The sequence below is a fragment of the Oxyura jamaicensis genome, chromosome 5 (assembly GCF_011077185.1).
Source record: "Oxyura jamaicensis isolate SHBP4307 breed ruddy duck chromosome 5, BPBGC_Ojam_1.0, whole genome shotgun sequence".
Classification (NCBI taxonomy): Eukaryota; Metazoa; Chordata; class Aves; order Anseriformes; family Anatidae; genus Oxyura; species Oxyura jamaicensis.
Window position 1 is genome coordinate 13,486,943 of NC_048897.1, and position 72,089 is coordinate 13,559,031.

The following is a 72,089-nucleotide window of genomic DNA, read 5'->3' on the forward strand; positions in this document are numbered from 1 at the left end:
AACACAAGATTTTCTTTATCTCTGTCAACAGAACAATCTGTGAACTGGCCATAGGGATTCACTCAGGGAATGAAAAGCTAATTCTAACACCATAAATGTCTATGAGAAGTAGAAAGGTTTCACACATACCCAATTCAGTTAAGATATTCAAGCAATGCTCTAGCTCACATCCTATCCATTATCTTCAGTGTTACGTTGCTAGTCATATTATTTTTATTTATAATAGGCAAATATGATTCTTTAAAATGATACTTCTTAAGAAATTAAAATCTCATCTATTTTAAATTATCTATGTTGTTCTGCTGGTGAACCAAAAAGTGCTAAAATATTGACAAGAATGTTAATAACCCATTGCTTATTTAAATATATCTAAAGCTTTTATGACTTATCAATAAATGAAAAATGTCAAAAGGTATTATTGGAAGGATTCCTAAACCGTGCTCTTTGCTCTTTCTAGAAACAGTCTAAGACTATATATATATATATAGTTTTATATATATATATATATTGACAGAAAAATGTATACTGACAAAATATATGGCATATATGGCATATAAATATATGCCCCAAAAGAGTGGGATATTAAAATTTTCCTACATCAAGACAAAGGTTTTTTTTCACAAATCAAAACCTGAGGAAACTAAGATCAAACTATTGTGTCGGCTTTTCTCTGTTACCATTTTTGTCCAAATTATGGAGATACATTTTCAAATAAATGACTTGCATGTCATACAATAAATCAAGAAATTCTGTGGCAATACAGCTTCTGCTGGTAGTCAAGAAAAGACTGAAATCAATAATGAATCTTGAACATGATAAGTTGGAAATGATGCTATTAAATGTAGTTGAACATGAATATGAGAAGGCATGTAAATAAAGTCTGGCTTTATGTGGTGAATGTGCACTCTTAATAAGGTGTGGAGATCTCATAGGTCTTGGAAAAAAAAGTGTATTACTTTAATTTTGACCCACTGATGCAGCAAATTAAAAAAGTTTAAGACATCTGGAACAAATATGCAATCCTGTAGGCAGAGAAAATTACTCCTATTAGAAGGAATGTTCTGCCTAGATTGCCATTATTACTGTTTCAATCTCTCCCAGTAGTACTCCTTAGTATAACTGCCATAGAGAAGCAAAGCATGATCTTCAATTTTATAAGAAAGAAATAGAAAGACTTTATAATTCAACTGTAGAATATAGGCCAGCTTCATAGTACAGCAGTGCCAGATACAGATTCTGGCTTCTGATGCAAAGTTACAAACATTAAGTCAAATCAAGGCTGAATTTACAAAGACTCTTAAGATCCCTGACTTTCTCCTTTCTCTTTTTTTTTTTTTTTTTACTTTATATATTTTATTATATATTCATATATATATATATATATATATATATATAACACAAATAATAATAGTGTAACATCCCAAACTGCAGGAATGGGCTTCACACAGAGTTATTATTATAATTATCAAAGTAATTATTATTAGTAGTAATTATTATTAGTAGTAATAATGTAGCCTTAATGAGATGGAGCTCCATATAGACCCTACCAAAATGTCTTTATAGTTCAACCTTCCTGTACAGTCCAGAAAATGATTGAAGAGTGACTTGACTCACTCTGTTTTTCTAAGTCCTAGGATCTACATATTAATTTCTAGCCATCATATCTCTGTTTTGGTGTGTTCAGAAAAGTATGCTCACCTATTTTTATTTTTAGTGTTAAAACTTTCATTTGTTCACACATAAGACAAAATATCAATTAAGATAAACAAATAGAATAAATGCTGGGAGTGTCATGTAGCTGTCTACAGGACATGAAGGAGACAGGAGGTAAAGTCAGTATGCAGGTAGAGCACTGATGAAGCATTAGCAGCAGAAAGAAGATCAACCTTACAGTTATTAATTTTATCAAATTATCACTCTAAAAGCTGAACAATTGACTTTTGGGGTTTCATTTTCCACAGACATAAAAAAAAAAAAAAAAAAAAAAAAAAAGGCAGCAAAACATAATTGTAACAGTGGGGCTGTCCCTGTTCTATTGTATGCCCGATTAAGAGTCTGTACTGAATAAAATGAATATTGTACTGTGGGGTAAGAAAGAAAGAGATAAAGAGATATGGGGAATAATGAGTGCTTGGAAAAGATGAGATGCCTGCCACCCTACTTATTCACAAAAACCCACAGAAGTGACACTATGTATTTTGTCTTTCTATGTAAACAAACATTAATGAATATCCTTGGTATCTGATGGTTCTGTATTCCAAACTTAGAATATTAGAGTACAATGTTTCTGCATATATTACTGATTCTTCTGGAATAGTTTTTAGATGTTTATAATTAATATGTGAAGTAAGTTAGCAGCACAACAGAAATATCAGTGCAAGTTGCAAGTCATGTTAGAAAATCAGGAGCATCTTAATTAGTTCAGATAATCTTAGATCTTTTGTGGTTTTGTGTGTCGTTTTTTTTTTTTTTTTTGTCATATAGTAAATCTTACATAAATATTGTATGTTGCTTTAGAAAGCATTTCCATTTACATGCATAATTAAATCAATATTCAATCATATAGAAGCAAATCACAATTAGCAATGAAATGACTCATACAGACAAAAGGACAACTGCTAAGGGAAGGGTTAACTTTTTAAGTCTTCCTTTCTATTCCCAATGGCACTAAAGAATCTACAAAGAAATTAAAATAGCATTCATTAGGAGATTCATTATAGCTTTTGCAAGGTAATTAAGTATTAAATATTAAGTTTTGTTTCATCTCTGGTCAGTCACTCTTTGTTAATCAATTTTGCTTTCATTTACTTATGCAGAAGAATAATGCTACTGTGATTTGAATTTTTAAAAAATGTAAGACTAACAAAATGTCTTGGGTTTTATTTCTTTAAGATTTTTATTATCACAGAAACATGCCTATGCACTATGCTTATAATCATAGACCAGAAGTGTTTCTGCTGCTAGCTAAAGTGCTGTCTTTCCTGTATTAGAATATCACCATGTGGATACACTAAACTAAGCAAAAAGGCAAACACAGATAATTTCAAAATGCTGTCTACTGCTGTCTGTTCATACTTACAAAGAGCAAAAGTTAAAGCCTATTGTACATTTTACTTTCAAAAGAAATCACAGAGTGACAAATTAACCAGAATTCCCTGCATACACTGGTGTGTATATCTGAAGTTAAAAGATTCCACCATCTTACTGAAGTTGATGTTTTTTTGTTTTGGTTTGGTTTGGTTAGTTTTTTTTCCTAGAAATACGTAGAATTATGATTATTGTTATTGTACTCGCAGTTTGACTGGCGCTGTCCCTGCTTTAATTTAAAATTTAGTTGCCTGATCATTTAACATATTTGAATGCACATTCCCCTGTAGCAGCAGAGAAGAAAATGAAAGATTGTTCAGCCTTTAACAGACAAATGACAAGTCAACTACTGGCAATAAAAAGGGTGCACCAGAATTATCTTAGTCACAAGACCCTCCTTAACTCATGTTAAGATCTAAAGGGTTACCCTCCCTCCAGGTGTATAGAAATCACAACAGTGGGTTTGTAGTATTCTGTTGTCCATCATACAGAAGGACACAGTATTTTTTAAAAACTGTTTAGTACATGTTGCCACAAATCACTACTAACAAATATACTACAATTAAAAAGGCAAGAATGTATATAGATAAAAAGCTATTACAGATATTACCAGGAAGCAAACATATACATATGTAGTAGATATTAACAGGATAGCACTAATTAATAGTAAGAGCAATTAGCAGAACTAGAAAGGCAATTGGATGTAGTAAAAATCAGTAATATCGTAGCAAATATAGATTAGTATTATATGTTCATCAAATATCAAAACCATGGCAGTGAGTACACTTATAGATTATGAATTTATCAATGTTATAGCAATGTCTACACTTAAGACATTATTTATGTATATATGTTACATGAAATTACTAGTGCAAAATGTATCAAACAGATACCAGAAGTGCAGGAGGGCATGGGTGTTGGAAGGGTGAATTATGGAGAGCTGGAGATGGTGTCAAACTTCAAAATGGATCAGTTAAGGAAAATCTCAAAAGATACTGATCACTAGAAGTGGGGTCAAGAGTGGGACCAAATAAATAACAAAAAAAAAAAAAAAAAAAAAAAAAAAAGAATCTTACTTCAAAGACAATCCAAATTACAGGGTCCAGAGTCAGCAAAGTGTCCCCATCAAAGGTTTGGGCTTGATTAGGAAATCATGTAGGAAAGAAAAGTTCATGCAGCACCAGAAGTTCTCAGAGAGAGGATCCATTTTGGGTAGAAAACAGGCCATTTTTATAACATAGAGACATAAGAGGGCATAGACACCACTTCAGGTAACCAATAGATGCTTTTAATTTCTATCTTCCTCCTGAGACAGTCGATACATGATGGTGTTTCTTATTTTCTTTTATACAAACTTTTCTCACAGTAATTCTCACTTTCTCAAATGGTAAGTTGTTCCTCAGTTTCATCTTTTACCCTTATTGATGGCATCTTCAGGATGTCTGTGGTTCTCAGGATGCCACCTGTGGCCATCAAGGATGTCTCTGGTTCCCAGGCCAAACTCCTAGGCTGGAGGCCAAGTTCCCTGGCCTGGTTCCCAGTCTGAGTTCCCAGGCTGGCAGACATTTTATCCGTGGTGTTTAGCAGCCACTTTATGTGAGTATTTTCTCATTATAGTTAGGCTGCCTCCCTAACTGCTACTGTTGCCTCACCAGAACCACAGCAGGAACCTCTGGAGTTGATGATCATAGGAATCTGCAATCTTCTACTTGCAGAGTAGGCAATAGGAGAGGAGGGAACAGGGGAAGTCATTGCTAATACTTTTAGTCATACCAGATGCTCATCTGCCCTTGTGAAGGCTTAGGAAGGGGAGCTGAAAACACGAGCTTTTTATCTTTCTGTGTCAGAGCAGCTCATAACATCATATTTAAGCATAGTTGCCCTAGACCTCTATGAGGCTGTAGAACCTATTGTTACTAGATGATACAGATAACCACAACATAAGAATACCTATCTGTATTGCCAGTGACACAATCTTTGCTTTTTACAGGTAGTGACTGTGGCAACCAGATGAGTCTGCTTCCTGACATGTGAACATAGAATTTAAGTTGTTTGCTCTGCCAGAAAGATCTGTTTCATTGTTGCATGAAGAATCTGCCAGAAGTGAGCACAGAAAATGTCCTAACAGCCTGATGCTTGTATTTCTTTTGCACCTTTGGCAGACTTGCCTGAAAAGCAGAACATTGTGCCAAAATATAACTGATGTGTTTTTCAGTGGAAACTGTGGCCTATAGGCCCTCATACCTCCTCTTACACACTTCTGTTTCCATCGGTTTGATTTTCTACACGAGGCAGAGAGCAGATTCTTTTTGCTGTTGCCATAACAACGGTTAGACACCTCACCACCGTGAGTGTTAAGAGCTTCGTGTTAAGAAGACCCCTGTGCAAGCAAGTGCTTTCTCTCAGTATGATTACTTATATTTTGTCTACAGCAGTAGTAGACAGGAGAGATCGGTGTGCTGCTGCTTGGAAAGCTGACCCAGCTCAGGGATTCAGAAGCATCCTTGCTCATTTTTAGAGGAGACAGACTTATCTGGGAGCTAGTCATGGTGCACCCTGGACTGGTGCACCAGGGGTGACTGATGTGAAATTGATTTCAGGTATTAGAGCAACTTAGTATTTCTTGTATGCCCAAAATATGGTTTGTCTGTATTTTACATGTCATTTTTCTGATTTAGTGATATTAATAGTCACTTTTCTCTTCCTGACTATATGTCATTGGATCCTCCATTTCCTATTCATTTCCTGCCTGAAATGTACTATATAGTGAGAACAAACTGAAACCAGCAGCAGGTATCAACAGGCAAATTTTCTTATATAGGTCTTGTGTAGGTCATGAAATTATATATGGAACAGACATGAGGCATGACGGAAAACATGGAGAGAATCTTTTATAAGAGTACAACTGGGCTAGCACAATATAAGCTTAGTAAATGTATTCTGTATGGTGTGCAACGTGGATCTTCTATGCTAGATCATAGTTATGTTTACAGACCTTCAAGATCCAGTAAAGCAGACAGACAGACAGACAGACATAGCTGAATACACCCTTAATTCCATTCATCATCTGTTGAAATACATATAGCAAGCTTAAGTCTAATATTATTTTTTTTTCCTCAAATCTGAACTGGATATACCTTACTAACCTGAACTGACATCTAAGATGACAGCTGAATTTGATTTGCTTTTATGTTATAGAACTATTTTCTTATATTAGAAAAGTTAATAACTTAACACTAGAAAGAAGTAAGTTTATTCCTTTTAAAGAAGAAATATTTTATCAGATACTTATTATGAAAATAAAACAGTTAAAAATGAGTGTAATTACAATGTGATATAATATTTAACCCAGAAACCTCAGAAGAGTTCAGCGGGAGCTCGGCGTTTCCTTATCTTGTGACTTGCCTTGAAATTTACACTTAATAACAGCATAGTGGTTAACAGACATCCAAACAGCCAGTGTATTGGTCATTGAGTGCCAGTCTATTTAAATCAGGATCTGATAAACTGCACGCCTCCTGAGAAGAAATAAAAATACAATTATTATCAATGCAAATGTATATATAAATATATATATACATAAACCAGAAACTTGTTGTTGTTGTTGTTACTGCATTTTCTAACTACAGAAGGAAACTTGCTCTGGGGCAAAGAAAGCAGCTTTTAAACAAGGCTTTGTATTTTATATTCTGCAGTAATTCCACAGATGCAAGAAGTATTTGCCAGATAAAAGAAGACAGACTGAGTTATTTCTTATATGCTGTCTATATGAATAAAACAGTGAACTGGGGGAATATAGGGTAATCAACTGGCAAATTCTTACTACTTGAGTTAAAATGACTTACCAATATGTAGTTTTATATAGTGATTACACTCCAGCAATTACTAGGAAGGATTAAACTAATTTAAATTGCATCATTTTTCTTTGCTTTTCTTCATTATTTTTTTAAAATTTCTTATTTAGGAAATTTAAAAATTTACTTCACTGAACTAACTGATGATGAATAAAGAATATGTATACACTAGTAAGTAGGAACAAATATACTGTATAAAGTCTGAAGACCACTTAACATGCATGTAACATTCAGTCTGGTAGCATGCATGTTTGAACAGCCTGGGATAAAGATGTAAGATATGTGCAAATATAGTTCACTATTTAATATATATATATATATTTCAGATGTAGCTCTGAACATAATCTGAAGTCTTTATGTTGTTTTCTTAGTTTACATTAAATGTTGAAGATGTATTTTAACAAAATTCCCTCCTGCACTGTGGCAGAATCAAAATATAGAGAGAGGTAATTTAGAGAGTACTATTAATCCCTCCCCACAGGTAGTCACATAAAAACATTATATCTAATTTAGCTATTATAAAAGTTTGAGTTACTCTGTAACAAGAGATGTTCTATAACTAGAGATTGTCTTCACCTCAGGAGTAGGATAAGGGAATTGAAGAATGTTATAAGAAAATGGCAAGATAGACAAACATAAAAACTACATCCATTACTTCTGTGTCAGTCACTGGCTGTACTACCAGAACTCATCTATCAAAGATCTTTCTTATTTTTGATTTGTGCATGAACTTGAAAATCATAATGGATTTATTACTTATGCGTGTATTTAAAGAGCAGAAATATATTTTTTCCCTTCCCCCTGCAGTGACCAAACTCCCTTACCTTCTGTTAACTGAGAAGCTCAAGTATTCTTCCTATGTTGTTTAGTTATTAAATAAGATGAAAATTAATACAGAAATTGTAAGTGAAATGATCTAGACACACACACCTGAAAAGCCACTTAACACCCACCCAAAAAGGACATAAAATCTCTTTCTTAAGCAGGCTCTTGAAAAATAGCATTTAACTGGTGTTACTTAAGCAAAAGCCCATCTTGGTGTTTGTCTTGCCTTTATTTTTTTTCTGTTTCCTTTTCCTTTTCCTTTTTCCTTTTTCTTTTTATTTATTTTTCTTATTATTATTCTTTTTTCCCTTTCTTTTTCTTTTTCATTTTCATTTTCTTTTTCTCTTTCTTTTTCTTTTTTCCTTTTTCCTTTTCTTTTCTGCCTCCTCCCCTCCAACTCTTTTGGCAAAAATGTAGATCCTTCTTGAAGGAAGTAAGAAATGTGAATAAATAAAATGAAAGCCCTTCTACTCCCAATGTAAATGTGAGTGAAACCTGATCTATTGGTCATGTAATTTTTTGTGATTTTATGCTCTGAATCCGTTGATTCAAATGTTCTGATGTGAAAGATGTTGAAATTTTGAAAGTTTTTCTTAATCTTTCCTTTTACAGTTTCATAAAGACATGATGAAGAGAGGTCAAACAAGTAAATAAATAAATAAATAAATATGTATTATTTCATTTTCAAAGGAGAAGGAAGATATATAATTATTCTTTTATGAATACAATTCTATTTTGAGCACAAGAAGAAAAACACTGAAGGACCAGTATTATTTTTATAATTTTATATTTTTTCTTATCATTGAAAACAATATATATATATATTTTCCAGAAAAGTACTAAATGAGCTTCTCTTGAGTCTCCTGAAATGTGTCTATTCTTCACCTTTAAAGTGCCTGGATTAATTAGAGCATGACCTGCACAATGGGGAATAGACAAAACTTTACCAATATATGATGACACTTCAAAGAAATAAAAGTGGTTGTTTGAGAATTCTGCAAGCTCCACCATTCGCAGGGGGCCCCAAGGAATTTAAATTCAGTTCAAGTCATTATAGATATGTAGAGTACTGGAATGTGTCTCAGTTTTGATGAGCACTTGAATACAATTAGATGAAACCAAAGTGCTACCCATCTACAACAGAGCTGCATCTGCATTAGTGATGGGTGAACTTCAAAAGGTCTCCACAGTTCAGCATGTCATTGGACATTATAGTATGCACTGAAGCCTGTGCCTTGCAATACAAAATCCAGTCTTTTCTTGTTTCTTTCAAGAGTCACTAACCACCCAGCAAGGGAATACCACATTGGATTTTAGCCATCTTTATGAACAGAGTATTGCAATGAGGACTACAAAACAGGAGAACTATGGCAATGATTACCTGCCAGAATTGCAGATCTCTGGATATAAGCAATACCTAGAACAAAAGCAGCAGATTGGCTCTTTATGCCTGGGATTTCCATCATTAGTTGCCAGTCTTATTTGCAGATCAGTGTCTGAATGGAACCTCACTTACCACAGGACTCACACTTTCAGTGAAGGTATAGTTGTTATAGAGAAAAAATGCTCTGGAGAGTTTTGAAGAAGTCAGCAACAATGAGGCACTGACATAATTTCATTTTCTGCTTTTTACTCCCATTTAGGAATGAGAGAAACTGCTTACTAGACTAGGGCTAGAAACTAAACTAAAATAAACTTAAAATATACATAACAAAGTGGAAGTTACAGTTAGTTAAGATAATGAAGCCAAGACAGATAGTATGTTCTATGCTCAGTTATAACAAATCAGGACAAGAAAACAAATTTCAAATATTTGTCAGGTTACACAGCATCAACAAGTCAGGCAAGCTTCTAATTGCTAGATAGTCTGTCTTTGTTGTTGTTGTAGTTGGAACTGCTTTTATACTCTTTCCTATCACACACACACACACACACACACACACACACACAATAAATAATAATAATAATAATAAACAAAAACAAACAAACAAACAAACAAAAACTTTAAATAGAGGATTATACAACTTGTTTGCTGTCTTAGTAGTCCTTTTTTAGCAAATGTGCTTCTGTTGCCATCCACAGGGATTCAATAAATCTGCTCTGGCCACTTGCATGTGTTTAAGACCTCATTGTTGTATGATTCGTGTTTTACTACTAGAAAAATAATGAAGGGGATTATTTACAGGGGATTCACCTGTGGGAATGGTTGGGGGTTATTGACGGGGAGGCTATTGAAGACCAGTCATTGAGCTTTAAGGAAAAAATAGACTGTTGAAAGAACACATCATCAGTAGGGAAACACTAACCAGTTTCACTATGGTCTAATCCCAGCTCCCATTCCTTGTTGGTGAACAATCTAACTGTCAAATTATACTTTACAATAATAAGAGAAGTGCTGAAGGATCAAAAATCAGCATCACTTTGCTTGTCCACCACAAGACAATTACTTCCATGGTCACTTTTATGACACTTTCTGCTTAAAACCCCCAAAATCAGAAAGATGGTTATGGCAGAGGAATCTCTTGATAAGAAAGATGTTGAACAAAGCACAGCACAATTTGGAATTTAAATTAAATTAAGGGGAGCTTTCAGCCTACCTTTCCAGTAGGCCAAATGCATGAGAAACTAGATATATGTCACAGCAACTGATGTACATCTCAGCCTTCATTCTGAGAACTGGTTACCAAATATGAGATGATTAGAATAAATGTGAAACTTGAAATAACTGCTCAGTACATACAAAAAGATCTGAACGCTTATTTTCAGGTGAGACAGGCAACAAGAGAAAGGATGTTGATTTTGTAGGTCTTAGCTAGCACAATTGTATGTTAACCACAAGGACAGGACAACCCCAAAGATAAGGGAGTAAAAGACTGTATGCATAGATAATGGAACCAGCAAGAACTGGCTTGACTGCTGAAGTCTGTAAAAGAAAGGAAAGGTCAGAGGTTTAGTAGTGAGGAAGACTTCTGGCCTTCATCAAAAGACCACCAGAGTACGCCATTTTAGTAATCCTGTATGCATGCGAATAGGGGTGGGAACCTATGTTAATGATTCTTCAGAGACCTGATGAATATACAAGAGACTTTCAGAAAATGAAATGAACATGTATATATATTCCACTAATACAAGCACACTGCCAGGAACCCTTGGTGTGTGTGTTAGGCGAAGCAATCCCCCCCCCCCCCACACACACACACACACCAGGTGCTGTAATAAAGAATAACTTTGGTTATTGAGTTTTCACTGTGTCACTGTGAACAACTAGAAAATATCAATGTTACACCGTGACATTCTGCAAAGGCAAAACTACCGTCTTAATCTGTACATCAACTAACAAATGAAAAGAATCTTTAGCCCAAATAATTTAATAAACAGAACTCTGGCAAGTATTGTTCAGATCTCATTTCTGTCCATGTGCAGAATCCTGACAAGTTAAATCATCTGTGAAGCACTGGCCACCACCAAGAAAATAATTTCTACTGCTGCAGAACACTGGGTATTGTAAATTATCAGAGGTTGAATGCAGAAACAAAAACAAAAGCTGTGGTGACTGATACAGCAAATCACTACAAGGCAGATTACATTTTGTGGAGAAGAAAATACTGAAGACTCAACATGGTTTATAACACAAAATAAGCAAAAATATTTGGTAGTTTCCATTGTTTCTTTCAGTTATATGCACAATAGATATCTGTAGAATGTATATATTCTACAAACATGCACACGTGTACATACACTCCAGTTCAATGCTCTTCAGGGCAGAAAATGCATTCTGCTACAGTGATGTTGAAAAAAATTACTCCCTCACAAAAACGGTCATAAATCATGTGAAATTAAAATGAGATAAAACCTGCTAATTCTTTCTGCTTTTGGCAGGTTCCATTTTGGACAGTCCTGAAAAATATATGCAATTCTTTTATCAGAAGTCCAGAGGCACTGGAAATATTCTTACTAGAATTAAAGAAGTCCCAAAAATTGGTAAGCATGGCTCATGGTATTCTTATGCAGAATTCTCTTGGTTCAGAAAACCAGTTATTGCCAATGGATTGAAAAGATTTTGCCTTGGGATAAAAGTTTTGAAAAACATACTATCCTCAAAACATCTCTTTTGCATACCCTTTTACACTTGGGTATTTCTCCCTAATATACTTGGGTATTTCTCCATTGATTAAATTGTACCTACATCTTTTGGGTATCTGCATTTTCACAAGGGTTACAAATACCTTACAATAACAGATTCCTTAGTGTCAAAACATCCCAGAATCACAGACATTTTATCAAGATATACCTGGTTCCCAGTCTAAGCACATTTCAATCCCCCAAATTATCAGACCCTAAAGTTTAATTGCCTTGGTATCTAATTAACAAAAATGAAATGCCTTCTTAATTGTGCAAGACAAATTATTCCTACTCTCATTTTCATTTTGTCTACCAGCAAGGCCTCTCAGGACCCCAATACCTTTTGACTTCAACACAAAAAATGTCATGTGGTCAGCAATATGAGTGGATGTGTGAAAAGCTGGATTTAACAGATGTCACTATAGAAATTAATAAAGACCCCACAATATTTTTTTAGAAAATCAACAATAAAATGATAAAGGAATGCATACAGAACATATAAGTAGAATGTCACTCTTTTGGATAACTCCTGTTTTTCATACTAAAGCAGCATGTACTTAACTAAGCGGGATGAGTCTTTGAGATAAAAGGGGTAGTATCCACTACATTTTGCTATTTTTCTTTAAAGTAATGGAAGCTTAGATAAAAAAAAAAAAAAAAAAAAAAAAAAAAAAAAAACTTGTAACCATTCTTACTGTAGTTTTAAATGACATTCAATTCATCTTAATCTGGTACTTTCTTCCTTAATTTGAATTTTATATAATCTGTGCTGCAGAGAAATGCAGCTATTTTGTGTATAAGGGACTATTCTCAATGACTGAATGTTAAGGCTAGATTGTTTATATCTGTTTTAGTGCTATCACCACATTATTAACAGCCATGAATCAGCAAATCTGAAAGCACTGTGTCTTTATTTCATTTCCCTCCATTGCTCTTTCCTTGCTAACCTGTGTACTCTGTTCACAAATTGGATTGTTTGCAAAAACCTTCTGCAAACAGACAACGAATCTCATTTATGTTCAGACTGTGAGAGGTATCAGAGAAAGATGAGAAGTTGCCCATCCCATGCTCTGTTTTCTGCTCACATACTAAAACTGCAAATCCTGAAATGATGAATCTGCCTTTTACAAGCCAGTACTTTCTACTGAGTGCTGTGGATTTATCTGTGAACCCTAATGGGAAAGATGCTCTGAATCATAGACATTTGGTGGTGCACTGATTGCAGTATTTGGCTGCATATGTTTCTGACTGGGGTGGGTTTGTAAAATCTGTAGGAAATAAGTCACAAAAGTAAAAAAGGTAAACTACTGTCCATAATAGAAGAAAAGGTAATTCCAGAAAAAAAAAAAAAAGGGGGGGGGCGGGGGGGGGGGTGAGGAAGCAATAGCAATCTACTCAGTAAAAAAATCTACGTGCATATGATAAACTAAGCATGTCAGAGCTTTTGTGTGTATTATGTACACAAACCTGTGTAAAAGAGAAGTAATTAATTCCCATATGTGTGTGTGTGTGTGTGCACGTGCATGTGTGTTTATTTTCACATCATGTTTGCAGGGGTACAGTGTGGAACTAAGGCATATAGTAATTAATAGCAAATATACCTACTGATGTTGGTATTTGGAACACTTTATTTTTTCAGTGTAATTAATACTATAAATCACATAACTGAGAATGCTAAGCATTTCTTCAAATCAGGTTCCACCTTCTCAAACCAAGGATGGGAAGAAAATAAATAATAATAATAATAATAATAATAATAATAATAAAAGTAGCGTTAACGTATATAGTAAAAATCATTATGGTTTGCAATAGTCTGAGTACATCATATAAGAAGGCATTGTTAAAGGGAGGTACTAATTCTGTTCTTTGGGGAAGAAAATGATCTTAACAATGAAATCAATCTCTCTTTTCTGTAAGTTTTTGAATTATAAAACAACTTTAACTTTTCTACAAATGAGGATAGAATCTTAAAGATAAGATTCACCTTCATAAGACAACCGCGCTTGGTGGATTTGCTGATGCAGCTATACAGGTTAGCATCTTCTAATCTAGACAAAGCATTTGGCTTTACTCTGCTCTGCCTGTTGATGCACTGCGTCTGCAAGAGCAGGGTGAGAATACTTAGTTTCTGTGACCTCATATAGGAAGCAACAGTCAAGCAGAGAAAAAATCTGCAGTGAAAATTTCAGGTTGATATTTGAGTGTTTTCATGTTTACAGGTTGATACTTGAATGTTTTTATGTCTACAGGTTTAAACAAATTATCTTAGTCTAATTGTGTTGCACCTATTTTATGTCTTTATGTCTTACAGATACAGATGCATAGAAGAGTGGGAAAAAAAGAAAAAAAAAAGAAAAAAAAAAAAAAAAAAAAAACAACAGTCTAAGGGATTCTCCGCAATGCAGTTTTACATAAGGGCCTCTAGGAGCAGACAATGTTATTAGACCATAAAAGCGCATCAGGCTGATTTATGGTTTCTGATCAAGGTTTCTGTGAAAATTACTCTGCATCACCAGCTCAAGGTGACTGCTACCGTTAATGTGCAGAAAATAAATGAGATGGAGAGACTGATATCAGAGGAAGTAAAAGGAAGCGCCGAGCCAGTTTATATAGCACAGGCTTCCCATTTTGTTTTACAGTGCATAGAAGACTGTCATCAAAATGATTGCTTTGGGGCAGAAAAGGCAATTCTGGATAATTAGATCTTATGGCAGGCTTTCTTACATCCGGTATATAGGAACCATCAGGTATAATACCTTCACACTATACGTCATCTTCTCTGCTGTCCTGTAAACATTCTTAGAACATCGAAAATTAATAACATATGTCTTTTTTCTCTGAAGTTATTTTCCAGAAGAGATATAAAACCCCAAACATGATTTCACAGGATTCTCGGTGACTAGTACTATTTTACATATGATCTGATAGCAATTTGCATTTTGACCAGCAAGACAGTAAAAATACATCTTTTTCACAGTTCGGTGTCCTTTTATTGTATGTTGTTTTATTTTTTAATGATGGATTTTTTATTCTATTTTTATTTTCTGCTGAAGACAAAAAGCTATGCTGTCTATTTAAATACAAATGCATAATGCATTTTTTCAATTTAATTTGTTATATCTGTTCTAAAATACACTAGAGTTATTCTTTACATATAATTTATTTTTATTAAAGATATACTCAACTACATAATGCTACTTTAAGTTTTCTTTATTTTCTCTTTATTGTTTCAAATTGTCTGCACTCTTATTTTTTCTGCAGTGTTTCAAGAGAAGTCAAGGAAATGAAATCCTTTCATAAGAAAAGCACTAAACAGTGAGGCATGGATAATATTTCAGTGCTTCTTAGGCTTCTATATGATTTTTAAAACTATTCTCTAACATTTAATTTCTAGATTCTAAACTGTGGTATACAGATGCAAAGTATTTTACACATCTGGAGAATATCAGGGCTGTTCATACAGCTGGCTATAGCATCTGATCTTATGGTCATTAAAACACATGCTTGCAAAGCAGCATACGGAACAAAGACATCCATGTTTTTGAGGGCAGGGTTTGGATTTTAGCATCCAGCTGGCATACCAGCTGTGTATTACTTTCAAAATTGACCCAGTGACTAAAATGAATTTGTTTCAACATATCCTCACAAAAAGATGTGACACTTTTGTTAGCTTATAACACTCATTTACCTATAGACGCTAAAACAGGTTAAAACAAGTGTATTTTTAACACTACCAGCCAGAAGGCTATAAACTCAAAAAGACTATTTTAACTATTTTTATCCTTTAAATGTACCCTGGGAGAAAAAAGACTTCTGTATACATGCAAGGGTGATTAGCTTGTACTGTTAATAGGGTGGATTTCCTGACACTTAATTGAAAGCAGGTGGATAATTAAAACCAATGTGTAGCTAATCAAGAGACAGATATCAGGTGATCATGAGGCCTTACCTGATTCTGATCAGGATAAAAACCTAACTTTCAAGGCTGTTTGCTTTAGAGGTTAATGTGAAAAATGTGAGAAGTGTTGAATCCTGGTGAGAGTATAATTAGAGTTACATTTCCTAGGTTAAAAATAAAAAAAAAATAATAATAATAATAAAATGGCTGATACAACCTTGTGATACTAGTTTCTCTCTCTTTATTTATTTATTTATTTATCTTTTTTTTTTGGGGGGGTGATTATTTAATTTGTTAATGTTAAAGTTCTGTGGCCTTTTTTTCAGATGTTCATTATGAGAAATATGAACTTCACTCTTGCTTGCAGTTGCAATTCTACAATGTGTTTTGTTTATATTTTTGTATTCCAAAATGTTTATGTAAATCTGTGGAGATGTAACAGGTTAATTAAATGTGATGCTGATCTTAAAATAACTTTCCAAAGCATGCATGCCAAATTATTGGTAACCTCTGAAACCTGCTTATGAAAGTTTGATAAGGGAGAGAGGAGAAAGGATGGCTGTTTACAGTAAGTGTTTCAGTAACTATGAATTTTGAAGACTTCCCATGTTGCAGTTCAAACTCTACTTTATCTTATTGTGCTTAAGTATAGTGTTGTGATATCTAAATTCTAATGATAAGTAGGAGTTGTTGTATATCGGTTATTCTTCTGTTTTCAAGCCCTCACACAAAGAAAAAATACATAATTTTGTCACTAATACAAATACAAAATATCAAGACTATGTAGTAGGAATCATGCATTTCTGTCACCTCTTCTTGCTTCTTTGAGGGCTTCTCTGCTATTTCTAGGGTAATTTTCTGGTCCCTTGACTTGTATGTAGTGTTGTTAACATTGCTGTATTATAAATACAGCTGTGTTATGTATTGTTAACTTCTGGTTCTTAGGTACTAAAACGCCAGTTTAACTAAATTGTATTTTCCTTCTCTTATCAGAACAAGATTTTTAAGCAAATGTGTAAGCAAGGAAAATGTAGTCTGTTTAAAGTGCTACCAAATGATCTCACTTCTGCTAATAATGTTCAGTTTTTAATGAACACATTCACTTGATAACTTTCTTGCTCAGTTTCAAATTTAGCATAAAGTTGACTATGATTAGAAGGTAACTTGTTATGAGTCCTGTTTGTGATAGAAAATACTTGTACCTCCTCTGAGTTTTATGTACTGTTTTCAAACACGAGTTACAGTGTGAGATACTTGTTCATTTTATTCCTGTTATTTAATGAAAAATATTTTATTAGATATTATACTCTCATTTTATTGGCTTTATATATGACTAGACAAAAAATTGTGAAATATCATAATTAATTCTAATAAGTAATAACAGAATCACCTTTACCCTTTACAAAGCTTTTTGAAAGACATTATTTCTGAAATAGAATTATTTAGGATGGAAAAGAATTTCAAGATCAACAGTTCATTTAATACTACAAGTCTAACATGAAACTATGTAAATGCCATATCCGCACATCTCTAAAATACCTGCTAGAATGGTTACTCTACCACCTCCCCAGACAGGCTGTTCCAATGCCAGAACACCTTTTATATGAAGAAATTCTTCGAAGTTAGGTAGTAGATAGAAAAATACACAGGTGAAGAGGAAGAAGCATAGAAAACAACTGTAATCTATACCTATAGCTACTTCTCTTCCAAGGTTGAAAAAAAAAAAAATATCAACTGCTGAACTTAAAGGCTATTTATTGCTGCTCAATATTAAACTGATTGTACCACTAAAGAGACTTTTATTTCTTAGGTGTAAACCTAAAGCTAATGTCATCAAATTATTGTGACCCAGAATGAAAAACTGTCAAGATTGCTGGAAGAAACAATGATGCAGAGGCAAAAGTATTACATTTCTTAATTAAAATACTTTATTTTAAAACAGAAATTAATATTTGGTTTCTCCAAGGCCTTGCACCTTAATGTCAGGAAAGAAGACAACTCAAATCTTTGCTCAGTTGAGGTTCAAGATTATAAAATTTCTGTGAAGTTTATTTCTGTTTCTTTCACTAACTTTTCCTGGGACGCATGTATGCATCTACAATATACACGTAGATGTATGTACAATATCAACACTGCAGTCCTCGACAACCAAGGAAACTCCTTAAATATTGGTAGTTTTTATTTTTCTGTAATGCATGTAGGATGGGAGTAAGCAAGGACATAGACATGTACTTAGGAGTAAGCAATAGTCAGATTCTGTCCACTTTTCTTATAGTGGTGAAATTGGCTGCAAGAGCTGGATCATCAGCTTTACCCTGTTTAGTGTTGGGAGGGTAACTTTTGCTATATCGCATTTGTGATAATTAATCTTGACTACATGCTTGGCAATACTTTCCCAATAAAGGTTTAGTTTAACTTGGCACATCTCTCCTATGGAAAATTTTAAGCAAAACAATTCCAAGAAGCGTTCTGCGAACCCTGTATTGTGTTTCAAATCTATGCCTAGCTTAATCAGTGAGTTGAGGAAACTGCTGTATATTTTTCCATACTGACTTAAGGCTTAGAGTGTGTTCTAAGAGGGGAGAGGGAAGGGTAAATAAAAGTAATTTATCATATAGCTGAAGGGGGAGTGACCTTTCAGAAAACATCATAATTCTAACAGATGAGGCAGTGTTTGGTAGCTTTTAGGGAAGATATCAACTGTACAAAAAAAAAAAAAAAAAAAAAAAAAAAAAAGCTGCATAAAAATCATGGATGAATGTACCAATTTTGCTTAGAGGTCTTTTCAGCCATCCTGGGAGGTCATGTTTTAGAAGTACATAGGGGTCTTGGTAGGTCTAATAGGAGCTGGGAAATGGTGTTTTAAGCCCTGCTTGATCTGCAGCTACATCAGTTTCTGCTAAAGATTGCTAATGTTCCTTGACTAAATGCAGCTCTTTTCAATGCTTGTCAGCACAATACTGGAGACTGGGTGTTTATTGCACTGCACAAAAGAAAACAACTCTAAATGATTAAAGTGTTTGTAAACAACAACACATGGGCTGATGACAATTCTGAGCTAAGTGATACAGCTCAGGAGATAGTGTCATGAAGGGAGTCAAGGTCAAAATAATCTCATTGCTTAACCCTGTGGTTCTGTGATTAGCCACTGGAGAACAAAGTGCACCAGTCAAATCCTGACAGACAAGTTTACCTGCCAACCTGTGTTTTCTCTCTGGGACAGAACAGTTTTTAGACTTCTATAGCAGAAGAACCACTCCTGAACTGAGCATGAAAGACGATTTTGGTTTATGCATTTTATAATTCTAATGTAGCTGAGGAAAGAGGTGACACCAATAGATTAAAAAAAAAAAAAAAAAAAAAAAAAACCTTCAGTATCCAGTATTTTTTTTTTCCTCTTTTGCTACTGCCATGCTTAAGAGATGAGGAACTTCTCCCCCCCACACCTTCTTTCCCTAACACAACTTCTGTTCAAGAAGACAAAAATAGTGAAATATAGTAACTTTGACAAAACTGCAGATAGCTGTAGTCAAAAGGAAGTAAAAAGAATCTGATGATTTAAGATGAGTTGCATTGAAATGAAAACTTCCAGGGCTCTGAGTTTCATTGCCATCTGAAGGCGTAAAGGTAAGATGAATAAAATGTATATATAAAAATAATACTGATGTCTTGGTGTAATGTAGCATTTTTCTGGATTTTTTTTTTTTAAGGGAATCTTAGGATGGGACAAAAACATTTGTTTTTCTATGGGAAAAGGAAGAAAATTGAACAGACCACAATAGTACTGTAGAAATCATAATAGGAAAAATAATAACTCCTTAGGTTATTTTCTCATCTTTAGCACAAAAGATCAGGGGAGACATGAATGGATTTTAAAGAAAAATAGGTTCAGAAGAGACATACAGAGGCCTTTTTGCACTCAGTGTAATCAATGTTACTAATGGCCTTCCTGGCAGGTTGTTTTGAAGCTATATTAGTCAAGAAGGTGATACTGTCCAACCTAACAGAAGTATATTAACAAGGCTAAGGCATATTTTCTCATTTTCTGATATTATGGGGTCCAGTTGAATGAAAGAAATATTCTGGAGGCCAGATTTTTATTCATACTTTGTATGTGTTTACTCTAAATGTGCAATGCCAGTAATGAGTACCCTTGCCTCACCTGTCAGAACTTCCTAACTGCCAAAGGCATTCAGCCTTGCATGTAAACTAGCTCAAGAGAGGTTTTACCTTTTAATATGAACAAAAATTGGTTTTAGAGTACATCTTATACATGTAACTTTCTTTCTTTAGTGTGAGTATACCTTAGAATTCTGAAAAATTTTTCTTTTCATGTTATTTTCTTTTATATAAAACATTTTAATACATTGCCATCTAAAATATTTTAATGTATTATGTCTGATGATGCAGTATGGACTAATCTGCTGAACAGCAGATTTTCTTTTATTCTGTGCTCTTTGATTTCCACAGTGGCAAAATCTGTGGTCTTCATTTATGGAGGCTTGAATATTTTCTTTGGCATTAGCAGTTGTGCAAAAACAGTCTGAGTCTTAGTCTGGGTTTGCTGAAAACAGAAGATAGTGACTAAAGTAAATATTAGCTAAATAGCTATGTTTCTGACAATATAGAAAGTGTCATATGAGTGACAGAACTATGAGTATGGGGTGATAATTGTAAAACCTTTGCAATTAATCCTTGCTATATTTTTTTTTCATTTATATGTTGACTTTATACAAATTTTCTAGGAAGCAAAAAAAAAAAAAAAAAAAAAGCATACATGTTAATGGTATTGTTTCTTCTTTAAGATAGCCCTTCCTATCCAAGTATGATCTTCCAGTGGTAAGAGGTAGATAAACAGGAAGAGTGAAAGGCAAGTGTTGTTTCAGGGGGTTTCAGTAGCCATTTTGAACAATAGGAATAAGAAAAGTACAGATTAAGTGCAGTACTACTTTTAGTCTGAAAAAGGTGGCAACCAGATAAGGCACTGTAACATTCATAATCCCTTACAGTGTAGTGCAAAATAATTTGCCGTGCTGTTCCTTGTATGTCTAGTCTGCAGCCTGTTTCTGCAAATCTGTACATGAAACTCAACTGCACCCTGGGTATCTAGATATGAAATTCTGTTAGGTTCTCCGCTAGAAGGTGATGTGTGTATTGTTCTTCATTAACTATGAAGTTGAATGTGACTGTGACTTGCATATCTGCCTTCATGTATAATGCATTTGTCCTATGTCTTAAGTGTATTACTCCATTCTTTAAATGTAGTCTCACTTGGCACTAAATTTTCTACTGAATAAACTATTGAAATAACTACAATAACTTCAGTGATTTAAATCATCATTAAACTCCAAAGTGATACAGGGTGTTCCTTTGCTGATCTACTCAGTCTACCTTAGGGAATGTGTACATCTGCAGAGGAGAAACACCTGATCAGCTTGGCAGGCATATCAAATTGATAGAGCTTGCCTGGGGCTTCACAGCAAGTCTTTGAAAATATATTTCATATGACAATATAGAACTAGGGAAATATTCCTCAGACATTTTACATATTTATTGTTATTATGCATGAATTTCTAGATTGGACTGCCAGGCCTGTTTAGCAACACTGGATTCTGAATAAGTATTTTTTTTTTTTATCAGCCTCAGTTTCCAAATAGTTCATAAAACATTTCTTTTGCTTTAGTCTTTTCACTGTCTTTCCAGTTTTTCCTCAATTTAATTCTCATCCACTTACTATTCTTTGGGTTGTTATTGCCATTGTGTACTATTTACTTATATCTTTCTTTATAATACTACCTGCACTTCCTCTTGTCCCAAGTGTCCACTCTAGCTGCTTTAGATATGTCTCCAAACAGTTAGTTATCTATTCATTCTGTGAGCAAAATAGCTTTTCTATTTTCTTCCCCACATTTATAGATACCCCTGATATTTTTGTAAGCTAGTATTTCTCTTATTTAGTTTATCAGGTTTATCAGTTTATCTTACTTTCAGCAAGTCAGATGGATTTTCAGTTCTTTCAAATAGCAAAAATGCACTTCTACCCTGGTTTCCATTTCTTTAGTTCTCTTCTCATCCACTTGTATTTCTACAGCTAACTTCACACTGATACTTTGGAAAGCGTTTTTTTTTTTTTTTTTTTTTTCATTTAAATAAAGGATTTCTATGATTGTGTCAATCAGCTGTGCAAGGCTCAGATAAGATGCAGTCAAATGTGGAAAAAAGCAGAGGCTATGACCACTGTATTTTGTATGTCTTGTCCTACAGCTTTTATGGGACTGAGCAAGTTCATGACAGAAGTCTGTTTCTCCCAGTGCTTTGTGGAGTTTGTCCTATCCAATATTCTGAGCATATATTATAATTATACTCTAATTGTCTTTAGCCACATGATAATGGCAAACAAACTTTCTTATTATTTGTGTTTTTCTTAACTCAAAAAATCAAATGGATTTTTTTTGTTTGCTCTCATTAGTAAATTTATTTTCACTAGTTAGCCAGGGATTAACAGAAATCCTGCACTGTCCCTTCTGTTTCATACATGGTTTCCACAAAGTCATATTGACGTATAGTAAATTTGCTGCTAAACTTGATATCTCTTTTTAAGTTTACATTTATTTATTTGTTCAAGTTTATCTATCTAGTTTATACAGTTAACAAAAGCACTGTGGAATCTGTCATTTTGGGGGCATTTATATTTGAATAACTTTTGAATGAAAAAGACTGCATAGATATAGCTGATATGTGATGTGACTCTTTCACTTTTGAAAACAGATATATCTACTGAGATCATGTGTAAATGTATCTTCAACTTCCTGTAAATATTGAAGTGTCACTGTGTGTACAGGATTATTCTGCATTATCCTTATGGTACAACATGTAAATATGGTGCATGCATGTTTGTAAGTGTATTTTTTGAATGGGCAAAACAGTCTCCTTTTCAAACTTGGCTCTCCTTATATATTAGGTAAGGCATATATTATCCTCTTATTTTGAACTTTCTCATTTTAATAAGTTCATTCTTTGTATATCTCACTTCATCTAGTTAGACTTTAAAATATACAAGAAGCTGCTTCAGTGTTGTGGTTATTTAATACACAGTTTTTCAAAATATGAGCTCTCTTTTCTTTTCTCTACTGAGGTCATGCACTAGTTTAGACCATGATACAGACCATTATTCTACTTTTCCATTGCCCTTTTTGTGATTTCTTGTCTCACAAATGGGGGAGGGGGGAAACTATGTATATTTAGTATGGCAAGCACACAAAATCTTGCCAGATCAGGCACAGATACCAACCAGACTAAAAGTGTGCAGTACAGCCAAAGAGTACAAAATGTCAGTGCATTAATGTATCAAATATGGTTGAGGGGTTTTTTAGCCATTGAAATAGCAAAAGATTATTTGCTGTGATTCTCAGCTGTCTCTAGGGCACTCATCTGTTACAAAACTTATTTCAGTACAAAAATGAATTGTGAGAAGTGTTCATGCTGCACTGATATTGTACCCAGCCTGTTTGCAAATCATTCTAGCTGTAGACATTTCTATAGGGCTCAGCTATCACAGTGAAACCTCTTATATAAAAGTTATCCAGACCTGTAAGGTTCTGTTTAAGAACAGCTAATTCTAACCAATTAATTAAATCCAAAATCTCATTCCAATCAATTGTTAGAGAACTCATAATGTGTTGCCTACAGCTTTATGACTTAGTGTGTATTTCCAGTTATTGCCTTTGAAAATATTTGCATGTTACTGAGGTAGATACTTGGTTTGTAGTCACGCAGATCATCCTGCCCCGCAATATAGATATTACATCTGTTACTGTTCAACTTACCGTTATTGTTACCTCTAGACCTTTGTATGTATTTGAAATACTTAAAGTACTTGTTCTTAATGCTGCAAACTTACATTCCAGTTTTGTCAATACTTTACGATAGTGGTTATTCATACCTTTGGCGTCTTGCTTCAATCCCAGATGTGATCACTTCTATTCCTAGTTTAGTACCTTTCCCTTACACATCATGTAATTGTCCTCACAGGGCAAAAAAAGCTTTGTGAGATCTGACTCAGCTTAGGGAGATTTAAGTTTGTCTTTCTATTTCTTGTTAATCATGGTCTCCACTGCTTGCTAGAACAATTATTATTTATTCAGTACTTTTCCTAAGGAAAAATAAGCTTTTTAAATGAATAATTCAGAAAGTGTAAAATGATAGCTTACCTGTTGAATTCTAAGTGAATCATCTCCTCATAGAAAACATTATTGTATTTATTCATATGAAGTGTAAACCTCAAAAGTGTTTAGATTTACTTAAATAAATACTACTTGTTAAATTCCCTCTTTTAGTTTAAGCATAGTTTACTATGCTTTAAAAAGCACACAGTCAGCCAATCAGCTCATGGTCTTAAAGCAATAATGTTGCCATATGGGCAAATATTTGATGTGATGAACAATTAAATATTAGCATTCAAGTCCAGTCCCCTAGAGCTAAGCTTTAGTTACAGCAACTAAAAGTTGAAATTTTGGGGAAATTCTTTCTTCAGATTGCAAGGACTTTTTAAATCTGTCTCATGAAAGTCTTTGGTGGGTTTTAGGAATCTCAGGGAGTAAGTGACTTAAATGTTGAAATTTGTCTGAAAATATCTAACAACTGGATTCAATATACTTTAAACTCAGATGAATATTAACATCATCCAAATATAAAATTACCGATCTTCTAAAGAAGACCAGGAAAATCACAGATATCAAAGGAAGGAGGAACTTCAGTGAGAAGAATTTTATAAATAAATTTCAAGATCATCTGATTTATATTTATGTTGCAGAAGTGATGTTCAAAATATGAAATTAACTGACTGTCAATTCATGTTTCAATTGAAAAATTGTTTAAAATAAGGCAAGCAAAAACATTTCTGAAGTATTACGTTTGGTGGGTATTTATTGCAGACTTCATCAGAGGTGAACACTGTTCTGACTTTTCATGATCACTTGGGAGCTCATCAAAAAATGAGTATATGCAGCTCACCTAAGATGATCAGTGGTATAGAGCTGAGGCCAATATTATCTGTAAAGTATAACTTAATGGATTGGGCAGAGTGATTCCTCTCAATGTTCAGTTCTTTTTTTCTAAGGCTACCTCTTTCCCACAGTTTACAGATTTTACTAATATAAGTATCTCTTCAGCTAAAGAGTCTTTTGTCCTCACCTGAAAGCAGGGATTTACAAATGTTCTAAACAGTATCCCTAAAACAGAGCTGTTGGAAGAGAATCTGCCTAATTCCTAAGATGTAAACAAACTGAATTGAAATCTATCTCTGACTCCACTCACCTTAAAATGGGGACAGCAGTTAGGAATCCTTATATCCCATAATATGAAATCCCTTAGAGTCTTTTGATAACCTTTAATCTTCATATGGAATTTGTATAACTTCAAAGAATAAAGGATTCTTGGAAAGGTTTTCAAGGTTCTTGAAAATCTAAGTGATACCAAGGTATTATCAACCAGATCAACAGCCTTATTTGTATGTGCTTTACCATAAAGTATTTCATCTCCATTCATATAGTGACCTGTTCACTCCCACAGTTTCCATCAAACAAAAATCAAATTTTCACCCAGGATTTCCTCAGACAGATAGGTTCTGACAGGAGCAGTTAGACATCTAATTCTAATCCCTAGCCATGCAACAAGCAATATTTATTTTTTTGTATGTGGTTTAGTAGATTGTTTCCAGGTGCAGAAGGACAATGAAATATATTTTAACCATCATAAATATTGGTTAAAAGCAAATATAAACACCTCTAAAAATGTAAAGAAGGTTGATGTTCCAGTCAACCTTAATCAATGGAAAAGCAGCAATAGTGTCTTAAAGAAAGTTTGACTGCCAATAAACCTGTCATTGCTGAGAACTGCAAAACATTACTGTTCTAGAAAAGATGGATCTTTATCAAAGATGTGATCAATTTCTGTCTTGCTCAGTCTATCCAGGTTAGTAGTGCTGTGGATACAGAGGTACTACAGTCTCACCTGATAGGACACTTTAACTAAACTTAATCACTGTGTGTACATATGTTATAGTAGTCGGCTGAGATCCAGAACAATACAAGTTCTTTCTAATAATCTGGAGCCTTAGCTGACAACTGTTACAGAATTAAGTGATTTTCAAATCCGTCACACAATCATAGAGAAACCTGGTTTAGAAGGGACCCTTGGCAGTTATTTGGTCTAATCTCAGGCTCAAAGCGTGGTTAGCTTTGAAGTTTGGGCAGGTTGCTAGGGCTTGCTTCAACAGTTTAGAGAATTTGTAATGAAGATACCAAAACACAACTGGAAAACCTTTGCCAGTTCTTATCCACATTTTTTATAAATAATTTTCTGTATGTCCAGTCAGAATTTCTCTTGCTACAAGTTGTACCACAAGGTCTTATACTGCCATTGCCTCTCCTTCTTTCCTCTGAATATCCGAGAAGAAGAGAAAAATCTGGTACTATCTTCTCAGTAACCACCTTTTTTTGAGGGTGGAAGGCTGCAACAAGACACCTTTAACCAGGCTAAACAGCAAACTGGGGAAGCTTGTTTACCCAAACAAAACACTGTATCTATATTATCTGTGTAGTACCTGAATTTCCCACATAGTTTTTAAAAAGTATTGTATAATGCATGTAGCAATAAATCACTTTTCTTTGCATCTTTTGATGATCTTTCTACAGGCACGCTAATAGAGTTCAGAGGCAGACATGCAGGCACTCTTGGTTAGCTTGGTAAATCAGATTTGTATCCAGTGAATACCCAAATCATGGAATACCTGAAGTCAACAACAACAAAAAAAATCAACTATTCCTGTGTTGTTTTTGTGATATAAGTTTTGAGTTAATATTTTCTTAATGGTTAAAAATTCATGTGTATTAAGCTCCCTCATCTTTTGCTCAAATCCAGAGGTATAATCAATCCAAGAGGGACCAACAAGCTCTTACATAGTAATGAACTGGAAACATAGTTTTACAATCTTGTCCACTGAGGCAGTCAAAAATTAAAAAAATAAAAATAAAAATATGATCTTATTTTTATAAATCTATCAAAATATTCCTTAGATTATTTGAATATTTTAAATGCACATGGAATTATTTTTTCTCACATTTCTATTGTGATAAATATACGTAAGCATAAAATTTTATTTCTTTTTAAGGAGTAATTATGTTTGCATATTGGAAGACTTTAATTTGAAGAACTTTGACCTAGGATGTTGCCTATAGAATCAGTATGGTTTGGTATCACCTCCTCAAAAGTGATCTCAAAAGAGCCTGAAAGAAAGGAGGGAGAGTGCTGAATTGTTTCAGTGACTTAAAAACATAATAATATAAATGAATAGTAACTATCAATCTCAAAATATAGCTTGCATTGTTTTATATTATTAAATAATACCTAGTATAATCAAAATTATTTCTTCAGAGGATTAAGTTATAGTAAAACTTTTCCCATCTGGCTTCTCAATTAGATTACATGAAGTCTTGAAATATAACAAATTAAAACCTTTCTCTTGGCATTGAGTTATTACTAGCTGAAATTCTGAATAGTAAGTGTTTTTCAGTTCAGTTTTAATAGACATCTTGTACATTATACATATATGCAATTAAAGAATCAAGTACAAAAATACTTTTTTTCACCATTTCTTTTTATTTTTTAAAGACTTTATGACTTGAACGTTCGCTCATTTGACCATAAGAATGATCTAACAGTAAAAATGTAATTGATTTTGATGCAACTTCTATCTACCAGTATTCAAATTGTATGATACAGTTATCTAATCATTTTCATGCCCAGGCATATTAAGGAGAGTGGGGAAAAGCAGGAGGGATCACCAATATTTTGAAGCATTCTTTGTACAAGAACACCTTCAGTGTGTGAAGGTGTTAGATAGTCATTACGAGGTTTTTATTTCAATAATTATTCTTCAGCCTTTGAAATGTCAGTATAGGTCAAAGAGGAAGGTATTGTTCCAAGCAGATCAGAATTTAATAAGGAAGGACACAATAGATATGTCAAGTAGATACTAAATTGAAAAAACTGTCAAATTATGCATTGTTATGATACAAGAATCAGCTGTGTGCTAAACTTTTGCATACTCCTATTTTCAAGTTCAAGTCCTGTGCAGCATTTTCACTTGCTTTTCTTTATCATATATACCTTACTGGCCTAAATCGCATCATCTTAAAGCAAGAGTTTTCTATCGTGCATCTATTTTTACTACTTAAGTTTTAGTTTGGGAGGATATGAAAAAGATACATGCACAGTAAGCATAGATATTCGGCTTCATGTCCCAAGGTCTTCATCCTTTTGGTAGCAGAGACATAAACCTGTCATCAGTACTTTTTATTTATTTATTTTTTCCCTACACACATTTTTTACACAGTGTGTATGAGGACAGGATGCTGACTGAGTTATAGATTATGTATATATAGTAATGTTATTAATATTTATATTATATATAATCTTAGATAATTTTAATGTTAATAAATGAAATTTTATTGAAAATTTTGCTCAATTAACTTTAGAAAAGTAAGGTTTTATTTGCTCTCTGGTTATTTTCTTCTATACAGATTTGGATTTGGGACCCAGGTAACACTGAAATAACCCGATTTTTCTACAGTGGCCTTGCTACTAAGCTCAGTGGGTCCAGGGTATTAGCTTGATGCTGGCTGGTATGGCAACCACCTTTGCTAGGAGTGAATAATTAGTCTGTACCAACCTTCAGGAAGTGCCTGGGTGGTGTTAGATGTGTTAGATTAGGTTCTTTGGTAAGCTTTCCATTTCAGGTTCTAATTGAATAGAAAGTGTATATATATATATATACTATATATATATATATAATGTCCAGGAAGAATTTAAGTATAGTTTTGATCTCTGATTTATCTTGTAAACTCCACTCAACATGAGAATATATTGTGCACCAAATTCAATAACCCTGCATATTTTGATGCAGTTAAGATGCTCACATGCAGGATACAATTATGCCAGTTTATTCTCTATCATTTATGCCCCATTTCAGTTCATTTCATCATGCCAAGAAGTAAATCCCATCCCAGCTGTCTGGAAAACCCATAATTGCAGTCAAGGCTGGCAGTTACCACTCTTAGAACAGGCAGCTGACAGAATTGTTTCTGGCAATAGGCATAATAAACATGACAAAGGACAATCTCATGGCATTGGTATAAAGTAGTTTGCTACAGGGATAGTTATTGGAACACGTTTTGATGCAATTTATTAATTTCCTAGCATCCTTCAACAGCTAACCCAAATAAGAAAAGCCTGTATATTGTATATCTCTACCCTGAAGCCACTGACTATTTGGGTCAATGCTTGTGTTACTTGCAGAGCTGTATCTTCTGATCAAAAATTGTGTGTAGGCATGTGTTTTGTGGGAGGGAAGGGAACACCGAGACTTTAGTGGAACCATTTGTGAGAGGTTTCCACTGGGGCTACTGAGTAGATATTTCATAAAGAGCTCTTTCCAAGGCCACATACCTATTCTGAGTTGTCCCTGAGCCCAGATGCCTAGGGGAGTGAAGTACCTTGCACCTCAACAACTTCGTTCTGCATTTTGTTATTCTGAGTAAAAGAAATTCTTCCCTTTCAGGAAGATTCTTTCCCGATCACACTTTTCTTACTAGGAAGGAACTTTAGCAAAAAGCCTGGATTTGTGAATTTCCATAGGTAATGTATGCTCATACTAGTACTGTAATTAAGGTGCGAGATAGGAAAGTGTACAGAAATCTGCCAATAATAGCTCAAGTGGTCTTCTAGCCTGTTGTTCATGTTGCAGTTTCTCTGTGATTGCATTTTTTCCAATTCTGTGAACAATCTTAAAGGCAGAGTGATCCAAGCTGTTTTCTGTAGCTATGATACAGCTATGTAGCAAGTTGATACAAAGGACATGAATATGCTTCTGCTATGGACAAAAAAAGGCAGTGTCTGTCTGTCAGAAAATACCTCTGCTTGAGTCCTAAGTGTCTATTTTCTCATTTTTGAGGCTTACTAATTAGTATAGAGAAGTGAGATAGGGTCTGTGTTGTGGGTGCTGTCTGAGGAGAGGTGAGACACTTTCTTTGGCCTCTGCCCAACTTAAAGTACAGTTATGTTACATGGACACACTTTACCTATTGAAGCTTACTGACCCTGGCCTTTGCAGCCCTTTATTCCCTGAAAACTTGTGTCAATGCACATATTGTTTCATGTCAGAGAATCCCAGAACGGTTGGTGTTGGAAGGGACCTCTGGAGATCATCTAATCCAACCTCCTGCCAAAATGGGTCACCTAGAGCACGTTGCACAGGAAACATATGTCCATGAAAACAACTGAGATGTTTGTCAGTTGACACTTTAAGAGTCCTGATACTCTGGAAAGAACTAAGCATATTATTTTAGTTGATCTTGGGCTTCAATTGGAGAGAGAATTCAGCAGAAATATAATGTCTTGCCATGAGTCGCATTTTTTATAGTCCAAGAGCTATATTAGCTTATACTGCAGCTTGACTGGGCTAGCCTGTGCTTCCTCTGCATTACTGTTTCCTAGGTAATCCTTGATATTAAGAAAAAAGGTGAAAGGAGAGAGTGTTTTTTCATTCAGGGAGTTGTTAAAAGGGAGCGTAACAGGTATAATGAACAAGGGAGGCTTTTTGGCATGTCAGGGAAAAAAAGATATTTGGCATGATTCAAGGTATTATTCAGCTTTTAAGTCCACCCAGTGATGTCAGAGGAAAATATAGGTTGTCATTAGAGCTGAGTTGGCTAAGAAATTGCCCTCTGAGGATGAAGAGGTTTAGTTAGGCATAACCTTGCTACAACTAAAGTGCAGCTAATTGATTTTCAGTCACCTAATTTTTCTTTGGTTTGCTAAGTCAGAGGACATGAATCTTAATGTTAGAGCTTTACAAAAATATTGACCACACTTTAAAATCCCAGATGTGTTTACCTCACACTTCTGAAGTTAGTGGATGCAGTTTTTCCAGATAGCATCTTGCATACCTTAAAATGTTAAATAATACTGGGAGCTCTAAGGTGGTGTCATCTACCAACTAGATATGAACATCATCAATTAATTTCAAAAGGCACTTGTTGTTTTAAAAATGTAAAACTAAGGAGGGGGCCATAGCCACCTTGATCTGTGTTTGAACTGACAACAAACAGCTAAAGATGAGCCAAAGATAGCTTTTGAAGACCTTGAGGTCGAAATGTCATTTGGAGGTAAACACGGAGAGTTCCTTTCCTTTTCTTCTTTAGGCAAGAGGAGGAGACAGAATATATCTTAACATATTTTCCTGTTAATTGTGTAAAAGAAATGAAGTTCTTTATTTTGGCATGATATTGATATCATATTTTTGGCATGATATTTATTCCCAGATATTTCTTTTTTATTCTCCTGATCTCCGTCTTTAAAGAATTTTTTTTTTTTTTATTCCTTCAAAATCAGATAAGTTTATCTCCCACCACTTTATCCATTTGCCTCCAGGGTTATGTTGTCTGAGAAACTTTAAACTCAATGTGAAATTCCCTATAGAAGATATGAATAGAATATTAGACAGGTTTGTCATTCTAAGTTTAATCTATATTTCTCTTTCCTTTTAAATTAAGATACTATTATCTGTCGGGAATATATTTATTCCAAAAGGGCACCATTCCTATTTTTCATTCATGATAATGTTCTAATTTTATCAAAACTGAATGGGAGAAATAGCATAACTGTAGAGAATAACTCACTCTCTGAATTGTGTTGAAGGCAAAGAGAATACTTAATGTAGGCAAATTTTGGGTAAAGGAAGATTTGAATTTTGGTTTCTGAAGTTTGAAAAACAAATAAAAAAAATTTACATCATAATTATTGCCATATCAGACAAACATGCAATTTTTTCTACATGAACAGAGTTACAAAGTTGATGCTTCCTCCTATTAAACAATCTTTAAAAAAAAAAATAAAAAAATCTCTCAGGAATATGCAATTATGCAATCTTGCCATAAAAAAGCTGAGGTGGATTCTCCTGAGTCACTTACAAAAACATCCCAGGAGAAACTACATGTGGTTTAGAAATAGTGATGCACTTTCTACATTACAACACAGCAACTGTGAGAACTTTTTTTTTTTTTTTTGGGGGGGGGGTAGCATTTGTATCTGCATTACCTGTTTGCAATGCAGCAGAATGTATTTGTGTTGTCTCCACTCTAGATAGAATCACTACAAAACCACCACTACTTCTTATCTCAGTACTGTTAATATAATCTACCTTTGAAAAATGCTCATAAATGTATCATCTGTCTCACAATATATTTTCTAAATCATAGCAAGGCAAACTTGTTCTCAGATATATAATGGTAAAAAATAACAATAACACAAAAAATCCTTCTCTTCTACAATCTAGTAGTATTCATTATAGAAAGGACTTTTGCTATAAAAATTATAATTTGCTTAGCTGTTCTGATATGACCCAAATAACCTCATTCATTTAACAGAAACAATTTTAGAGGCTATGTTGAATTATTCATTAATGTTGTGGATAACAACTTCAACCTCAGGACAGTTGAGCCAGCAATTTCATGAGCAGTAAATTCCCTGAGGGAGGGAAGGAGAAAAATTGTCTCTACCCTGAGGTTTGAAAAATAGTCTTCACTACAGGAAGGGTTTGCTGAGGGGTGTGTCTAATGAGAAGAAATTATCTGAGAGGATAATCACCCCCTGCAACAGTTTTGGAAACCTGAAGCTCCCTAGAAGACTGCTATAGAGATTTTTTTCTTATCCTTCCATCCCCTGATGGGCACCTGCTGAATCTTTGGGAGATCCTGAAAAGGGGAATTGGTGCTCTGGAAGCATTACTTAATTTATTTCTCTCTTTTTCTACCTTATATGCCTATGGGAAGAAGAGAAATGGTGTCCTCTTTATGGACAATATTGTGTATGCAAGCCAGAACACAAAATTTGAAATGAGTATTTAGAGAGGCAGTGAGAAACAAGACAGGATTAAAACTCCCTAAACCCTGCTATTCAGCTGACATCTTCAGCTTATATTGATTATAATTTTGTGATTTGTTTTGGGAGGGACAGCAAGAGAGGTTAACTAATATTTATCTGGCCCAGTTGTTAGTCCTTAGGAATATATAGTATGTACCAGTCTTCTCAGTCTTGCAAAAAAATTATTTTGAATGCCAGTAACAGTTTTGTTTCTTGTTAATAATATTTTAACTGCACTTAAGGTGATTTGGCCATGATATCCTCAGAGATAACTTGTTTGATGGTCTTGTTCAAAATTAGTGGTTACCTCTTAACAAACATAACAGGACATCTGATAACTTTTGTGAAAGTTTTACTTGAATATATGAAAGAAAAAAAAAAAAAGAGAGAGAGAGAGAAAAATACATTTTCAGTTTTCAGGGCTAAGAATTCATATTTTTCTTTGCATTTCCCACACTTTTCTGCAAATAATAATAATCGTTTAATTCAGATATCTTTTTCAGCAGCATCAATGAAAACTTCTCTTTTGCAATCAAAGGAAAAGTCTGGAGTTAGGAACTTAAGATGGATAGATTTAAAGGTATTTGAATTAAAATCCTAAAGTACAAATAAGAAATGGAAAATGGCCTGTAAAAAATACTTCCCAAATGCCTGAAAAATAAACAACAAAAAATCTTAGTAAATCAAGTTCCTGTGAAATTATGAAATGTAAACAGGTAGTCAACAATTTAAATAAGCTGCTTTCTCTTTCTTTGGAACTAATTAATATGTTGATTGCAGCTTTAAATAAATAGATAGATAGATGATAGATAGATAAAGAGCGATGGTCATCCATTAAGGTGCAGACAGTTTTTTCCTCAATTTATCTTAGATAACTAAAACTAACAAAATGAAGCATTTTGCTCTGTTTTGTTTTTCTTCTGTTGAAGAGTGCTTCCTCTTACTCACAGAAAAATTTCATTTCAAAGTGTCATTCCAACACTTCTTAAGACATGGTGCTACTTACATTCTTCCCACGCTTTCGTATTATTAAAGAACATTTTGAGGCTGTTTACACATCTTTGTTATTCTACCAAGTTAGTTTCTGTGATATTTTTCTCTTTTAATTTCTCCTCAGTGTTCTACAGAAACAAACTCCCTGTATGTATTAATCATAAATAAGATAATCTGCCCAACATGACATTTACATCATGGTTATCTCTTACAAATATCTTTTCTGTTCTTCAGGTAATGCTGTCCTAGAACTGGATTCAATATTATTTGTCTTAACTGAATTTCCTTCCACTTGGTGCTATTATGATTTGGATGAAAAGGAAGTTGGAAAAAAAAAAAAAAAAAAAAAAAAAAAGAAGTCAGTAATAAAGTAATGCATTTACTAGTGCATACAGGATATTTAAAACACATGTAACATACATGATTCATTCCACGGGTATGTGGGTGGTGGAATTCTGATAGTAATTATAACAACCTAGGAAATAATTACTAAATCTCAAGCCAGACAGGAGTGGATTATTAAAAATAGTACAAAATATGAGCATTACAAAATCTAGAAGTGACACATGGGAGTGAAGCTATCTTTTCTCTTTCCAGGAGTAATAAATACTTTCAAAATCAAATGAAGTATGCATTATGGAGCTAAATTAATACACAGCAGCCAACCAACCAATCTAATATGTTTAGTTACAGAAATAGGGTTATCTACAATATAAGATGGTAAAAAGGTCTGATGACAGAATAGGATGAATGTTTTACATAATAGTGATTGAAACCTGGTGATTCTATAAACAGCTAAGTATTAGAAGTAACCTAATTCTATGGGATTCTGACCTTCTTGTATGTTCTATTCTTTATAAGAATCTGCTCCACAGTGAAAAATTAAGTGGAATTTAACTTTAATAAACTAAACTAAAATAATAAACTAAAGTAATTAACTAAAATAATATAATAATATAATAAAATAAAAATAAAATAAAATAAAAATTCCTGATATGGAGTCTTCATCCAATGTATATACTTTGACTCTTGTTTTGAGTTAACCCCAGAAGACAACCAAACCCCACACAGCTACTAACTCATTCCCCCTCAATGGGCTGGGAAAGAGAATTGGAAGAGCAAACATTAGAAATCTTGTAGATTGAGATAAAGACAACTTAATGGGTAAAGCAAAAACTGCACTTGCCAGGAAAGCAAAACGGGAAATTAATTCACTCCTTCCCATCATCAGACAAATGTTCATCCATTTGCAGGAAAACAGGGCTCCATCACACATAGAAGTTAGTTGGAAAGACAAATCCCTTTTCCCTCTGTGTTTTTCCATTGCTGAACACGTTCATATGGCATTGGATACCCTTTGGTCAGTTTGGGTCAGCTGTCCTGACAGTGTCCCCTCCCAGCTTCTTGTGTACTCCCAGACTACATTCTGGGGGCATCATGAGAAAGAGAGAAGGCCTTGATACTGTGCAAGCACTGCTCAGCCATAGCTAAAACATAGGTGTTATCAACACTGTTTTGGTCACACATCCAAAACATAGGACCATAAGACCTGCTATGAAAAAAAAAATATATTACTCTATCCCAGCCGAAACCAATACAACTTGCTATAAGAAAGAAAAAATTCTGCATCATTATAGCAGGAACTTTAACGAGGAATTCTAAAACATGGGGTGGAGGTAGTGGTGGCATTCATGTGTTTTGTAGCTGTCATTTCATCTCTGATGAATGAACACTGCTGTTAACTGGTTAGCCAACTTGATATGAAGTTTAGGTTCCCAAATGTAAAACCACTAAAGCAAAGCCGAAAAGACAAGTATATATCCCTCTCCCTGTGGCACCTACAATAGAATGGGAATCATAGCTAATGATCTGAATCCAAAGCCAAGCCTTGTTTTATGGAATGCTCACTCTTTGTTAAGCAAAGCTGTTTGGGCAAAAGAGCATGCTATTGATTTTTAAATTGATTTTCTTTTTTTTTTTTTTTTTTTTTGGTACTTATACAGGATGGCTCACATATCACAAGGTTTTGTGAGGTTTGTTTCTTTGTTTTGTTTTGTTTTGTTTTGCTGCAGTTCATTCAGTGTTTTCTATAATAGACTAGATATAACATTTGGGTGTTTCTTCCTTCAGATCAGATATGTTCATATATGTGGTTTTGGATTAAAGCTGTCTATCTATAGCTATTAAAAATTATATACCTATAGCTATTAAAATAAATTAAGGAGAAAAAAAAAACTTGTGAACTACAGTAGCACAAAATATTTGACAAAATTTCTAGTTCATTTGAAAATTATATTTCAAGCTTCTCATTGTAATTATTATAATTATCATTAATCATCAACTTCCAGATCAAATTGAAACAGAACAACAAAAAGGTCAAAGCTATGGAGAATGCTACTCTGTTTCAGAGACAATATATGATATTAACATTTTACTGCCTCACTTATATGACAAAGACTGTAATGAAAACATAAAATGGCAAAAGATTAATTTGTTCTTGTGGTGAAGATTATTATGGAAAACATACCAGACAAATTAACCCATTCTTGTAGCAGTCATAATTGTAACAATATTGTGTGTCATGGTTGCAGAACCTCAGCTTTATTTTTAGCACTGTATGAGATAAAAAGTCCAGGTGGCTTTAAAGAATACTTTGAAGAACTATTTCAAGAAGAGTTCACAGTTTAAAGCATTCATATTAGATTAGTCCAAACCATGCAATATTCATGCTGTCTTTGTTTTTGTGGAATTGTCACTGAAGTCTGAAAGGAGGAGTTCCATATTCAAGTATAGGTATTTCAAAAGTGTAGTAGTTCCAGACACTTGACCTGGCAACAACACTCATATATGTGAGTCTGTGTGTGTATGCGTAGCAGTAATAAAGGAAAACTGAGAACAAATCAAAATCAATTACTAGTTTAGTAACATATACCCTGGCAAAAGATAAAGGAGTACACAGTAGAGTAAGGCTTAGCACACGAAATTTACCCAAAACAACATCATAGAATATCCCAAGTTGGAAGGAACTCACAAGGATCAAGTCCAACTCCTATCTCCACACAGAACCAAGCAAAAATCATGCTATATGTCTTCAACTCAAGCAGGTTCAGTTCTATGACCACTTCCCCAGGGATCCTGTTCCAGGGCCTGACCACCCTCTCAGTGAAGAATCTTTTCCTAACAACCAGCCTGAACCTGCCCTATTGCAGCTTCATGCTATTCTCTTGGGTCCTATCAGTGGTCACCAGAGAGAAGAGATCAGTGCTTCCCATATATAAGCATTGAATGATAAGCTTTCCATATATAAGCATAATAAGCTTCCCATATATAAGCAGTGCTTCCCAATATAAGCATTGAAACATCAGTTTCAATAATACTCCTGTCCACACCTATGCTGATCTGCAAAACTGACAGATTTCATTGTATCCTGGGTAAAAACATAGAGGGTTGTAGGAGAAGAGGGAGGCTGTATTTTTATTTGTATTTTTAAATTTGGACATACTGTCATATATGCCTAAACACTTTCTCTTATTATTTACTGCTCTTGTACTCAAGTTCGTAAATGACTGAAATGGATTAAAATGCCTTGTAGAAAGGGCCATGTCATCTAACCACTTCTTTTTATGAGTCCAGGGCTAGAAGTTAACTGTCTGGTTTAAATGCCCTAACATTGGAAACAATCAGACTTACCTAATACATGGAAAGAAGGTCAAATATCTTGTCACTAGAACTCCATAGTTAGTGGAGTTCAGTATTCCTTAGCTGTCCATCCCAACTGAGATTTTGATTCAAAAAATTGAAAATTGAGAAACAAATGTATATTTTATCTTATTGAATGTGTGAAATATCACTTTTACAGTGTTGTTATACAATTAAAACATATCTTCAAAAGCAGTTTCATTCATTCTGTTCCACTTCATACAACAGTGTGAATACTGACATCCTGAGAAGTGCATCTCACAGTATGTTCCATAAACTAGCAAAGACGTTTGTAAATTCCTGCTTATATAACCACACTGCTGAAATGAATTGATAGTACTAATATTTACCTCAGATATGCCCAATTCATTTATATATATATATATTAATAGCAAAGTTTTGGATAAATTTAAGGTTTAATGTAGAGCAAGAGACATCCTTTGCATGTAAATTTTTGTACTTAAAGCATCAAAATGCCACTGAAGAATAAAAAGTATAATCAGTTTGGAAGTTCAGCAATACTGAATGTTTAAATTTCCCATAACCATTTCTGGGTACATTCTGTAATGGTATTAATTTCGGTAAATCAGTATATTCGGATAGATCAGTAGAATCTTTCAAACAAGGAAAATTCTACATGTGGATGCCTTATTAGTGAGATCTGTGACCTGACTTGGTAGATTTATAGTTGTCATCTGAAAGTCCTGTCCATGTTTAGAGAACAATGGAAAGAAAAAATCTTGCATGTGAGGTACAAGACTCAGTACTTGGAAGAGATGCCACAAATGTAACACAGAAGCTGTATTCTGGCTTTACAGATGCTCCATGGTCTGTAGAAATATTTTCAATTAAACCTTTACATCTGTTGAACAACTCGTTTATTTTGGCTACACAGGAGGGAAAGTATTTGGCCCTATAAGCTCAAGCTTGTATTATAACTTCAGTTATACTGCCACAACTAATTTAGCCCAGCTCAGAATTTCCAGTACTATTCTTTTCATTTAATCTGGTTTAATATGCAAAACCCCAAAACCGTCCAAAAAAAACCTTCATTTGCCATAACTGTAATGAAGTCCAACAGTATGCATTATAGTAGGACGTATCATACTGCTGCAATCAGTGCTCTGTTGTTTTTTTTTTTTGTTGTTGTTTAGTTTTTTTTTTTTTCTCTGTTCTCAGTTATAGATCATATTTTCAGATTACTTTTACTAGAATGTTTTGTTTGGCATTCCTGAAGTCCTTCTAAAAGGATTTGATTGCTCATGTGTGGAAGTGTTGTCCTCATGTTGTCAGGCTGTCTAAAAGGAACACTGTTAACCTTGCAGCTTCCCAAGCAACAGGAGATTGGTTAGAAAGCTGCCTGTCAGAGAATGACCTGGGAGTATTGGTTGATAGTCTGCTGAATATGAGCCAGCAGTGTGCTCAGGCAGCCAAGAAGGCCAACAGCAGCCTGGCTTGTATAAGAAACAGCGTGGCCAGCAGGTCCAGGAAAGTGATTGTCTCCCTGTACTCGGCTCTGGTGAGGCTGCACCTTGAGTACTGTGTTCAGTTTTGGGCCCTTCACTACAAGAAGGACATGGAGGTGCTTGAGAAAGTCCAGAGAAGGGCTACGAAGCTAGTGAAGGGTCTGGAGAACAAGTCTTATGAGGAGCAGCTGAGGGAGCTGGGACTATTTAGCCTGGAGAAGAGGAGGCCCAGGGGTGACCTTACCGCACTCTACAGGTACCTTTAAGGAGGCTGTAGCGAGGTGGGGGTTGGTCTATTCTCCCACGTGCCTGGTGACAGGACGAGGGGGAATGGGCTAAAATTGCACCGGGGAGGTTTAGGTTGGATATTAGGAAGAACTTCTTTACTGAACGGGTTGTTAGTCACTGGAATCGGCTGCCCAGGGAAGTGGTTGAGTCACCATCCCTGGAGGTCTTTAAAAGACGTTTAGATGTAGAGCTTAGGGATATGGTTTAGTGGAGGACTTGTTAGCATTAGGTCAGAGGTTGGACTCGGTGATCTTGGAGGTCCCTTCCAACCTAGACTATTCTGTGATTCTGTGAGATAAATAAAATGGAACTCAAACCAGTTACTTCTGCTTTTAATACCAAAAGTCAATCAGATGTAGTATCTACCTGCTGACGGTTTGGTAAATGACTTTTTTCCAGGATACTGTGTCAAAAGTTAGGAATAGCTATCAACAGGAATAGAAATAGCTATCTCCAATTTTAGGCTTACTAACTTTGTTATTGCAAAGGATTAATTTGACTCCTTTTTGTACAATTTTAACAGAAAACAAGGCTTTCTGAGCCAAATTATTTTGAGGTTTACTACATTTCTGGTACCACTCCTCCTTTTTTCTTTTTTTTTCCCTCTATGGTAATAAAAAACACTGCTGTTTATCCTTTTCATAAAACCTGAATACTAAATGCATTCATTTGCATAAGGAGAACTGTTTCAAAAGCAGTAAGTCTTAGTGTCCTTGGAGAGAAGGGCCTTATTCAGCATTCAGTGGAGGAAATTGAACTGCCTGAATCTGTCTCATTATATAGGCCATATGCAGTAAGCCACAGTGCCTAACAGCTGCTGGTGTTAGGATTAAGGGGAAAATATTTAATTTTATGCAGAATCATGTGTGTCATGATTTCTGCAGTAGCTTCTACCTGCTCCCTAGGGTGCATGTTAGATATATGGCATAGTACTGAAATCATTTAATTGTGTCAACAAAATATGGTGATGTTTGTTTAAAGTAAAAATTAGTTTTGCAATAAAATTGATTAGTTGGTGGTTACTTGACTGTCACAATGGCTGGTAGATACAAAGATAAAATGTTTTTTTTAATCTCAGGGGAGGGTAGAAAATTATGGTGAAACCAGAGAAAATATACAGGATGTAAACTTGAATTAGTGTTTCTGTTTAGTAAATCAATAAAACAAGAGGTAGGTGTGAAGAATAACTAGGATCATCTATCAAAATGGCTTAGTGCTCCTATTCTTACCACCTAGTAAGCAAATGCCTTTAGCATGCTGATGCCCAGAAGCATGCAAAACAAAGGACAGAAACAGTTTTCAGTGCAGATATACTGCCAGTGACAAAAACAATGAAAGATGGGAATTGAATAAGGTGATTCCCAGAATTTCTAAGTTAGTTAATACTAAAATTCCAGGGCAACAGCAACATATGAAGATAAATCTTTTCTATCTGCAACAATGAAGAGTATATTTTATGCAGGATATAAAGAAGACAGTATATGTTAGATTTTAAAGTGGTTGCGAATGAAATAAGTTAAGAAAACATAATTAAGTCAAAAAGGCAAGGTGTCTGGGCAGCTTGTCACCCTCTATCAGGAATTAGAACAGGAATCAAAAACATGCTCTCTCATAAAATTTGAATCTAATCATAATCCTGAATGAATGGCTTTATAATATTTTCAAGATAAGAACTATAAGAACATAAGAACTATAAGTTGAAATTAATTAAAATAGATTTCTCAAAAAGTAATTAATCTACTGAAAGAACTCAAATTACTATTACATTTTACTCCTTTGGTTGTAAAGGGTGGACTAGCTTCCCTCCAAGCAATATAGAAACACCAAAATAAACTCTGTAACAGGTGAGGAGAAAAAAAAAAATAAAAAAAATAAAAAATTATAAGAACAAGGAGAACAGCGAGTCCTGTGCTGATAAGAAAGAAAATGATACTCAGGAGCATAAACTGCTTCTATTGCTTCCTTGAAGAGGCAAGTATCGACTTGACCTCTGGATTCCTTCCTGCTACGGATTAGGTAACATACACTTTAAACATAATCACTTCTTTGATCCTGAGGATGTGCACTATTTTTCAAAATGACAATGCCCTGATAAGAACTCCTAGATGATGGCATTGCATGTGATAATGAAGAGTGAACATGTGTGACAATGCAGCTGTTAGGGAGGAAATGTATACTCAAGAAATGAATGATACATGAGATATGTATCATATGATACATATGATGGCAAATCCATTCCTGCTCCATTCCTGCTTTTAATCCAGCCTGGCCAACAAGGACCAAAATTAATTGCCAAATTAAGCTACTCAGTAGTCTGCATCTACTGAATTACTGCTTTAATTCCAGTTCCTGGTGGAGAGATTACCCATATCATAACTCTTACACTTGCTAGTATTTCACTTGCAACCTATTTCTGCCAAAAGGTTGGAAAGTCTCCCCAAGACATATTTAAAGTGTGTAATTGGCACATTTTAAGGAAAATTGCACTTTGGCCCAGTGCATATGAAAATGGCATGGAGAGAACTTGTTTCTTTGTGTTGTGCTCAAGAATATATTGGATGTGAATTTTTCTACTTCTACTTCCCCTTTCTCCCTCCATCTATGAAACCAAAGCAGATACTTTTCTTTTTGTGCAAACTGCTCACAGATCTCTGGTTAGAAAACATAGTCTATGAGCTCAGCACAGTATTATTATACCCTAAATATGTTGTCACCAGACACTGAGAAAAACTTTTCTTCAGCCGTTCTTTTTCTAGTGCCTTGTTTAGGCTCCAACTTTGCTTAAAGTTGTTTAAAAAAAATGCAGTTGCTACAGTAACTATAATAAAATAGGGGAGGAAATAAATTAAGTATAAATTTTAAATGGGAGAGGGAGAGACAGAAAGCCTCTTGCAGCTGAAGCACAGATTATAAATTAGTGCTGCTATGCTGCAGAACGGAACAATTTGGCGGAAGATCATTTTTGCCAGAAATAAAAGCCTACCCAAGCAATATTTTGATACATGCCATTACCCTCAGGGTGGAGCCTGGCAAAGGAATCAAGTTGTTTTGCATGTTACCTTTGAAACTGTGTGTTTTTAAAGCTTAGCTTGTGCTTTATTGGATACAGTTCCAAGCACACATAAAGGCATACTGTTAAAACAGCCCTAAATGGTGATTTTATTTACTGTTTGATCACCTCCCCTGTAAGCACTGATTTCTTTCTAACTATTATAACTGTAGTTCCTTGCATTCAAAATGGTTCCCCAAGGACAACAATGAGAGCCAATAAATTTAAAGGCAATAGTGTGAAATGAAATATAAGTTTGGCCTTTTATATGTAGCAGTCAGCCACACAAAATTTATGCTTTAAGCTGTCAATTAAATAAGCAGCAAGAACTTTTTCTTAGTGACTAAATAACATCCTAATACTGTCCAATGTTTGGTGACACAGCTCTAATAGGCCACAGTGGTGCAATAAGAGTGACTAACAACTGGTTTGTGGGTTTTCTGATTACCATGTAAGCAATGTAGACTATGTCCCACATGTGAATGAAACAACCATGTGGCAATTTGTAAAACAGAAGCAGAAATTAATTTTAGCTTTATTTATTAACATTTCAAAAGAGAAAGTAGGATTAGGACAGCCTACATAAATTACTTACTGTTTGCTTGAGTTTCTCTCTGCTCTCACCAATTTCCTTTGTTCCAACCATGCATCAAAATTCTTATGTTCAGGTGATCACTTTTTTTTTTTTTTTTTTTTTTTTTTGAACACATATTTTACAGCTGCAACCACACATTTGTTTAAGCTTGTAACCTAGTGATTGACATTATCCTAACATGGACAAATTAATAGTTCTTGCCCCAAAGAGATTCATCCTGATAAGATGAATATTTCAGAAAAGGGTCTAATTTTTAATTTGAAATAAATGACCTGTTATTCAAAGACATTTGAATTGGTGTTGTCCATAGAAATCACATATTAGTGGAATGTTTGATGTCTCCAAAGTGATCAAATTATTTTTCATCACCAGATCCCAGTGCAACACAACACTGAGATAAGAAGGTGCAAGATAAACATATATGAAAGTTAGGGGTAAAAAACATGTTAGGAAATTAAGATGTTGCTTATTAAAATAGATGAAAACCTACAGTATTTGATTGTGTGAAACGTTAATTTAATATGTAAATCATAAAATATAATGTAAATACCCTACCTTTATTATCATTACATATTCTGATTTTCATCAGTGTTTTAGCTGGCGGAAGAAACTTGCAGCACCTAAATCTACATAAGCAAAGTTCTAACAAAGGAACACAGTGTGGTGCAAATAGATAACACTCATGAGTCAGATAAAAAATGTCAGAGAGATCACACCAGTGTAGTAAAATCAGTAGAATTTCTGAGCCCATATACATCAAGGAATACAGTGATTGCATATGCAGTACTATTGATAATACAGACATTAGTTTCTGTAAGAAAGAGTAAAGACTTATAATGATTACAGTATGAACTGTTTTAATAGTAGAGCTTTCTTCTCTTATTACTTGGAAATACTGATACCATTTTAAAATCCTGTTACTAGCCTAAGTGTTTTCCAGTAAATTATGCAGAATTTCAACTTACTATTTTATTTTTAAGGACCAGGTTCAACAAATGGCACAGCCATACAGTATTTTTTTTTAAAGGGGTCATCAAATACTACCCTTTAAACATTTCAGTACTGAATTGATGCAGTGCCTTAGAAAGTAAAAACTGTACTATACCTGACAACATTACCCTCAATAAATATTTTTCCCCCCTATCAGTCCATAAAATGTTCCTTAGAACTGCTTGTACCTGGTTTTCAAGCAGACAAATTAAGTTTTATTTGGAAATGTGAAAGTTTGAATTAATAAATAGAACATTCCCCATAATGTATTTTGCAAGAAAAGTCAGTTGAGCTTACACATAAAACTGTATGAAGATGATTCAAATTAGAAGTAATGAACACCATATCTTGTCCAAAAACTTATCTGTTTATCAGCCTGTAAGATTTTCTATGTTTGAGTTCTTTTGAGTCTTAGCCCCTCTAATATTAATGTTTGATGTTAATGATGACATCAAATTACGTTAGGCACTGCTCCAAAAAGATGTTGGTATCTCAGTGTTCTGAAACCTATGATGAGCTTTTTTGCAAATCGTTTGTTTTCAATTATTTTATGAGCTTTAGAGAAAAATAAAATAAAATTTAAAATAAAATAAAATAATAACATAAAATAAAAAAATAAAATAACAGACATAACATAATATAAAATAACATATAATAACATAAAATAAAAGTACAGCATTTGACTGAGAAACAATGAGTCCTGTTTTGGTTAGCTTCTGTAGAGCTACTTGTTTCTGGAAATGATAGCTTCTCTTCCTATGCAGACCAATCAAAGAAGGATTTTTGCAGAAGCACTGCAAAATGGCTGGTAAAACAATTTAACACAGCACCTGTGCATGTTTCAGTGTGAGCCAAAGTAGATCTCTCAGATTTTCAAAGACTTGTGCTGTCGTTCTTTGACTAAAATAAGATGCTTTTCTACTCCCCTAATTGGTATCTGCTTTTCCCATCCACCCTCCAGGCTGTAAGAAACTTGACAACAGAATAGGTCTATGGTGGCTCCCTAGAATCATTTCTCTGCATCACTGATTATAATACAATTTTCCTTTGACTTTCTAGCTTCAAAAGTTACACATTATTGCCTGATTCAAAGCCTCAGTTAATACTAAGAAAGAAAAACCTTTTGAGTAATTTGCAACAACAAAAATATATTCCTAATGAACCTTGAAATGAGCCTTTTTACTGAAGCTGTTCCTATACCTGAAAAGTAGCTCCATTGGTTCACACACTACTGCCTATTGTATATGGAATATAAACCAGTAAAATCCCTGACTACTGTATCACAGAAGAAGCCTAGAATAAATGGAATTTCAAAATGAGATTGTAAAGTTAATCTTAATCATATCTTAATGAAGTTGTGCTCTTTTAACATACAACATGTGTGAATGTTGCATGCATGTCAGTCTTCACCGTGGGCAAAGCCACAGGGTTCTTACATTTTATCCTGATTTTATCCTTTAATCTCTTAGCCTCTTCAGTGTTATATTGTTATAAATTCATATATTCATAGGAATATATTTCATAAAATCATATAATTTCAAGTATCTAACAGCTTTAAGTTTATTAACCATGTTCCGGAACAGCTCTCTAGAAGGACTAGTGTGGCAAAATAGTAGCTAAAATGAAATTAGATAAGTGAAAGGGAACTAGGTAAGTTAAAGAAAGGGATTAGATGATGTCCTATGATAGCAGGGACCTGGACTACATAACTCAACAGATTGCTTCGTAAAACTATACAGTATTCTCCATATGCCTGAGCTTTACTGACCCATCCTTTCCCTACCTAAAATTAAGCAAGAAACAGCCCCACAAGTCAAACTGATTTTTCTGAGTAGAGCCCTGGTTTGGATCTGAACACTAACCCCAAGTTCATAAAGAATGTTATCTACCCTTGAGTCAAAAGACTCAAGTATAAGATTGATCTATTTCATGCTTCTTTCCCATTTTGCTGCTCATATGCTGCAAAGGATGAAACATCTGTTGCCACAGTCAGCTGGGAAAACAAAGGCGCCTCATAAAACATTGTCTCATGTTCTGTGTTCTGGAACATTTCTGGTTCCACATGCAATTGAGCTCTTGCAGACTGGATTTGGTGCATCTTCTGTGATAAAGACTAGAGTCTGAACATAATTTTTGGTTAACAAAATTATGCTACCCGGGAAAAATATTCAATGTTTTGGTGTGGGTCACATATTATTGGCAAAAGCACCTGCTGCCTTTGTGTCTACCATCTGGAAAAAAAAAAAAAAAAAAAAAAAAAAAAAAGGATATGATATCCACAATGAACATTTCTCTATAATCATGATTAACACTAGAAACAGATTTATTTCAACCCAGATATCGTATGTGTGTATACATCGTATACATTGGGTTGAATACATACATACATTGGGCTACATAGTAATTACTGAGCTACTTGTTTTCCAAGATGGCAGTTTGAAGGCTTTTTGTAAGTTTTGAGTATTACTCAAAAATTTTAGCATGCTTATGCAATGTAGGTGGAGATGCTTTTGCCTTGTCCTAGGACTGTGCTTTTTCTTTATTGGATACTTAATGTGCTTCAAGCAGACCTTCTAGAGATTGTTTATAGGATAACAGGGAAAAAAGCCCTACTTGGTCAGATCAATCATTCACATAGCTCCGCATTCAGGCTCTGCCATTAACAAAGAGACAAGCATGAGTGTGATCACTTTCCATCTGCCTTTGCCTTCCTGAAATGCCTGCATCTAAATTGCTGTATAAGGAATGTTAAAACATACATTTTTATCTAGGAGTGTTGTCTGAATTTTGGACATGAATGCCAGAATTTGTTTCATCCCCTTTTGAACCTGAAGCTAGGTTGCTTCCACAACCTCCTGCAGCACAAGTTTCAGAAGTTCACTTGTAATTGCCTGTTTTCCAAAGTGTTTTCTTTTATCTCTATTGTCTCCTATTGTTTTCATTGTCTGTCCCACAGGTCTTGCATTTTATGATCTCCTGAACACATTTTTCATGCATTTTTGTGAAGCTCAGTAATATCTTCCTGCAACCTTTTCCTCACCAAACTGAAGATTTCCAGCCTTTCAGCAAATTGCAACTGATTGTGTTGATTTATTGACATGACTTTCAGCAAATGTCATCCAGTCCTTGTTACTTATTGACATCTATCTTGTCTGTTTATTCTAAAACTTACTAAATACTTGCATTAAATTTTTCTAGGCCCTCCATCTTACCTGGTACAAATAACACCAACATTTCTCCAAATATCTTCAGCAGCAAAGACTAATACAAAACAGTTCACTGAGCTTCTTTATCTTTATCATCCCTAAGTGCCCCTTTCACACTTTTGTCAGCAAATAGTCCCACAGATTCCCTAGCTGGCTTCCTGCTTTTGATTTGAAAGGTTTTTAAGATCAGTTTGAGTATTCTTTGCTGGCACTTCAAATTCTTTTTCAGCCCTTCTAATTTCCTTTCCTGATCTCTTTCATGCAAGCTTTCCACTTCCTATTTTTTTTTCCTCCTGCGATGGTTTTGTTAATGGTTTCTTTTCTCAGTATGTTGTGGCTGTTAGGGGGCAGGGTGTTTGGACATATTTTTTCTTCTTGATTTGAAGAACAAATTTTACCTGAGCTTTTGTTACAAAAATTTGTAATGGATTTCAATCCATTAGTAAATTTCATGGATTTTGGACTGTCCTTTTCAGTTTTCTTTTTCTTTAAGTTTTTCCTATTAAGCATTTCCACAGCTACATGCTAAATTTATTTGCCTTTAGTTATTCCAGTAACACATATTACATCTTTCCTGTCCCTCGATTTCCCTAGCTACCTCCACCTTGCAGCTTCATCACTCTGTGTCAGATATTCTTAAGTTTTTGTTTGTAGTTGTTAAGTTTTTTCCCCCATTTTATCTCTTCTCCTTGTTCAAAATATTTATTCATAATGTTTCATTCTCAGTGCCTGGTGTCAGGTCATGCTTTTTTCCATGTGCAGATTCCTCCTACAGAGAAATTTTCCAGTTCTCAACAAACCTATATCACTCCAGTCTATACTATTTCTTCATTCACACATTTAGGCTTCACATCTCTATCTACCCTTGAAGTCTTGAACAAATAGCTGTCAGATTTTCAAAGAATGTTGTCACTGAGGTCTTCATCTTTGCTCTCCTCTCAGCAGTCAAAATTTACCTTCCAAAACCTAAGAGTCAAGAAAACATATAATTTTTTCCACTTATTCATTCCTTAATTTCCCAGTTGAATCTACTAGTAAAGACAACTGTCATCTGTATCAACATAAAATTTACAGCATTAGAGCGGTAAGTTTTGTGATGTTTAATATTTCATGTAAAAACCTTGAGACAAAGAAAAGGCAGCCACTAATAAACAAATTAGTGAGTTCCAGCTAACTCAGATCTTAAGTTCACGTTAACATAGTTCATTAGCCATAATTTTGACTGAAGTATGAGCTATTGAACTAAATATATGCCTTGCTATTTGATTTTATATGATCCTTATTATGCAGTATATTAGAAAGACTCATCATAAAGGTCACTTCTAACTTTAAGAGCTACAATTCTAGGAATTAATGTAGGTGATGAGGACATATAGACATTGTTATTCTAGACCACATAGAACCAATAAATCTGAAGCTAGGAGATCTGGCATTCCATTACACAGGTGACGCTTCATGGTATTTCTAATTCAGTCATCATGCATTGCTACTGGTTTATGCTAGTTTTGAAAATAAAGCAATAAATATAATTAATGATATGTCTTCTAAACCTTAAGTAAAACCAATGTGTATTAAAGGAAAACCAAAGCAGTCAATATTGGAGATACAAAGTCCACCCATAAAAAGCAGAAGGTAGCTGATGCTTCTTTCCTTGTATGTAACAGATGTGATTTTATACTTAATCCACATGGATCACATACATATAAAGCTGCTTTTTGAGTCCAAATTCAGGATTTAAATGACTTGTGCTATCACAAACTGTAAGGAAAAATTACAGTTTAAAAAGCTGTTTTGACTAATTTACCAGTCTTCTTTTCTGCTTTTCTTCCTCTATGTAGATTCCCTGATTCCTTAATTCATTCATGGTCCTTCTTACACATTACCAGAATGGCCTGTTTTCCATAAAGCACCAGGCTACTAGGAGTTCCTTCAGCTAAAATTTAAAGACAGTGGAATGTATCCCAGATATAATCACATTTGAAGTAAAATGCATTTAAGTATATATCTATGCTCTGTAGCTTCAATAACAAAATTATATCAAAAGGTGAGGAAGATCTTGCCCTACAAAAATAAAAGACGAGTAAGTTTTTATGAGAAAAAAAAAAAAAAAGGCAGCTGCATTTAGCTGGTAGGCTGGGGTATTGTGATATATTGTGTATATTGGTTGTAGTTACAAGTTTCTTTTGCTTCTTAAAGAATATTTTTTTTATTTTGTAAATTTCATGTGCTTTGAATTTGTCCTTTGGGATTCAGGAGTTATGTTCAAATAATAAAATTTCAAGTTCCTTCCATGTTTAGCTGTCTTGGACAACAATATGATTTTATGGCCATGTTTGGAAACATTCCCATCACTGTAAATGTTTTTGCTGTAGCAGAACATTAGTAAATTTGTCTTCAAGTCTTGTAAAATCCTCCTGCTTTTGATAGGTCCATGCAGACTTTTAACACCTGTAGAAGTCTTTATATATAGGAATCATTATACATACACATAGTTTCCAAACTTTGGTTTGTTTTCTAGACCAAAATATTTTTCATGCCCTAAAGATTCCATTATTTGAAGTCTGCATTTATTTCTGTCTTGCTTCGCTTTATTTACTCTTTTGATAAATCTTTTTCCCTTTAATAAGTCTTTCTGTATTGGTTGAACACTAAACTCTCTCTAGGGATTCTCAACTGCAGCCCTCAGTGATGTGTTGGCACTACACCTTCCTCATCAAAGAGGTAACCAAGATAGTTGTTCAGAGCTATGCATCAGTACTCCACATCCATTATTTTTTTTTTCAGCATTACAGAGTATTATTTTTCTTTCCCCTCTAACTTTAACTTTGCTATTAATCTTAGATCATGTAATTTCTTTCTCATTATAATTCCTGGTATGTTTGTTCCTTTTGCATTTTTTTTCTCTTTTTCACTTACAAAATGTTAAATTGTACCAACATTTTCTGTCAAAGAATATTGAATAATAAATATAAACTACAGAAATACTTCCAAAGCTGAAAGTAAACTCCTGAAACAAGTATTCTCATGTCCCACAAACAGGTACACATGGTTTCAGTTCATCATACAAATGTATACATAGGTGTTACTTTTTGACCTATTAAATAATTAGGAGATCTTCCAAGCAGTTGAATCAATTCCAGAGTGGGACTCAATTTACCTGACTTTCCGTTTCTAAAAGCTGACCATTCCACTTAATCTACCTATTGAGACTTCTCTATGACAAGTGGAGTGAGTCTGGTACCTCCAGGGGATAATTCATCTCCCTAAATGCAAACATCTAGGGCAGATGGAACACTTCTTTCACTGACTGCTTTCTGTGTGCTTGAATCATTCTAATAATAAGCTTGAATACTTTCCCAATTCTTGTCAAATTTTGATATGAAATATCGCTCTTCAATGAGCATGGACCAATGTCATAATATCATTTTCCCATTTTTCTTCTTTGTCTGCTGGTTCTAGATAATGGTATTTTACAAAACTTATTTGTGTTCTATGTCACAAGACTTTAAATAGTTTCAGATTTGCAAATAAGATATGCAGCACATACAGCATATTTTTTAAGCATGCAAATATCCCGAGTTTTGAAATATATATATATATATATTTGACAGATCAGGTACTTGATGAAAAGTTCCTCTCAGTACCACACCAACAAGCTGAAGTTCATAAGTGAATTGATTTCTCTTTGCAAAACTAGTGGTGGAGACAAAAGCTACTTATATTCACAAAACCATTTATCTCCAAGTAGTGTCTTAAGAATGTTTTTTGTTAAACAGAAAATTAATGTGAAATAAGAATATTTTATACTTTAGGAAGTGAGAGACTTTTTGAATATGAGCCTCATTAAATTCTCATTATTTACAAATGGAACGGTTTGAATTATCTTCATTTTTTTCTGCTTTTCTGTTTCTTCCATTGTTCTTACTGGCAACATTTTTGTTATTTCAAGTTCCTGAATTTATACTGAGTATTTAATTGTCTTGATAGCTTATAATAAAATATGTGTAGAATAGGAAGAAATAGATTGCATTATTTGAATAATTTCCTGAATTACAACAAGAAAAGAATTAAAGCTAAAATTAATTAAATAATAATTTAAAATAAATAAATAAATAAATAAATAAATAAAATTTATTCTAAATGAAGCTGGGGAGTTAGAATTCCAGAGAAAAACTATATCTGTTTTCAGTCTAGTCAATAAATAAATAAATAAATCTTATTTTCAAACTCTTTACTCTTAACAAATCTGAAAACATTTTACTTGTCATACTTTTAAGCAGTTGCTCATTAACAGTGGAAGTACTAGTCAGTCAATTCAAACTTCCCTTTATTCAAGAACCTTTTTAATGTTTACACTAAAAAATATGAAAGCTACTGCAATACCATAAGAAAATAAGCTTATACTCCATATATGGATAAGGTATAAGTTTCTTAGGTAGAAGAACATAAATATAGTTTTAAAATGTAATTTTTGAACAATTATTGCTATCCATGATTACAATATGCAACTAAAGAATCCATAAGGGAACTATTGTCTAATAAGGAGCTTTCGGGTAATTATTGGTAATTTCTTTCTGAAGTAGTGAAAATGTAATTGTGATAAATACAATCAATTAAGAACCAGCTTAATGAACTTTAAAAAGATTTCTTTAATTGAAACATTAAAGAAATCACGCACCAAACATCAGAATCTCAAAATAAGCTACTTTAGTCAAAATTAGTGTAGGCCTGGTAATTTATTTACAGGATAAAAATGCATTCCCTCAAAAACTTATTCTCCCAAACCAACTGAGAAGTAACAGGAAAAGAAGTAGTGTAATAGTTGGAAGGGAAACAAGAAATAAGGAACATAGTCAAGAAAACTGGCAACATTCTGATCATGAAGAATTTTGATGATACACTGATCATTTAGCCTTGATTTGTATTTTGAAGGTATCAAATGGGAAGTCCAAGGCTAAGGTTGAATTGACCTTTGTGCTAAAACAGGCTTTTATCTTAAAACTAAAAATCTAAAAGTTAAAATTAATATTTTAATGGTTTCTGTACGAAAAACTCCACTTGCTTTTGGGTCTTTAACCCTTTGGCTTCAATAAACAACCAGTTGTTGCCAACTTTTCTTGTAAGTAAGACTCCAATTATCATTCAATGGCTACAGTTACACAATTTTTTGTTATGATTAGATTATTTTACACTTCTATGTTTCTGAGCTTACATTCCTCCGTACAGAACTTTTTTTTTTTCAAAATGGCTCTTCTTTCCACTCACGTCTCTTACTGAGATCAATGCAACACATTATAAAAACTATTAACTGTTCATAGAAAAAAATAATAATACTTAATTTGTATGAATAATTTGCAATCATGATGCGGTAACTTTCACTTAGTATGTTAGTTTTATTTATTCAAGGCTATAAACCACTAATGTAAATTATATCAATAATCCTTATTATTGATATTACTGATACTATAATAGGCATTATTATAATTATTGTAATAATTACAATACTAATCTATAACAAAACTTTGGAACCAGTCCTATTTACAGAGGGCTGTAGTTAGCATATTTGTGACACAGGCAGCTGAAATTGTTTCCTATAACATTCAAGGGCTGTATCACCTGTCCATCACATTAAATAGGGGAGATGTAACAAAGCGCAGAATAACAATCAAGTTTAGAAATCCAACTGATGTCTTTAACAGTTTATTCTGTATTGTATTTTCTAAAAATAGATTGATTTAATAGTATGAAAGAATACTTGTTGAACCATTTCAGTTGCATATGAACATAATAAAATTACACCAAAAATCATATACTGTGGTTCTGAACAAGATGAATGAAAAGTTCTGACACTTCATTTATCAGAAAGTCACTGGAATAAACTCATGTGTGGTAACCTGTCACTGTATACAACTGAGAGAATCACAAGTTGGAAGGGACTTCTGAAGATCTTCTAGTCCAAAATGACTATGAAACACAGATGAGCAGCTGTATTTAAGACACGAAAGTTGATGCTCTTAGATAAGAAGGTTATTTGCTCTTTGGGATTAATATCATTATTATGCTTTTAGTCTAAGTAAGGAAAAAGCTTTATTTATTTTCACCTTGAATAGAAACTAAAAAGCATATGTTAATACTTTATAGTTTGATTCTTCTAACTAGGCCTTGTAAGTACTGAATTGTGGATTCAGAAAAACTGTTTGGCTAAAAAGCAGATGACTTACAAAATTTAGTCCTCTCTAGTTCAAGCTTTTAATGAAGTGCATTTTATTTAAGAAGTTTAGCTGAAAGGTTTGACAGAAACCAGTTTCTTTCATTTTAACATGCAGTAACTTCTAGGACCACTCACAGAAATACAGAAACACTGAAAAATTCAGTGGAACTTCCACAGATCACCTAGTGCCCAGGACTGGGTCCAGTCAGGTTTTGAGTAACTCCATGGATGGAGACTCCAAAATCTTTCTGGACAACCTGTTCTAGTACTTGACCATCTACACTGTAAGGAAAAGTTTTTCTTATGTTTAAATAGAATGTCCTGTATTTCAGTTTGTTCCTACTGCTCCTTGTTCTTTCCCTGGGCACTACATGGGTGGTGCCATCATATATACATGGATAAGATTCCTCTCAAGCCCAAGTGATAATTTACTCATATGAACAAAAAGACAAACATTTCTAAGAAGCTAGAACTGGGGGCAGAGGGAGTTATATCAATAAGAAATCCAACAAAATATATCTAATGGACAATTCTTGTGAGATAAATGAAGTCAGGTTTAAATCACATTACAATATTATACATCTGAAGTAAAATATCATAAAAATGAAATAATTTTATTTTAAACGTTTACTGTTATTACCAGCTTAATCTTCCCTATATCCCAACAATACTGATGTTTTGATTCTACAGTATGTGTACAAATAACTTTTTATATCTGACTTTATGTTGACTGTGCACTAGCTGTTAGGCTACAGGATCAAAAATGTGTTATTGTTGATGCAGTTTTGTTTATCTGTAAATATGACATCATGCACTAACAGTTTTTGAAATCTATGCAAATAGGCCAAGATTAAAGATATGAACTTTTAAATATTTAAATGATAAATGATAACAGATCTTTATGATGGAAAACTTTTTTTAAGAAGAGTCTGACTGGCAGATTTTAGTTTTTCTCACCTGCCTGGGGACATGGTAACACTGAGTTATTTGCCCCTTCCCTCTGAAACCCAGGACAGTCCTGAGTAGAGTATCTGCTGTGAATCCCACCTTGATATGACCTTGCTGTTGAACATCAGGATTGACCATATGTTCCTAAAGAACCTGACCCAAGCTATGGAAATATTATCCAACTCTGTGTTAGGAATGTGAAGCTGCTGGTGCAGAGAAGGTCACAAAACACTACAATATCCTGGCTAAAGCAAGCCAAGAGTGAATATGCATGTGACAAGTTATTTTCTCCCTTCTTAGCTGCAATGGAAACTGTGTTTTCCTGGATTCTCCCCAGGATTTTCAGAGAAGTCCACAGCCTGGGGGATATAGAATCAACAGCATGCCCACAAACAATGATGCCAAAAGAAAGGAGCCAATTTTTCAGAAACCTTAGGATACAGGAATGAGAAAATGAGAGTTTTGGCAGTGGTGATTATGTTTTCAATGGGGAATTCTCCTAAGTGATATCCCGGTTTAGCATAGCTTTTGTTCTTTATTCATAAAATTGAAATAAAATATTTTCTTCATGCCATAGTACAATGCTAAGAATACCTTTCTAACACCATATTTTTGTAAGGTTAAATATAAGGATAAGTTTCTATTTTAAATCTAAACACATTTATCTATGATGCTTTCCATAAAAAATATTTGAATCAGAGCTTTACATCTGTAAATAAAGATCATAACAATTATAAGAATGTAATCACACATTTCCATGAAGAAGTGTCATGTTGAGTAGTTGCTTCTAACTTTGCAAGCGTAACAGATTGAAATTTAGAGTTATTCTATCTGGATACAAATAAACATGGAATTTTTATTATTTTACTTTTTTAACACTGGATTTCAAGCCTGATTTTAAATAATTACTTTTAATGTCAGTTCAAGAGGGACAGCTGAGAAAGGTCCCAAATTAGGAAAACAAAATACTAATAAAACTTGTAATCAGTCTGTTGAAGGAAAAACTGGACAAGACATTATATGGGGTTGTAATTGTCCATGCTCTCTTTATTTGTTTGTTTTTTTCTTGCTTGTTTTGAAGTTGCCATTGTTTTGTTAATCACCTGAAGAATGAGTTCAGCTTGTTGAAAGTCTCTTCCTGAACATGTATAAGGTTTTGAAGCAAACCAGAGATAGCTTTATGTGTCTGAATCATGCCAGCCTGTACATCTGGCTATGTTTTTTTGTTTGTTTGTTTTGTTTTGTTTTCTTTAATTTTTATCCAAAGAATGACTTACAATTTTCTTGCTAAGCAAGAGAAATCTGAATACTGTAACAGCTATAATTCTCATGTCACATGCTTATAAAATCTAGTATCAGTAGACACTAAATACTAGATACTATTCTCAGAGAGGATGAGTGCAAATATACTAAATATTTATAACTCAGTGTACTGTATTTGAACAAAACTTGATTAGATGGGATTAGTACAAGATGGAATGGTCTTAAATTAAAAGAAGATAGATTTAGACATGACATTAGGAGGAAATTCTTCACTATGAGGACAGTGAGGCACTGGAACAGGTTACCAAGAGAATTTGTGGATGCCCCATCCCTGGAGGTGTTTAAGGCCAGGCTGGATGAGGCCATGGCAAACCTGATCTAGTGGGTGGCATCCCTGTCTGTGGCAGGGGAGGTGGAGGTAGGTGATCCTTAAGGTCCCTTCCAACCCCAGCCATTCTATGATTCTGTGTGTGTTTTCAGGTTGATATGGCCTGAGTGCAAAGACAGGGAACACTTCCTGACTTCTGATGTAATTCTTGTTGTCTGCAGATAACTGTTTGGCCTTCTACTGATGCTTATAAATTAATCCATGCTGGAACATCTCATTGGAGACATTCATCACTTTCTTTAGCCACCTTCCATAAGAGAATCTATACCAAAGGTTTATTTTAAGAGCCAAATAAGAAAACCCAATTTGCCTTTTCTGGCAATTTTTGTCAATATGCTCTAAAATTTTTCATATGATGTAGAAGATTTGTGGTATTGTGCTGAATTTACTATCATGTTGTATGTACTTGCATAATTCTACTTCATTCTCGATTTAAGCAATAATGTTGTTCTACAAGGTTTACTAAACTGTTCTACTCAGGATCTAACATTTTCCTTAAGCTAGTTTATGTATTTACCACACTAAAGTTTTCCTATATATATTTTAACGAGACGTTATACTATTTTGAAACCTGTCTATCAATTTTCTTGTTGCATTTATTTAGAAAGCTTTAATGTATGCTGTTGGGTCCTTGTGTTATCTCCCAGTCTGTCTTTCTCAAATGCTCACTTAAATATCCTCTTCTGGAAGAAAGAGGTATATATTTATCAGTTGAGCATCTCTGGAATTATCATTAGTTCCTTTTCACTCACTGGTAATCCAACAGGTACTGGAATATATGGTGGGCACACTTGTTCTCAAAAAAATAAATAAATAAATAAATAAATAATTTGTCAATCAATATGTCTGATTTAAAGGAAGATAATAATTTTGTATATTGTGTTTGAAAAAGAATATAGCACTAGATTTAACAAGTTTGGGGGTTTTAATATGGCAGGAAAGGAATTAGATTAAAAATAATAATAATTTTTGTGATTCATATTTCTCTGTAATGAGAAATAAATATATAAAAGATTGTATAATATGATCAATATACAAGTACAAATAAAAACTTTGTTAAATACTCCTACCTTTTTTGCTTCACCGCCAAGCTAAATATGACTAAGTATTTGTACTTTTGTACTTTTTTTTTCTTCTTCATAAACTTTTATGATCTGAATCATTTCCATAAACCTGAACACATAGTTGTAAAATACTATGCTAGGCTCAGAAAATCAACAGTTTGAGAAAGCAAGATTTCATTTACAAATCTGTGCCAGATAATGGAAGCACAGATGTGTATTTTTTAATTTATTGTTGTTTTCTGAATGAGCCCAAGGTTTTGATATTTCATTCCAGGGTTCAGACTGTTATTCATAGACAACTCAAAGTCCTCAATTCAATTTGTTATATTGGAGGAGTCCCTAGAGTGAATTATAAATTTATGTTCTGTCTTCCCTCTTACATTTATAATTACTGTTTGTGGTTTTACTGCGTATTTGTTTCAGTGGTTGTCTATTGTCATATAAAGCATAGAGTTAAATAGCTTTATGGATTATAATGTCTCAAATAAAAATATAGTTGTAGAATCCCATGGTAACTAAGAAGCAGTAAAGAGTTTTTTTTTAGAAAAATCTAAAGTCCCAACTTGCACACGACTTATAGAAAACATTTTGAATATGCACCACTTGTCATGTATCCATATGACATTTTCTATTAAAGATGTCACTTCCATTATTTTTTATTTTAACTGAATGGTGATCCTGTTCAAGTACCCTGCCCCTGATTATAATGAATGGTCTTACTTTAAATGAAAATTTGCTCCTGTCACAAAGAAATCCACTATTATTACATTCTATTGAAATAATTTATTAACATCAAGAATATTAAATGAAGACATAGTGAATATGGATTTTTTTTTTTTAATCTAGTTAAAGTTCTTTTCTCAGTTATTCAGAAGTCTTACTAGCTATGCTGGAAAAACAGTTTGCTGCTCTGCTGAACTATTAGAAAAAAAATAGATGAGAAACAATTTTATATTTATATGAAAATTTTGCTAAAGCTTCTTCCAATTTCATTTTATTTTAGATTGCTATTGATTTCTTAGAAATGAAAATTAGAATCTCCAAACTATTAACACATTGAACACTCCCCAGACACTAAAATTGCCTAAAAGTCAGCGGAGATTTAAAGTACAATAATTTTGTAAACAATTGTATATTCATTTTGTTATGTTAGACAAAACATACTGTACAAGTTCATTGGTTTGACATTATGGCCTTCCTAATGGAAGTAAATTCTGCATAAATCCAGTCTCCTGCTTTATCTCCTCCTCAGATGTATTGGCAGGTTGCTATCATCTCTCTCTGAAGCCTTCTTCAGCCGAGCAAACACAATTCTCTCAAGTATTCTACCAAGACAAGTGCTCCAGACCCCAATAATCTTGGTGGCTCTCTGGAATCTAGTAATGTTTTTCCTGTAAACTGAACCTGTTTTCTTATAAACTGATACCCAAAAATGAACACAGTATCTAAGTGTGGGCTAGTGAGTGACAAGTGGAATAGCCCAGGGATCAATACTGGGTCCAATCCAATCCCAATCTTCATTAATGTTTTGGATGATGCACCCTCAGAAAATTCACAGATGACACAAAACTGGGGGGAGTGGTTGACTCACCAGAGAGTCTCACAGTCATCCAGAGGGACCTTGAGAGGCTGGTGAGATGGGCTGGCAAGAATCTCATGAAGTTGATCAAGGAGAAGTGAAGAGAAGTGCACAGTTGGAGGAACAACTCCAGGCACCAGAACATTCTGGGGCCCAACCAGCTGGAAAGTAGCTGTGCAGAAAAGGACCCTGAAGTCCTGGTAGGCACCGAGCTGAACATGGGTCAGTAATGTGCCCTTGCTGTTAAGACTAATAGAATTCTTGGCTGCATTAGGCAAAGTACTGCCAGCAGGTCAAGAGAGGTGATCCTTCCCTTCTACTCAGCACTGGTAAGGGTACACCTGTAGTGCTGTGTCCAGTGCTGGGGCCTCCAGTACAAGAGACGTGGACATGGAAAGAGGCCAACAGAGGGCCACCAAGATGAGTAAGGGACTGAAACATCACCCTGTACTGGTAATGGCTGGGATGGATTTAAGTTTCCCTGCAGCAGACCATATAGCGCTGTGCTCTGCACTTGTAGCTAGAACAGCATTGCTAACACACCAGTGTTGCTGTGCAACACTGTCACAGCATCAGGACTCCCTCCATGCCCCCCCTTCTCCCTCCCCCTCCCCCCCCAACCTTAAAAGCAAGATGTGGGGAAGGGACACCAGGCAACTGACTTAAACTGACCAGAAGGATATTCCATGCCATGTGGTTTCATACTCAGCAATGAAATGTGGGAAAGGGGAAGGAGAGTAGGGGGCTCTCATTATGAAGTCATCTGTCCTCCCAGACAACTACAATAGGCATTGAGGCCCTGCTTCCCAGGTTGTGCAGAGAAAAAAAAAAAAACAAACAAACAAATAAAAAAAAAATAAAAAAATAATAAAAATAAATAAAAATAAAAAAGAGAGCATCCAAAGATGGGGGAAGGATATGGTGGCATTTCTTTACCTTAAATAAGTTGATGGGCAAAATGGATTTTTATTAATCTATAATGCATGTTTAATCTTTCACACATAGCTCACTTGTACCTTTTCTACACAACTCATTTGGAAAAAAAAGATCTTCAACTTAAAAATCAGATTGAATATTGGGTTTTGTTACACTTGATGAGGAAATAACTCAGGATTTTGAGTACAAAAGGAGATGTCAGCTAGTTCCACCTAAAAGAAATTAACTTTTTAATATCATTCTTTAGAAAATAAAGGAAATCTCCCTAAGGTTGGACTTTGTTGCAGTATCAGGGTTAGTATAAATAAGTATATTATTCCTTAAACTTGTGTCAAAGGGTTTTTGAGGTTGATAGTAAACCACATTAGAAAGAATCATTAAGAACTCAGTAAGAAGTTCTTACATCTTAAGAAGTACTTAAGAAGTACTTCTTTAAGAAGTACTTACTTAAGGTGTTCTTACTTAAGAAGTACTGAGGAAGCTTACCTCAGTAAGAACTGAGGGAAACTCTGTAGTCATGTTGTGCTGTCGTCCCCCCCCCCCCCCCCGCCCCGTAACAGGACAATATGTTAATTCAAATGACATGATAATTTGTTATGAAGGGTCAAACTTCTGATTCCTCCACTGGCAGAATCTGATGACCAATATAGTCATGCTATATTTTCCTCGACAGAGGTAAACGCCTGGTGGGTTTTTCCTATGCCAACCATTTTGTTTAATACCTTTCTGAAAGATACTGAAATGCAATATTGATAAATGTAAAATATTAAAAAGAAAAAAGAAAAAAGAATCAGAATAGAAAATTCACATAAAAACTCACAGTTTCTTGGCTTTTGAGGTCCTTTTCTAGGCCCATTTTTAATGCTGTAATATGACTTCATCATGGAGAACTAAACATTAAAGTTTCCTTTTCCTATCAACATTCCTGTGTAACAGGAATCCAGGAAGGCCTAGTCTAAGTGAATTTTAGTTCTGAGGGATTCAAAGAGTGGTAGTAGTCAACTTTAATATCTATATCACTGATTTGAAGTGAGATTAAAGGATTCATTCTACTTCTCCACAGATCAGCAGTCTGAGCTGGATAAAAACACTGAACAAGTGTTAGAGACGCACAGATCCCATGTTCAGTGTGCTGATTCAAGTAACTGCAGAAACATCATAAAGAAAGCATCATCCTTCCTGTCCCCTCGGTTAGTTAAGAATTGTTGAAACATAAACTTGTTCTGAATACAGAGTGGAATTTTTGGTAAGTGGTATCCATATTTCATTAAATTCACACATTGGTGAAAGTGAAAATATGTTGGTCATTTTTAGATACCTAGCAGCCATGTTTTACTATTAATATGTTTATTAACAAGTGTATTTTAAAATTCACAGAAAAAAAAAAAAAGAATATAAGACATTGTCTTAGGATGGAAGTACTCTTTTGTTAACATATCTAGACAGAGAAGACAAATATCTAATGTAAGTAAATGCTGAGGTACTCTGAGAAACACATCTCCTAAGCAAGTATTCTACTGCTGGGATTTCATTTCTCTTATATCAAACAATGCATGTAGATTTAATATTTTTTTTCTAATGGATCTTGGATGACTAGAAATAAATTGCTTAATATAACAGAGTAAAAAAGCAGTGCTTTGTTTGGCGAAGGGAACGATCTTCTTGTATCATCCAACCAATCCAAGAATAACCTCATAAGAAAGGGTACCTTGGCTGATCAAAGAATCACTATTACCAGTAAGTAAAATGAAATTTGTGTGGAAAAAAAAAAAAAAAAAGTTTAGATTTCATTATCAGCTTTTAATCTGAACAGCTCTTATCACACATGGCTCCAATACTGAAATTTCATTCATGCATCAGCACCTCACAGATTCTGACAGAAATGCAGACACTTCACGTGTGTAGTTGCTGTATGCCTGAAAGATTCCAGACCACACAAAAAGTTGTTAAATTCATTAGTCATTAAAACTATGTTAAACTCAAAATGTCATCTATAAAGCTTTTTGAATTTAAATTTCATAGTTCTATTCTATTTTATTCTATGCCTAATTAAAACTAATTTATATATATATATAAATTCCTTGCAGAGAGCTAAAATGAAAATATTTACAGGCATACCAGTTTTTGCTAGGATTTGGTTAATTTTCTTCATAGCAGCTGCTATGGTGCTATGTTTTGGATTTGTGACCCAAACAGTGTTGATAATGCAGAATTATGCAAAATTCACATGCCCAAAGAGGAGCCGGCGTGGAAGAAGACCGGGCTGGCTGAACAGAGAGTTGTTGCTTGAGCTTAGGAGAAAAAAGAGGGTTTATAATCTTTGGAAAAGAGGGCAGGGCACTCAGGGGGACTATAAGGATGTTGTGAGGCAGTGCAGGGACAAAATTAGAAAGACCAAAGCTCATCTGGAGCTCAATCTGGCTACTGCTGTTAAGACAACAAAAAATGTTTTTATAAATATATCAGTACAAAAAGGAGGACTAAGGAGAATCTTCACCCTTTACTGGACGTGGGGGGAAACTTAGTTACCAGAGATGAGGGAAAAGATGAGGTGCTTAATGCCTTCTTTGCCCCAGTCTATAGCAAAACCAGTTGTTCTCTGGATGCCCAGTACCCTGAGCTGGTGGAAGGGGATGAGGAGCAGAACGTGGCCCCCACAATCCACAAGGAAATGGTTGGCGACCTGCCAACCTGGTGACCTACCAACCTGGCGACCGGCATTTGGATGTATGCAAGTCGATGGGGCCGGATGGGATCTGCCTGAGGGTATTGAGAGAACTGGCAGAAGAGCTGGCCAAGCTGCTTTCCATCATTTATCGGCAGTCCTGGCTGTCAGGGGAGGTCCCACTTGACTGGTGGCTAGCAAACATGACGCCCATCTACAAGAAGGGCCAAAGGGTAGACCCAGGGAACTATAGGCCTGTTAGTTTCACCTCAGTGCCAGGGAAGCTCATGGAGCATATTATCTTGAGTATCATCATGCGGCACTTGCAGAGCAAGCAGGCGATCAGGCCCAGTCAGCATGGGTTTATGAAGGGCAGGTCCTGCTTTACAAACCTGATCTCCTTCTATGACAAGGTGACACACTTAGTGGATGAGGGAAAGGCTGTGGATGTGGTCTACCTTGACTTCAGTAAGGCTTTTGACACCGTTCCCCACAGCATTCTCCTCAGGAAACTGGCTGGTCATGGCTTGGTCTGGCGCACGCTTCGTTGGGTTAAGAGCTGGCTGGATGGCCGGGCCCAGAGAGTCGTGGTGAATGGAGTCAAATCCAGTTGGAGGCCAGACACTAGTGGAGTCCCCCAGGGCTCAGTACTGGGGCCAGTCCTCTTTAACATCTTCATGGATGATCTGGATGAGGGGAACGAGTGCACCCTCAGCAAGTTTGCAGACGACACCAAGTTAGGTGTGTGTGTCGATCTGCTCAAGGGTAGGAAGGCTTTGCAGAAAGATCTGGACAGGCTGGACCGATGGACCGAGGCCAACGGTATGAAGTTCAACAAGGCCAAGTGCCGGGTCCTGCACCTGGGGCACAACAGCCACAAACAGAGCTACAGGCTGGGAGATGAGTGGTTAGAAAGCTGCCCGACAGAGAAGGACCTGGGAGTATTGGTTAGTAGTCTGCTGAATATGAGCCAGCAGTGTGCTCAGGTGGCCAAGAAGGCCAACGGCATCCTGGCTTGTATCAGAAATAGTGTGACCAGCAGGGCTAGGGAGGTGATCGTCCCCCTGTACTCGGCTCTGGTGAGGCCGCACCTCGAGTACTGTGTTCAGTTTTGGGCCCCTCGCTACAAGAAGGACATCGAGGTGCTTGAGCGGGTCCAAAGAAGGGCGACGAAGCTGGTGAGGGGCCTGGAGAACAAGTCCTACGAGGAGCGGCTGAAGGAGCTGGGCTTATTCAGCCTGGAGAAGAGGAGGCCCAGGGGCGACCTTATCACTCTCTATAGGTACCTTAAGGGAGGCTGTAGCGAGATGGGGGTTGGTCTATTCTCCCACGTGCCTGGTGACAGGACGAGGGGGAATGGGCTAAAATTGCACCGGGGAGGTTTAGGTTGGATATTAGGAAGAACTTCTTTACTGAACGGGTTGTTAGTCACTGGAATCGGCTGCCCAGGGAAGTGGTGGAGTCACCATCCCTGGAGGTCTTTAAAAGACGTTTAGATGTAGAGCTTAGGGATATGGTTTAGTGGAGGACTTGTTAGCATTAGGTCAGAGGTTGGACTCGGTGATCTTGGAGGTCCCTTCCAACCTAGACTATTCTGTGATTCTGTGATTCTGTGAAAATTATTCAGAAAACCCTTGTCATATAACGGAAACATTTGTAGATACAGTGTTTATCTTCCCAAGTGACCATTATATATGATAGAGACCTGCTTTCCTGGAAATGGCCAAACATCTGCCTCCACATTAGAAAGGGTACATGAAATCCTTGGTTTGTTTTGCCTGTGCGCACAGCTTTTGCTTTATCTAATAAGCTGATTTATCTCAAACCATGGATAAAGGAGCACAGACCAAGATGAAATTTCTTTTTAGTATCGACAATTACTTATCAAAAAAGCAAGTCCTAGATTCTGACGTGGATAAGAACCTAAAAAATACATTTTGATATGTATGGCAGAGATGATTTGGAAATGCCAAATGAGAGTAGAAAATCACAAAAGAAAAATAAATCACCAAATTCCAGCATAAGCCTTGTTCTCAGATTGACCTTTCCCTTAGAATTAGGCTTTATCACTGCCGCTAGCGATAAAACAACTCTCAAAGCCCCTAGTGAACTAACAGAACAATCTTTTAATGCATTCTCCCAGAATGCTGCGGTTACTTCCTTTGTTTTTGTTTGTTTGTTTGTTTTTTAAATTTGTTTTTGTTGTTACTCTTTTTTATTGCTTCTTTGTTACTGTTTTTCGTTTGGTTTGTTTCCTTTTGTTGTTGTTTTCCTATAGGCAATCACTATTTCCTTCATGAGGACTTGACCTGCAGCTTCCGAGAGAATTTTATACTTGTTGACAAGTGAGAAACCAAAGATTTCTAATTTGTTTTTCTTACCGATATGAAAGGCAACTTTTCTAGATTGGTGAAGTTGTTGTTCTCTGCCTTCTGCACAATGTCAGAACTTGGTGGAATGAAATGGGTGGGAGCAAAGGATCTTTGCCCTCATAACTCTGACATCAAGAGCAAGGAGATATGTTTATAGATATGAAACCAACAGAGTGATTCAGCCTGAAGAACAGTGGAAAAATAAGAGAGGGAATGCTCTAGATGACTTCTCAGCTATTTTTTTTTTTCCATTTTATATGAATATTGTCATTACCCCTCTACTCCATTTTTTCATAACAAATCTCTTTCTTTGTACTGTTCTCCAGTCTCTTCACTGCATCTGCAAGCCTTCACACCACCATCCAAACTCTGCACCTAATCCAGTTTTTCATTATAATTTCGTGATCAAGCAATATTCAAAGTGCATAATAATAACAATAATAATAATAATAAATAACTGAATGTTCAGTTAGAGTATCTGCACATAAAATTTCATTTATACTTTTTTATATGAGAAGGGAAAGTTCGTTCATTCTTCCTTCTTTCTTTCCTTCTTTCCTTTTTTCTTTCTTTGTTTTTCTTTCTTCCTTCCTTCCTTTCTTTCTTTCTTTCTTTCTTTCTTTTTCTTTCTTTCTTTCTTTCTTTTCTTTCTTTCTTTCTTTCTTTCTTTCTTTCTTTCTTTCTTTCTTTCCTTCTTTCATTCTTTTGTTTTCTTTCTTCTTCATTGCTTTCTTTCTAGAGAATTCTGAAACTAGGAAGGTTTTATGACTGCACCTGAGCTTTGCACAGTACAATAATACCGTAAATCAATTTCTGTGTTCTCTCCATCATAGCTAGACAGGGGGGTTCATTGCATTTACAACTTGATGCAGTGATTGTTATAGAAAAGGAAAACATGAAAGAAGAAAAATATTACATAGGTGACTGGAACAAGTCCAACAATAGATATTTTATCATTTATTTAATGTATTTTGCAATACCTTTCAAAATAAAATCTGATATATATCTTTGTAATTTTTCACTAAGATTTCTAATGTTTCAGAACTGTTGGAGAGCTAACAATTGTTCAGTTTCTGGAGAAGTTGTGGAACAATCTCAACCCAGCAAAATAATTCCAGACAAATAAGACTGACACCTGCGAGTGAAAAAGGAAGCAAATATGATAGCGACAGAATTCACTGCAGGAAGCAACAGTAACAGTGATTCTGGCTCAAGCCAGAGGTGTTTTACTGTAATTGCTGCTAGATGATCTAACATATACTGTTTTTCTTTACCCAGCCTTGGGTAAAACCTGGCTACCAGCTGACTGGCTTTAACACCTGAATGCCAAAAAGGTGCAATTTTAGAAGTGACATTGCTGATCTATTTGCAGAACACATCACCTGCCACTTGTAACATTGCTTGGGAGGGGGATCCATTAGAAAAAGAAGCTTCAGAGCAGATAAGGAGCTTTTCTTTCTGCTCACTGGCCTTTTTTCATCTTCTCTTCTTATGTTTCAGCAGGTATTTTTCCCACTTCTAGGCTTTATGCTGCAGCAGTGGTGGTGCTGAATGTTGATGAGGCTCAGCTTAATGCAACTTCAGGCAATGCAGTATTCTTGATAACAGCCTAAGCTTTCAGTAGCAGAGAGCATTCACCATTGCTTTTAAAAAATCCTCCAGTTAGTATCTAGACATAAAAGATAATGGAAATAAGATAAATAAGATAAAAAGAAAATATTTAATAAGCACTTAAAAAGAGACAGTAACAAGATAAAAATGCTAACAGTGTGATCACATACATGAGGCATATGTGCAGCCTGAAAACTATATGTAAGGTTAATATTTATCTTCTTTCACTTCAATGCCAAAATTTGTCTGGATATTTCCAATCCCACCTTTCTTGTCTCTAAGCAATTAATGCTTCATCTACCATGTGTTTAGCCGTAGTGTACTGTAACTCTATATATTTTATATTAATTCAAACTTAAATACTCACTTATCTGGAAATCCCAAACTGAATTGTGTTGTCCAATGCAGTTTAGCTTAAATAAGTAAATATAAATAAATAAAATTATAGCACCATACAGACCTTGACAAGAACAAGTGATATTTAAATTATAGATGGGTAGAGCATGTTAAAGTGAAAATCAAGCCTGCTTGAAAAGTCATTTATTAAATATAGATCACATTGGCAGGAACACCATTTTGGAATTTCTTTCTTTCTTTCTTTCTTAAACATTTATAAATATTGATTATCACAGACTGTACACTTTCAAACTACAGAATTGATTCTTTACACTATATGGAACCAAAATGCAAATCACACCTGAAATCTTCCCAATTCAAATGCTTCAAAGCCTCCAAAGATTTTCAATTTAATGCAAATACAGATCTGAATTTTGTAGTTCAAATCCAGTTTTCTTGAGAAGGAAATATTTCTATAAGTAGAGAGATTTTCAGGGAGAACGGTAATCAATCTAATAATGAAAAAAGCTTACTCTGTATAAGATAAAATGAACACAGATCAGAAGGTGACATACACTTTATTATGCGCATTGCTTTCTAAACTACAAAAAAAAAATAATGAAAAAATAAAAATTGGACTGTTCAAATAGTATTTTCAACTAAACTTGAACTATAAACTTCCATCCAGATTAAGGTCCAGACATTGCCAAACTCAAAATGGAAAAAAAATCAATGGTTTGTATAGGTATGGTTTTCAAGCAGAATCAGAATTTCAGCTTTTTCCCCTCCAGTAGTCTCCATGTAATTGTAAACTTACATGAAGACCCCCCAGATGATGCCATTATAGCACATGAATCTTTTGATTAAATAAATCAAAGTCATATACTTCTTGCAGAAGCTGCAATCAACATTCATTCCCATCTGTTTTAGTATAAGAAAATGCAGATGAGGTATAACGCTGTGTTCAGGACACACTTGTTCTCTCTGACAATCAGAATGGTGTTGGGATTCAAACAAATTGTTAAAACTAATCTGGGATTACAAAACTAATTTCAATTGGATTAAAAGAAGATTTAGAAATTAGATCTCAAGGGAAATTTATTTCTGCATCCCTGATTTTGTGAAGACGCACATATGCTCATCTTTACTTGTGCAAATAAACCAGCTGCAGTCAAACGAATAACTCACAAAGATGGTCTTTTAAACACATGCACCACAGTTGTCAACACAGAAACCTCTGTAAAATAGTGCCAAACAATTCACTTGTTACACAGTTATTACTGCAGGGAAAATGACGTTCAATTCAATTGCATAGATTATTTATGAAAAAAGAGATGATAGCTAGCTGAACATTCTGCCTGAATCCATTCCATGGGATAAATCTCACCTGACTTGTTAATGTGGTGACAGCTATGAATCTCATTATCTTAAGCTCTGACTGCTGGACACAAGTTTTACCGCAATGACTGCCATGAGAAATATTAAAAAAAAAAAAAAAAAAAAAAAAAAAGAAAGAAAAAAAAGGAAAGTACTAAAACCAGAAACACATACCTTGAGGCGAGCTTATTACAGCAGTCCGATCTGTTCTTGACATTGTTCTCAACAGCTACTGTGGGTTTAGAGCACCTCTTTGTGGCATTTTAGTGAGATGTTACATACCAAAAGAAAATATAATAGGAAAAAATGTTTCTTATATAATTGCGGATATAAACCTAAAGGGAAAATAAAAGAAAAAAATAAATAAAATTATTTTTTTTTTTAAAAAAAAGTAGGTTCACCACTAAAAAAATAGAAAATATTAGTATAATTTTTATATGAGTTATGGAAGAGTAGAAAAAATAAATATGCAGAAAAAAGAGACAGGTCATCCATCATACCTCTGCTTTTTGTAGTTTGTGTAGGCACTCTGTAGAGTGTATCATAATACATGAAAATCAACGTACAATGTGTATTTTTAAATCCATTGGAAATATAGAATAACTGCACTCTCAAGTTAGAAATAATAATAGTGATAAAGGATATTGTTCTTTAAGAATAGCATGCATTTCAAAAGTTATGGGGAATTGTTATACCTGATATGTTTAGGGTAAAAGTTTGTCTAAATAGTCTTGCATAAAAAATAAAAATAAAAATAACAACAACAATGTTGTTATGGTGAAGTAAAAGTTACATTGAGTGAATTTCATTACTACCTACTCAGTTCGTCACTGGCTAAATTATTTGTATTCTTTTTTTTCACAGAGAAAGGCAAAGGCTGGGAAAGAGTACACACCTTGCTTTCCCACAAGGGTCACAAATTTCTCAGGTTTTCTAAGGAGTCTCTGTATATCAGCTTCAAGGCAGCACAATTCTAGGATTTAGAAGCAAGATATTAAGGCAGTGATGTCTGTTTGGACAATATGTCAAGAGTTATACTAAGTTATGCTGTACAAAAGCAGCATTTATTTAGGAATCAGTGACACATGAAAGTGTTCATGACACACGAAAAGTGTTCTGTTACAGAAATTAGCATGGGAATAGGATGGAGCCCAAGTGACCTTTTATAACTGGTGTTCAACTTTTTGTTTGGTTGGTTTTGGGAGAGGGAATTTCCTAAACTGAACTGCTTTCAAATATTTCCTTTAAAATAAATAATATATTATCTTAATAAAGTATAAATCTATAGTAAAGTATTAGTGTTTTAACGTGGAGACCTAACATATTCAGTTAATAGAAGGGAAAAGGTTAGAGGTTAGTAAGAGGTTAGTAAGAGGTTAGAGGTCAGTAACAGTGGATAAGCCATTGCACCTATAGCCAAAGTATAGTATCAGTATGAAATGTCTCCCTACTACTGCAGAGAATCGTCACTGGCAATTTATCCAGCAAGACAAAATATGGAAAAAGGTTAAGTCTGTTTAAAGTTAAGGGCCCATTAAGTATCTGTTTTGCCTTAAATATTCTAACATAAAGCACGTTAAAAAAATGTTTTTGGATGTAAGAAATTTTTGTCCTTGCCCTGGTAGTCCTCAGGGGGAACTTTCTACTTCACATATGATAGAGAATAAATCAGTTCTCAGAATCAGCAAGACTTTTATGTGTCATGGACCATTCCCAATGGAAATTCATGTACATTTTAATATAAATGAGCATTTATCATTTTTAAAGTTTAAACTCCACCATAATTGTCCCCTAACCAGCATTTATGTATAATGCCTTTGTTATTCTGTCAAGCCAATCTTAAGACTTTTTTCCTATTATTGCAGAGGCCACTCTTGCAAAGATTATAACATATGACAAATATGGAAAGATAAGAGATTTTGGTATTTACTCTAAAGCTTAAGGCAGCTTTCCTGCTCTTTGAAGCATAAGCCTCTTTTTGAATTGTATCCAAATAGCCAGACATCTTATGTGAAAAAATGTCTTACTATGCAAAGGTCTCTGAAATGACCATGGAATGGCAAGGATATCTTCTCTCAATTGGGAACTTTTAGAAAGAAAAGCATTCTTCAGCTCCATGAGGTTGTTTGAAATTGACTGGTCTGTAAGACTCTTGGTAATTTTTACTGAAAGTCATTTTATTTAGAAACAGTTCGAGGGTCATGTTGCATATTTTTAACCAGAGTAGTAAATTGAATCTGCCAAAACGTTCTCTGCTGCAATGAGAGAGAATGCAGTGCGACAGATCATGAATTTTGTGTCATATAGACCATATAATTTCTTGTTTCATTGCCATTATAAAGAAAAAAAAAAAAAAAAAGTTTTTTTTTTTTTAAAAAAGTTAAGCAATTATTTATCCCAAAGGCCACAGTTTTCAGTGCTATATCAAATCCTCAATCAGTGTAAGATATAGACATTAAATGCCAATGCAAATAGCAGATGCACTCTTTACTGTAGATGTATTTCAATGTACATAATAACATCCAACAACAGATTTCAGATGTGTTAGAAAGAGGAGAAAGTAATCATAACAAATTGGTTTACTGATTTGTTTCGGTTCTTTTTCCCTTCAGGAATTATATGTGATTTGACTGCAATTTTCTAGAATTTATCATTATCTGTTGAATAAGGTCTGTGAATTATTCTTTATATGTAATTCATTCACAAGCAATTAGTTGGAAGAATTACACATTTAAATTCCTTGGTTAAAAATGTGTCTGCTGCCTTTGTGGATGAAGTCAACTGCTAAAATTCAGGCAGTACCTAGAGATTCCCAAACAGGCTCTGAACCAGTTGTATGGGAAGATATACAATAGAGAGAAGACATATATTTGACTCTGGTGTCTATGCATACATGCAAGTGTTCTTTGAAGGTCTGTAAGCTTTTTGCAATTTATACGTAAAACTTGTTCTTTCATTGTACTCTTGCTAGGAAAATTATTTCTGAAAAGGGACAGAAAATGATGCAAATACAGGCAGAGAAATTATTCTAAAAAATGATTATCTCTTCTTTTTATTTCCCAAGCTGACTTAGTCAATATATATATATATATATATATATATATTCAGTATTTGCTACCTGCTAAGACTAAAGTGATAAGTTTGAGGATTGCACATCAAAAAAGGTCTTTTAAGATTCAAAATAAATCAAGAAACCAAACAACATAGAAAACCAAACATGATCTCTTCTATGTCTTCAGCAAATAACTGTTCTGAAATGATGCCCAAGAAAAGCATACTGTTAGCATCATTTATGACATGCCAGAAAACAAACGAACAACAACAGAAACTATATTATTCTAGGAGTGATCTGTTCAGCATTTCCTTGATGTCCTTGAAAACAACATTAAATCAAATGAGACTGCACAGTGTTATGCTGACAATCCTTTCAGAAGAGATGAGACATGACAGAAAGGAGAAATACAGTTACCCAGTGTCAAAAGTGGTAGGGCAACAACATCTTAGGCATTAGCATGGAGGCCAGAGAAGTTCTCTGGTTCTCAGAGAAGTTCACCACCCAAGAAGACTGCTTACAGTTTTCTAGCAGTCTGTCCGGGGTATTCTCTTGGTATCTGGGGTATTCTCAAAATTATCAGTCATGTTTATTCCCTCACAATTTTGGTTTGCTCTCAACTTCATGTTTAAGGTTGTTTTCTCTATAGGAAAGCTAAAAAGAATAATAGGGAAGAACAGTAACACAATAGCAAATCTCAGTTGGCCTTGGAAACTCTAACTGTCTTTGTATACAATGCCTCTCACACAAAGAGGGGACTTCAATATGTTATTTTGCAACCAGTTTTTGCAACAGATTGTGCACTAATTTCTTGTTATTTATCTGATCAGTGGTAACAAGACCTTTAGTAGAAACATGGCCACACATTTGTTCAAGAAGGAAGAGGATGATTGAGTCTTTGCTTGCTAACAGCTTTCCATATGCAAAGCTGTCACTTTTTCATTATTACACAGAACTGTTGGCTGTTCCAAGTGAGAGGCAGCATTCCATTTGGCTCTCAAAATTCTGATTCATGACATTTTATAGTATAAGAAAACTCATAACTTTTGAAGTTTTACACCTCCTATTGAGAACTTATGAGCTGTGTGAGTGACAATTGCCTTAAAGGGGAAAGTTTAAAACAATTGTGTCTACAACAGCAAAAGCAGATAGATAATACATGACATCTTCTGTAAAATGACATAGGCAAGAAAATTATATCAAATATATATATTTTTTGTTTTGTTTATATATAT

The 72,089-nt window shown here is 34.6% G+C and overlaps 1 long non-coding RNA gene across 1 annotated transcript; it reads left to right on the forward strand.

The window, feature by feature from the left end:
* Positions 1 to 26,953: 26,953 nt before the first annotated feature.
* LOC118168396 lies at positions 26,954 to 33,318 on the forward strand. Its single transcript, XR_004751524.1, has 4 exons — positions 26,954 to 27,033; positions 27,592 to 27,667; positions 29,405 to 29,481; positions 32,271 to 33,318. It is a non-coding gene; the product is annotated as an uncharacterized LOC118168396 (long non-coding RNA).
* The last annotated feature ends 38,771 nt before the right edge of the window (positions 33,319 to 72,089 follow it).